This window comes from Cryptomeria japonica, chromosome 11, assembly GCF_030272615.1.
Source record: "Cryptomeria japonica chromosome 11, Sugi_1.0, whole genome shotgun sequence".
NCBI lineage: Eukaryota > Viridiplantae > Streptophyta > Pinopsida > Cupressales > Cupressaceae > Cryptomeria > Cryptomeria japonica.
This window is the reverse complement of record NC_081415.1, coordinates 561,616,693-561,688,781: the sequence shown is the minus strand read 5'-3', so window position 1 is coordinate 561,688,781 and position 72,089 is coordinate 561,616,693.

The following is a 72,089-nucleotide window of genomic DNA, read 5'->3' as shown; positions in this document are numbered from 1 at the left end:
CACTTCTTAGAGTGTCTCTACATCTAGGATAAACTCATCCTAAGAGACATTTCTACGCAGGTTAAAACTAGTCTCTGAGTGTATCCTCTCATTACTAGGTAGTTGAGTCTGTAATACATCTCAAATTTCTCTACACCTTATCACATCAAACTTTGTCAATCCAACACAACAAGTAATTCAAGAAAGAACTTTGGTAACATCTACCTTTAGTGCTAGGGATTCGTATGCATAGCACTTTACAAAACATCAATCTTTCATTTCATCACCATCTCATTGTCATTTTCATTAAAATTCAACAAAAACTTGTAAACAAAATGGCTCATACCAGATCCAGGTCTAGACAACAAGAAATTGAAGAGGAAGAGGAGGAAAATATTAATGAATTCCAAGAAGCCCTTGGAGGAAACACAAATGATGAAAATCCAAGTACTCCTACTCCTACAACAATAGAAAGGGCACAACACAACCCTCTCTTTAATAGAATTTTTGACAAAATACTCAAGAGCAATGTCTATGTTCACTTTTTAAGACTTGCTCAAGAGGGGGCTAAACTACCCTCTGACTTTGATGTTGCACAACTAAGACAAGCATCAGAATGCCAAAGTCGTAATGAGGATGAAAGAGGTCAAGATCACATCAGATATAACCTTCATCAAGGTAATCCTCCACCTCCTCCTCCAAATGAAATAGACATGTTGCGGCAACAAGTTGAAAATATTGCCCAACAACTTCATAGTGGTGTAAAAACTAATCAATTTTCACTCAATGACATTTGTCCCTATCCCTTTGATAGGAATCTTCATATGCCACCTTTTCCGCGAGGGTTTGAAACACCCAAGTTTGAAAAGTATAGATGAAAAGGAGATCCTCATGATCATGTTAGAGAATTCCATTCAGCTTGCCTCGAAGTGGCATATGAGGACACATACCTAATGCGAATTTTTCCCCAAAGCTTGGGAGCAACAACCACATCATGGTTTTCCTAATTACCGGGTGGCATTAGGACATTTGAAGAACTCATCCAAAAGTTCCTAGCACAATACTCACACAACATTGAGCGTGATATCACAATGGTTGATCTATGTAACACTAAGCAAAAACCAGGTGAGCTATTTTCAGTCTTTCTGCAACGATGGTGTCAAATATCTAGTAGATGTTCTCTTTAGTTACCTAAACAAGAACTAGTGGAAATATTTATTTCCAACTTAAATGATGAAATAGAATTTCACCTAGATGTAAAAGACACAGATTCTTTCAATGACATGATCACCAAAGGCTTAAAATGTGAACGAGCTCTCATAAAAAAAAGGCTTATCAAAATATATAATGAACCAAAGGATGGCCCTCGCCCACGCTTCAATAGTGACAAGCCTAATTTCTAGAACACAAACAAAAATATCATCAATGACGAGGTTGTGGATGCAAGAAATATCAAAAGTGCACAACCTATGGTTCGATTTGCAGGACAGAACCCCCCACCCAAGAATGACATAGTTGCTCCTTCAAATCAAGGACACAAACATCTCAAGAGGAACCCAGACAACGTCAACAAAATTCTAAACCAAAATGAACATACACTCCCTTAGGGGAACCCATCGAAACAGTGTTACATCAGTTGGTTTCTCAAAATTTGGTGACCTTTCCCAAAACATCAAATTATGAGCCTCAAGTCAAAACTTCATGGTGGAGGGATACTGAACATTGCGATTTCCATCAAGGGAAAGGGCATAAGACAAGCAATTTTAACAGATTGAAAGATCTTATTTGGATCTTATTGACCGAGGTGAAATCAAAATCGAAGGACATGACCCAAAGACAACAAACAATGGTCATCTCATGTTTAAAAATCAACTTCCATCACAACATCAAATGGGTTCTTCCACTTCAGGGAGAAACATAGACACTATTGATTATACACAAGTCGCGTATAATTACATTGTGAATCATCTATGCGATGCCGATGAACAAATTGTAACTATTACCATAAAATATTCCAACTCCACTTGCAATGTTGTTACACGTCGCGGCAAGATCACTATAAAAGCAACTCCATAAGGCACCCCATCTATCCCAAAGCAGTATAACCTTGTGGAATAGTTAGACAAAATGCCCACATTGATATCTATCTTAGAGCTATTGCGCCTATCTCCATCCCATAAAACAATCTTGGATCAAGCTCTCCAAGAGGCATCAATCCCTGCAAACCTAAATACAGATCAGTTCCAAGCTATGGTTGGAAATATAAGCTCATCACCTTGTCTCACTTTCTCTGAAAGTGACAACTCATCCTTCCAGCAACCTCATAACGCCTCACTCCACATTGAAGGGTTTATCAACCAATATAGGATCAAGCGAGTCTTGATCGACAATGGAGCAGGCCTGAATATCTGTACACTACAATTAGTCATAGCTTTGGGATATGCAGTTGAATTAGTGGAGCCCCGTAAGAAGATAACAATAAAAGCCTATGATGATGCAGAGCGTTCATCCAAAGGGGCAGTTGTGCTACCAATCCAAGTAGGCCTTGTGGTGAAGCACATCATCTATCAAGTTCTGGACCTTCCTTTGCCATACAATTTATTGTTAGGAAGACCTTGGATACATGCCATGCAAGCCTTTCCATCTACCTACCATCAGTGCATCAAGTTCCCGCATAATGGTGTAGAAATCACAATCCTGGGAGATGCAAATCCCTTTGCATATTGTCATAATATCAGTCATCAACCAGAGATTACCATTCCCAACAATAGAGAAGCCATCTCATCCACATCATACGTAAGTCCAGCATCTCTTTCCAGTTCAAACACCACTATACCCAAGCAAGAGAAGCTCAAGATGAAGATAGCAGAGGAAGGTCCTGGGGAATACAATCTCAGTCAACTCATTTGTGTTGGACAAATGCTTATTTCTCCTAGAACTCATGGTAAACCTCAACGGTTACTTCAACAACCACTGATCAAGCCAGCATGTACTTTGACATCATTCATCCTTGGAAAGAGTCAAGAGGAAGAGACCAGAGATGATGACTTAGCAGAATGGATCTATAAAGATCCTATCACCACCGACATTTCGCAAGCTAAGCTTCGCACAGATCAATATGGAAAAGGCCTTCTCATTATGCAAAGAATGGGTTATGATGGTCAGAGTGATTTGGGACCTTGCAAGAAATGATGACATGAACCGTTGTATTCGGAATTAAAGCCCAAAGATAACACAGGACTAGGCTTTCAAAAGGAGATCTTTCCTAAACTCAGATTCAAAGGGAAACCCAGCAAACCACTATATCAGCCTATTACAAAGAGGTCACCTTTGGTTATATCAGCAGCACCACGCACCACACTGATCGCCCCATTAAGGCTAAAATTCCTCGCAAAACCATCTACAACACCCATCATCCCACCAATCAAACTAACAATCCCATCAGCAGTAGCAATAACATCAATAGAACCATTAGCAGCAGCAACTGTATCAGAACCCACAACAGTATCTATGACACCAGCAGTTCCAACAGAAGTAGCAGAGTCAACACTACCAATAATCCCTGTATCGAATTCATTGATCCCCATAGTCCTTCCTGTAGCACCAATCATTTCATCTACAAAACTGATCACACCTGCAGTGTTTAACTCAAAGGACATCCTGGTATGGTATAGTAATTAGATACTGGAAAGTGACTTAGAGAATGACTCATATGAATGGGAATTTGATTCCATCTAGCTTAATACTTCATATGAGGAAGACACATCACTACCTCCACCTCACAAAGACATCCCTATTTACGGAGAAGCACAGATAAAGACCTCTTGGGTTCCTAAATTGGAAACTTCTTCCACAGACCCTACGTCACATCCTACGCTTGATTCTGATAGGGAGAGTATCATCAACGACCTTCACCACAACGTCTTAACCCTCACTGACACATCTAACAAACTTAACCTAATCAATGAGGTAATGCCCATTATCCATCCTGAACTCATCGAATGGAACCAACCTAATCCCCCATGTCTTGACCATTTCCAAAACGATGAGGTGATCATTGATTTTTTGGAACTATGGGATAACATACCAAGAGAGGATCACAAAGCTGGATTCACCATTGAACTTAATAGCGCAACATACTTTGGGGTGGATGCCAAACCTTTTAGCTGCAAAAATATAACAATAAAACATGGATCTTCCAGTGAAAACCACACTGTGGCACTGTTTGATCCCACAAAAGTAAAAAGAAAGAGCGTATCCAATGGTGAAAACCTCTCTGAGGCATCAGAGGATGAAAGGTTTGACATTCTCCCTTCTAATACACAGCAGGAATGATCAACAATTCTCATCAAGGAAACAAAAGAATACAACGTGGGGACTCCTGAAACTCCTCATCACATACATCTGGCATCTCTTTTAACTCCAGAGGAATAGCCTAAGTTTGTTGAATTCTTCTAGAAGCACCAGATTAACTTTGCATGGTCCTATGCAGACATGCCTGGGCTTGATCTTGATTTAGTCATGCATCACCTCACCGTCATAGAAGGAGCCAAACCTTTCAAGCAGAAGCTTCGCAAGGTGCATCCTTAGATTGCAGTACGAGTCAAAGAAGAACTTAAGAAACTCCTAGATGTTGGTTTTATTAGATCAATTGATTATGTAGATTGGATATCCAACATTGTGCCTGTCGGCAAACCAAATGGGGGCATCTGTATTTGTACTGACTTCAGAGATTTGAACAAGGCATGTCCTAAAGATGACTTCCCCCTACCAAACATCGACATCATAGTAGACCTAACAGCAGGACATGGCATGCTTTCACTCATGGATGGATTTTTAGGGTACAACTAGATAAAGATCACACTAGAAGATCAACATAAGATGACCTTCACATATCCATGGGGAGCATACTGCTGGAATGTAATTCCTTTTGGTCTAAAGAATGCCTGAGTGACCTATCAAAGAGAAATGACCACCATCTTCCATGATATGATGCATACTATAATGGAAGATTATGTTGATGACTTACTGGCAAAATCACTCACAGGAGAAGGTCATCTAGACATATTAGAGAAAATCTTTGACAGATCGGAACAATATCATGTTCGACTCAACCCAAAGAAATGTGTCTTTGGAGTAGCCTCAGGGAAGCTTCTAGGATACTTTGTCTCAAGCAAAGGTATTGAGGTTGATCCTGCAAAGGTCAAAGCAATCATGGACATGCCACCTCTAAAAAATATCAATCAGCTAAGGACATTACAAGGGAAGCTACAATCCATCCGAAGATTCATTGCACAACTGGCAGATAAGTATCATCCCTTTACACACCTTCTACACAAGAACATCCTCTTTCAATAGGATGCCAGATGCCAGCAAGCATTCCAAACGCTTAAAGACTATCTCATGAATACACCATTGTTGATCCCACCATATCCAAGTAGGCCTTTATTACTCTATATCTAAGCAACAAATACAACATTAGGTGTACTACTGGCACAACACAATGCAGAAGGGAAAGAGTGTGTTGTTTACTATATCTTTCGCATACTGGTTGGCTATGAACTCAATTACACACCTATTGAGCGAGCTTGCCTAGTAGTAATCTTGGCAGCTACTAAACTAAGGCACTATCTATTGACACATAAAGTACAACTAATTCCAAAAATTGATCCACTCAAATACTTACTTAGCAAAGCAGCATTGACAGGACGCTTGGCCAAATGGGTGATGATTCTACGTGAATTTGACATCGAGTATGTGGACCGTAAGGCTATTAAAGGACAAGTTATTGCAGATCAGTTGGCCGATGCACCCCTCATAGGCGATCATCCTCTCATTTCCAATTTTCCAGATGAAGAGATATTCATGATCACAACAACACAACCATGGAAACTATACTTTGATGATTCATACACTAGGCATGGCTCGGGGGTAGGCATTTTGTTTATCACACCTCAAGGTGACAACATCTTGAAGTCTTACAGGCTCACATTTCCATTCATAAACAACATAACTGAAGATGAGGCCTTGATCATAGGACTCGGGTTAGCCATACAATGGAAGTTACAAGAACTACAAGTATATGGTGACTTCCAACTGGTCATTCGACAAGCAACAGATGAATATCAGACCAAGGATGAAAAACTCATGCCATACAAACAAATGGTGGACAGTTTAAAGGAATTATTTACTACTATCACGTTTGAGCAGATACCTAGAAATCAGAATCGAGTTGTTGACGCTATGGCTACTATTGCATCTCTCCTTGATCTTCCACATAATTCAACATGCTACGAGTTCTTGGTAGAACATCTTTGGATTCCCGCTTATGATATCCTCGAATCCGAGATGATATGTCACCTAGTCAGTTCTGAATCCCCATGGTACGATGAGTTCTACACCTACCTCTACGATCACACACTTCCTCCTGACCAATCAAATAACCAACATAAAACCTTCATTCACCAAACCACTTGATATACCATTATTGTTGAAACCCTATACTGATGCAGTCTTGATGGTACTCTCCTTCGATGTCTAGAATAGGATGAGATAACAAAGGCCTCAGAAGAGGTACATAAAGGAATTTGTGGAACTCATGCAAGTGGTCCGTCACTAGCCAAGAAACTCATGCGCACTGGATACTATTGGCCATCCATGGAAAAAGACTCCTACTATTTTGTCAGAAAATGCAAAAAATGCCAAGTTCATGGAGACTTGATACATGCACCAACATAGGAATTGCAACCAATCACAACACCATGGCCTTTTTGTCAATGGGGACTTTACCTTATGGGTAAAATCCATCCATCTTCATCTGACAACCACAAATTCATTATTACCGCCACCAAATACTTCACAAAGTGGATTGAAGCTATTCCACTTACCCAAGTCATCGGCAAGAAGATCGCCTCATTCATCCTTAATTACATCATCTGTCGGTATGGTGTATCCATGTCCATCATCACATATAACGGTCTTCCTTTCAAAAATTAATATGTGTGTGAGCTCTGTGAGAAGTTTCATATCCAACACCACTTTTCCACTCCCTATTACCCACAAGGAAATGGTCAGGCCAAAGAATCAAACAAGAACATATTGAGAATTCTCAAGAAGACAGTCAATGATGTTGGTCGTGATTGGCACGTTCAATTGAATCTAGCACTATGGGCATATCGAACTAGCATTCAAACCCCTATAGGCGCAAATCCCTACTCATTTGTCTATGGAGCTGAGGCTATTTTACCTATTGAGGTAGAGATACCATCTCTATGGGTTTCCTTGCATAATCCTATAGATGATGAAGCATACAGAGTATCATGTCTTCAAGACTTAGAGCTACTTGATGAGAAATGACAAGCTGCATACAATCAGCTCAAGGCCTATCAGCAATGCATGAGCCGAAGCTATAATCATCGGGTTAGACCTCATACATTTGAGGTAGGTGATCTTGTTCTTTGAGAGAATCCTCGTAACCAACCAAACCAAGAACATCAAGGGAAGTTTGAATCAAACTAGCTCGGTCCATATGTTATCACTGTTGTATTTGGGATCGGGGCATGTCAGTTTGTTACTTTAGAAGGTGAACCGCTAGCAGATCCGATCAACAACATGCACCTCAAACGGTTTTATACATATGTTGTACAAAGCATTAGGCTCCCCTACATATCGGCAAAAAACTCAAAAAAAATTCAGATAAATGTCCTGAAGAAAATGCAAAAAAATCAAAATAGTAAAGAAAAATCATGCATCCAAATGGTGAGCAACCACTCTGGTGGCACCTTGGGTAAGTGCGATGGTGAAAACCTGGCAATTAGGCGCCACTCATAAAGGCTATGGCTCCATTGTCTTTCAGACTTGTTGCGATCACATTCATTTCATCCATTCATCCATCCATCCAAACCATGGCTTGTTATTGATCTGCAATCCAAGATAGTATTTCATGCGTTTCGCAACCCGCTTTTTCATGGTCATGTCTAAACTGGAGGCAATACCCTTAATCTAGTTGATGGAAGTGGATTCTACATTATTTTGTGATTCATTGAGTTCTTCATTCAAAACTATCTCACAAAAATCCAAAAAACATTCAAAACAATCATCGAAATACCAAAAACATTCAGAAAATTGTCTCACAAAACTCCAAAAAACATTCAAAACAATCATCAAAATACCAAAAACACTAGAAAACTATCTCACAAAATCCAAAAACATTAGAAAACATCAAATCAATCAAAAACATGGCAACACATTGTACATACATTTTTCAGAGCAGATACCAAACAAACATTGTGAAATACTCAAACGATGACCACTTATCACATCAACCCAACAATCAACATTGACACACCAACTGTCTTAACAAGGATGCATCCTTCCTTACCAAAACAAAGACAAGATCACATTTTCTTTGACAAGAATTTTTTTTTTAAGCTATCAAATACTTGGTTGATTTGTAGGTTATTCATTCATTTATTTATATCAGCTTCCTACGCTACTCCGGGATATCCGCAAGTGATTAGAGTAGCCGAGATTGTTCCTACAACATTGTTTGTATGTCTTCTGAGAATTATTCGGATGAAGTTCTAGGGCATGTACTAATGGTGTCTACGTGGGAAGTTCACTAAGTTACGTGATCATATGCAAAATATAGTCATAGATCACTATGGCTTGCTGACTACAACGTATACCTCGACCATATGAGCATGAACCATTATCGAGGGTCCATATCCTTTATTCTTTATATATGTTGTTTGCTTACAGGTGCAATGCTCCATCTTTGGTTCCTACTACCTCATCCAAGCTCGATAAAGGTTTATCTCTTACTATGGTATGAACTTGTCTTGGGATACGACCGACAAAAGATCAAGGAGGACGTTCCAAGTCATGCATGAAAGGAGATAATCCTTGTCTGTTCTGCAAGCACTACTCATGTCAACTTGAACCATTATATCAAGTTTCTTGTGTAGACATATAAAAATGACCATATTCCTAAATGAATATTTTATGTTCATTCCTCTATTTAATTAAATCCAATTTAATTATATCACCCACATTCCTCTATTTAATTAAGTAAACTATTCAATTTATTTAGTTAAATTCACTTAAGCCCTTTTTGCATCATTTAATTGAATAAATCATTTTATTTAAATAAACCCCTTCTCTCTACTTTTTAATTAAATTCACATTTAATTAAATAGTTTACCCCAATTAAATAAATCTAATTTATTTAAAATCCCCAACTTGCAACCAAATTGAAATAAAACAATTTATTTTAATTAATTCTATTTTCCCTCACCCACTTGCACTTTCCTACATCTCCCACTTGCATCCTAAACCCTATTCCTAAATTCTTCTAGAATCCATCTAATCCTAATCAATTAACCCAAACCCATCAATTATCCCCTTTCCCTAAATTTGAGGAGGTCACTTCTCAAATTTGGAGTAAAGTCTTCAAAATGCATTAAAGCCTTTATCCATTCAACAATATGCCCCAAATTTGGAAGGACTCTTACAAATTTGTCCCCAAAGTCTTCAAACCATTAATGGTTAACTAACCCTTAGTGGCATGGTTAGAGACTTTTTTCCTAACTTAACCTCCATCTAACCCAAGGGTCTCATCAAGCATTTATTGCTTTGACCATAGTTATTTCTTTAACCTTTGCACAAGAGTTCACCCCTTGGATAAAAGTTTTATCCAATGGATAACCCTAACCTAACCTTAACCCTTACCCCCTAGGGTAACCATGAGGTATTCTCAAGCAATTAATGCTTCTTACATCTCCTCTCAACCAGCCTTATGATTACAATTGTCGCTATTTCATTGGTGAAAATTGAAAACATGGATTGACAACTTTCAATCTTGACCCTTGATTAACTCTTTCAATCCTGGCCATCCATTGCCCTATTTTTGCTATAAATAGAGCTCTCCTTCCTCCATTTTTAGGGATCCATGAATCTAAGAAATCTATTATCTAAGATCCATGCAAGCTTTAGTATCTCATTTATGCTCAATTTTAGCACATCTAGTCTCTCTTTGCAAAAGGAATTAATCTAATAAACATTTTAGACTACTTCCTTTATCATTAGCTTAAATCATATAACTAGTATATCATGTTAGGATAGTATTACTACTAATCTTGTCATCTTATAATTTATTTTATTGCATTTGTAGGATCATGCATAGATAGGATGCATTCTCATGTTACAATCAATCAAAAGCATCCCTCGTTCTTGCATTTGTCATCCCAAAGCCACTTTGCTCAATGATCTAAGAGCAAAGGCATTGGCTTGAGGGACCTTGTGAGATAGAGAACCATGGAACCATCCTTGGGAAGTTGAGTCATTTTTCATGACTCCATAACTTGCACCAAGAAGTCTGTGGGTGTGTGGACAAGCCTCTTGGAGCTTCATTTTTCACATTTTAAGTTTCATCAACTCGCTTTTCCCACATACATTTCTGGCGCCACCGTGGGGCACTACCCCATTAATCAAATCGGTTTTAAAAAATAAACACTTTTGCAGGTATGTGGGAAACAAGAATTAGCGCGTAGGGAACATCCCTTAGCGTATTTGGTGGATCTTTTAGCGCATCCAACACATTGTTTAGCGTGTGGGGTCTATACTCTAGTGCGTGAAGTCCTTACCTTAGCGCATAGTCTCCGCTAATTTTTTCCTGTAGGTCTTGACGTGGGAGAAAAACAGAGTGGCACATCTGAAAAACAGTTTAGCATGTCAGGCCTTTTCGATAGCGCATCCAAATTACTTTGTAGTTCATATAGTTTGTTATGTAGTGCATCACAAACTGAGGCAAAAAAATAAAAGTTGTAACCGAGTGCGAAATTAGACTTGTTGAAGTCCACATTTGTCTAACGATTTTGCTTGTTATTTCGTAGGGTTCTAACAATTTTCTTGCAGATAGGAGCTCCATTTTTAGGATCATTAAGATAGTTTAGATTTTTTACTAACTTAGATAAGTTAGTTAAAATTTGAACCTCTTTTAATTGTTCTTAAAACTGAACTCACATTTTGGTTGGGTACCTAAAAAGAATCACAATCAAAATCTTTCTTGCTTTCATAGGAGAAAAACTTTCCTTTTTGGGTTATTAAAAAGAACAAGACAATCTTTCATTTTGCAAAAAGCTTTAAAAACAACCTCACCATCCTTTGGTGTTTAAAATGATCAACTTCAAATTTTTGCAAAGTAAAAGAAACTGCATTTGTCAAATTTTTGTTTTCAAGTTAAAGAGGGAAGTCCTTCCCCTTTTATTGATTTCTTTTGTTGACCAAGATTGAAGTTCTGTTTTGTTGACTAGTTTCTTTTCCTAGATTAGAAAATCATTGCTTTGAAGGAATAAAATAAACACCATGTTTTTGTGGAGCAACATCTCCATATATATTTTAACAAATCATTGCAATGAAGAGTTAAAAAGAACACTTGTTTTCTTTGCTACGAAAGTGGAAGGAATATGCTCTCCCCTTAACTGGGTGATAAAAAATCCAAACCACTCTTACACTTTCAGTGTTTATTGCATTTAAATCCTTTAGCAGACCTGCCTTCCCGAGGGGTTGAAAAACTCTTAAAGCCATTCTTTGTCTGATGTGAACAGAACAACCTAAGTGGGAAATGGTTTTGACGCCAAGTGTTCCAACCCACTATAATCAAAAGTGGAAAGTGACGAAAGTCCTTTTCAATGGTTGCACGCAGCGATTAGCCTTCCCCCAGTATCCTTGAGATAAGTAAAGCCTTTGTTCTAAAGGTTGGGAAGCCTCTTGAGGGAGTTTATCACTGACGGCCGAACAGGAAGCTTGATTATGAACCTTAGAATAGAAACTTTGAGCCGAGTCAGTAACTAGACATTTGTAATATCATAGTGCAAGGGTGGGGAAGAATCCACCCTCAAGATCGCTCACCATATATCTCCCAAGATAACTATTCAATTGTGAAGCAATTCACTTTTAGTTAATTTCTGGCAAAAGGCAAAAAAATGGGCGCCCTGTAGGGGGTGACATGATTGTTTGAGCTGACAGAGTACCGAGACTAGTGGGCTATGGTATTACTTATGACCCTTGAATAAAGAGTCTTTTTGAAGTGTATTCTTTGTATCTAAACCTATTGAAACATTGGGGACTTGAACACATCCTCGCAAAACATACACTTACTGTTTAGATTAAGGAAAAATGGTTACTTCTTTGGTGTTGTGTCTTCATTTGTTACTTCAGAAAATCATCTATCATCACTAAAAACTTAAGGTAAAAAAAAAACTCCAAAAATTGCAGAAAATAATCAAGTCAGGGCAGTTTAGCACGTAAGAGTAGCATCTTAGTGCGTAGCAACCATACCTTAGTGCATCAAACCCTATCTTTAGCACATAAAGTCTTAACAGTAGCACTTCACCAGAATCTAAAATCAGTAGTAGCAGTTAGCGCGTTTTGAAAATAGTTTAGCGCGTTGAAGCATCATCTTAGCACGTGGAAGTCAACCTTTAGCGCATAGAATATAAACAGTAGCGCGTCAGCGACTCATATTAGTGCATGATCTTTTAAACCAAAGGTGAAACAAATTTAACCAGTGAAACTAGTTAGCGCGTAGCAGGGGGCAGCATAGTGCGTGGGGTCTTTTCCTTAGCACTTTGAGAACATTTTGTAGCACATAGCATCTCTATTTCAGTGCTTGGTCAAAACCAGAAAAAAAGGGGGCAAAACAAAGGTCAAATTGGAAAATTTTGAAAGCATTTTCGGAAACCTCCTTTCATAGAGTATCAAAAGCTATTTCCAAAGCAAGTTTCTCATCAAACAAAAGTTGTCCAAAATCTGAAACTGCTCGCACAATAAACATATCTATCCTATCAAAATCAGGAAACATCATCACAAGTGGCAAATAGGTCCTTTTTATCACACGGATTTTTATCCCAAAACATACTTGTTTAAAACTCCAAGTTGTCAAATCGAGTTTCCATATTGGGAAAGCTTTATTCCATATCATTTGATGCACTTTGTCATGAGGGGGCATCTAAACCTTCACTTTGATAAAGTAAAACTTAAGTTTCCAAAATAAGATAAACTGAATCTAAAACAACTAGAAAGGAAACCATTGATCGCTTGTGCATGACTAATCCTCATATTCTGAGAAGAAAGAATATTTATCATAACACTAAGTTGAAGAAACAACAACCAAGTTCTTTGAAACTTGCCAAAAGAAATAAATTTTTATACATCAACCGACAACTCTTCAAATCTCATCGAACATTCCTTCGTCATGTACAATTATATATTTAGAACAAATCAAACGAATTTGACAAGGACCCTTTGAAGAGTAGAGCATTCTGTCAAAAATCCATGTCTAGTCAACAAATAAATCATGGAGAACAGATCAATCTAGCATTCTTTCCTGATGAGTGCATCACTTAGAACTTCCCAAGGTTACCACCACCAACCCCCGAATATTTCTAAAATGCCTATTGTCACTCACTTTCAACAAAACAAATAAAGCGAAGCACAAACTGAATCCAACATGAATCAAAGGTTATCTAATCCTTTCGAAGGTTCGCATCTAGAGGACATTGAAATTTCTGAAGAACTTCTTCAAGAATGTCAAGAAAGTGCTTCATTTCAAAAGCTTGTGGAAAGGCTCATGGAAAATGACAAAGAAAAATACCTACTCATGCTCACAAGCAAAGGAGTTAAACTTCCAGAGGACTTTGATACAGACATTTTTCGAACAAGATCTCAATATTACGAATATCAAGAATGACAAAGAGAAGAAGACGAACTTGACCTTGAGCAAGATATTCCTGAACAAAATCTACCAGAACAAAACATCCTTAAACAAAACATACCGTTCCATACCGCATTTCAGCCTAGAATTAATGCAAGAGAAGAATTCTTCCCTCAACAAAACAATGCACCTTTGATTGCTCTTAAACAACAAATGCAAATGTTACAAAGACAAATGCAAGACATACAACAAGGTACAACAGTACGGTACTCCTTAACTAAAATTTGTCCTTATCTGTTTGACAGAAGATTGAACATGATACCTTTTCCTCCAAACTCAGATGTTCCCAAATTTGACAAATATGATGGAAAAAGCGATCCCCATGATCATGTTCCAGAATTCTACACAATGAGTCTTGAATTCACTCATGTTGATACTTATTTGATGAGGTTGTTCCCAAGAAGCTTGGGAGGGCAAACAATGTAATGGTTATCCAAAATCACACCTCCCGTTAGATCATTTGATGAACTAGTCAACAAATTCATAACTCAATATTCCTATAACATTCAACATGCTATCACCATGTCAGACGTCTGTAACACCAAATAGAAAAACAATGAAACATTCATGGTTTTCCTTCAACGATGGCGACGTATGGTTTCAAGATATCCTTGAGATATCCCTGAAAAGGAGAAAATGGAAATTTTCATCGACAACTTGAATGGTGAGATGAGTTACAGGCTCAAACTCCAATGCATGCCATCTTTTGCTAAATTGATTGAAAATGGCATTCAAGTGGAAGAAGCATGTGTCAAGAAAGGAACACTAAAATTCTTCAAAGAAGGAACAAGTTCATCGCAATACAATAACCAAAACAACAACAATTTGGAAAAATCTAGAATCTAGACCAGAAACAAAAACAATGGAAATGAAGGAGGCAATGAATAACATGATCCAAAATCTAAGCAGCTCGTGCTCGCATTATCAGGAAATACTCAAGCTACAAAGAATCCCAAAGGTGCTAACCCAGACACTAACACTTACACACTGAATACCAATCAAGGTCAACCCAACACCAACAACGCCAACAATGCTCAAAACAATCACACAAATCGGGGGCCTAATAACAATTCACAAGGTAACACCAACAATTTTCAAAAACGTGTCTACACACCATTGGGACAATCACTTGAGTCAGCATTCAGAGAACTCCTGGAAAACAAAATTATCTCTTTACAAGCAATCAGCAACTATGAACCACAAATCAAACCACCTTGGTGGAATGACTCGCACTTTCGTGATTTTCATTGCAACAAAGGTCATCAAACAAATGATTGCATGAGACTGAAAAACATTGTCCAGGACATGATTGATAGAGCTGATTTAACGGTGGATGGTCTCAAGACAAATGGTGACCATGGAGCGTTTAAGAATCCTCTTCCAAACTACAACAAAGATGAAGCTTCAACCTCAAATGATACACACGCGTGGGGCTCGTATCAATCACATCTACAATAACACCATTGATCATATATCAGTTGTAGATAATCAAGTTAATGTTATCACAATCAAAGATATGTGTGAACATGAATCCGTCAACGTAACAACCAAAGCTCAAAAATATGTCTTGAAGGGACATATGCCAACAACAAACACCATAACTAAAGTTCAATATGACCTAGTCAGTCAACTGTGCAAAACTCCTGCTCAAATATCTATACTGGAGTTGCTAAAACTTTCGCCAAAACACAAAGACATATTGGAACAAGCATTACTCGAAACAAATGAACCTCAAGATCTTGATTCTGACAAATTCCAAGCCATGGTGGCTCATATCACAGGACCTCATAACTTCACTTTTTCTGAGCATGATAATATCTCATTGAGCCATCCACATAATACTCCTCTCCATATTGAAGTCATAGTCTATAAACAATGAGTTAAACGAGTATTAATAAATGGAGGAGCTGGACTTAATATTTGTACCTTAAAACTTATCTGTGCATTAGGCTTTTCTTAAGAGTCTATTCATCCACACAAGAAAATCACTATAAAGGCATATGATGATGAGGAAAGATCATCTAAAGGAACCGTGATGTTGCCTATTCAGGTAGGACTGATACAAAAGGATACTATGTGCCAGGTCTTAGACATAGATCTCACATATAATATCTCGTTAGGTCGACCCTGGATACATGAAATGCAAGCAGTGCCTTCTACATATCACCAGTGTGTCAAATTTCCCTATAATGGCCAGGAGGTTTCTATATCACCTGATCATAATCCATTTCAACATTGTAATGCAATGGGGGCAGCCCAAGACAGCCTGATTCCACATAATAGAGAAAAACAAAATTCATCAGCACAAGATCTTCAACAAGAAAAGTCTAAATCATTACCTAGAGATTTCAAGCAGAAAATGAAGATCAAAGAACAAGGCATGGGAGAATACTCTTTGGAACCCATGTGTTTGGCCAACTTACCAACATCACCTAGATCTCGTGGATTACCTACCGCATCAACACATCAAGTAACTCAGCCCATCACCAAGTTTGATGGCACATTCATTCAACTCGGCACTCTAGCACATGAATCCAAGGAAAAAGGATATCCTTAGTTGGCTATACAAAGATGAGGAAGAAGACCGAGCAGCTACTGTGGAAGTAGCTATACCCACACACCTATATGAAAAAGGCTACTTAATCATGTAGAAAATGGGATACAATGGCAAAGGACCTATTGGTAAGCGTCAGGAAGGCGTCACAAAACCATTGGATCCTCCTTCACAATTCAGTAAAGACAAAAAGGGATTGGGCTTTGAACTCACTCTACTACCAAAGAAGGTACCACGCAAATATCAAAAACCTCGGTGGAAAGCAAAGAAGAAGTACAAAGACTCCTGGTAGGAGGCACTATTTGAGTCAGCAAAGACAATACATAAAGAATGGGAACATCAAGAACGAGAACAATGCCAAAAGCAGCCTATCAACCAAAAGAAGGAAGCATCTACTGCAGAAACACATCATATTCAAGAACCAACATCCAACAAAGAAGACTCCCCTTCGGATTACATCATTCCTCCTTGAGGAGAGATAGTATCTGAACAAATGCAAAGAGTGGAAGCAGGATCTGACACAAAATCAGAGAAAACTATCAAACTTGTCTCAATTATCAAAGACTTGTTCTCACCCTACAACATACCAATTCACAGCACTGCTAGAATCTGGGATAATACCTCTGAGACTGATTCCAATGAATATGAATGGGGCATCTATTCTAATACTACTAAAGATATTTGTGCAAATGACAGTAATACACCCATCTCTCAAGAAGAATGCAACACAAAATCTAGACCACTTGAATTTGGTCCACAAAATATCTATGACGCCAAGGAAAACGAGCAGCAACATTATGCGCAAGTCTACACGAAAGATGATACCATCGAAGACCTTGATGAAATCCTTAACTTATTTAACACCCCAGCCAATCATGATGATACTTCCATCCTGACACTTATAGCAGCAGAACTTGATCTGCCAAATGATTCCTTACCACTTGTCTTTCCTGACCTCATAGACTGGGATGAACTCGACACTCATGATATACCAATTTTCCCAAATGACGAATCCATTATCCATTACTTATGTACTATTAACCCAAAAAAAAACTATACCAATGAACAAAGTAACGATGCCTGCAATCAGGGGAGTGCCAAGTCTCTCGGTCGCAAAAATGAAACAAATAAAAGATCTACTACTGAAAACTAGTCAATGGCAGCAATAGATCACACAAAAGTAAAAATAAAGGATGCATCTGAGGATGAAAACCTTTTTAAGACACCTAAGGATGGGAGACTTGACACTCTTCGTGAACATTATCATGAGCAATCACCCATATTAATTGAGCCCACTCAATCAATCAACATTGGTACTACAGAAGCAGCCAAAACTATACACCTTGCAGAATCTCTGACAGAAGTAGAAAGATCATAATTTATCAAATTTTTTAAAGAAAAACAAATCAACTTTGCTTGGTCATATGCAGATATGCCCGAGATTGATCCATAATTAATCATGCACCACTTGTCCATTGCTCCAGGAGCTAAGCCAGTCAAGCAAAAACTGCGAAAGATGAATCCACATGTAGCACTCATGGTTAAAGTTGAATTGAAGAAACTATTAGATGTCATATTTATTCAAACCATTGACTATGCTGAATGGATTTCCAACATTGTACCAGTATTAAAACCAGATGGCAGTATCAAAATCTCCACTGATTTCAGAGATGTCAACAAACCCTGTCCAAAGGATGACTTTCCTTTACCCAGTATCGACATAATTGTAGACCTCACAGCAGGCCATGCAATGCTATCACTAATGGATGGTTTTTCAGGCTATAATCAAATCAAGATAGCCCCAGAAGATCAAGATAGAACAATGTTTACCTATCCTTGGGGAACGTACTATTGGAATGTCATGCCTTTTGGCTTAAAGAATGCAGGAGCAACTTATCAATGAGAAATGACAACAATCTTTCATGACATGATGCATACCTTCATGGAAGACTATGTAGATGATTTACTAGCTAAATCCTTCACCAGAGAAGAACATCTAAGCATCTTAGAAAAGATTTTTGATAGATTGGAAAAATTCCAAGTCAAGCTCAACCCTAAGAAGTGTGTCTTCGGGGTTACATCAGGAAAGCTACTAGGCTACATAGTTTCAGCTAAGGGTATTGAAGTGGATCCAGCAAGGGTACAAGCCATTATGGAGATGCCACCACCAAAGAACATCAGCCAACTCAGAGCTCTACAAGGACAACTCCAATCAATTAGGTGATTCATCACTCAACTAGCAAATAAAAGTCTCCCATTTATTCATTTGGTACATTAAAATGTACCATTCAGATGGGAAGCTAAATGTGTAGAATCTTTCTATCAAATCAAACAGTATCCAATGAATCCACCAGTTCTAGTACCTCCCATAGCAGGAAAGCCACTCATTTTATACATTTCAACAACAGATATATCACTGGGGGCATTATTAGGACAAGAAGATCAACAAGGCAAGGAACAAGCTATATACTACATCAACAGGACATTGAACATATATGAATTAAACTATACATTCATTGAGAAGGCTTGTCTAACAGTAGTATTTGCCTCTCAAAAATTTTGACACTACATGCTAGCTCACACAATTAAGCTGGTTGCAAAAATTGATCCTCTCAAATATTTACTCAATAAAGCAACTCTTACAGGCAGATTGGCTAAGTGGGTCATGATCCTTAGTGAATTTGATATCCACTACACAGAATGATAAGCTATCAAAGGACAAGCAATTTCAAATCAACTGGAAGAAGCACCAGTACCTGGAAAACAAACTATGGAGATCAAATTTCCAGATAGAGACATTCTTACTATCTCCACCAAACAATGGACCTTATATTTTGATGGCATTCTGTTTATCACTCCTGAAGGACGCACTATACCAAGATCATATAGGCTTATGTTTCCATGCACCAACAACATTGTTGAATATGAGGCATTGGTTATAGGCATCAAAATGGCCGTAGAATGGCAGATCACTGAATTAAAAGTCTATGGAGATTCACAACTCGTCATCAATCAAATCAACAATGACTATCAAACAAAGGATGACAATCTATTACCCTACAAACGAATGGTGGATGATTTCAAGCAATATTTTGTACATGTCACCTTTGAAAAAATACCAAGGTTGGACAATAAAGTAGCTAATGCCATGGCTACTATTGCTTCACTACTACAAATTCCAAAGCAATAGAATCGTTACGAGTTCCTGGTAGAGCAACTGTTCTCCCCTGCCTATGACCATTTAGAATCTCATGTTATCTATGCCTTGACTAGTTCCGACTCTCCATTATATGGACCCATCTACGACTATCTTAAGAACAATATCTTACCCATTGACCTATCTTGAAACCAGAAGCACAACTTTATCTGGCAAGCCACTTGTTATACTCTTACTGCTGATACTTTCTACCGTCGAGGTCCAGATGGTACTCTTCTTCGTTGTCTTGATCGTAATGAATCTGACTTTGCTTTACACGAGCTTCACGAAGGTATCTGTGGTACACATTTAACTAGTACTACTCTTGCTAAAAAGCTTCTAAGAATGGGATATTACTAGCCAACAATGGAGAAAGACTCTTATCACTTTGCAAAAAAGTGTCCTAAATGCCAAATCCATGGCAATCTTATACATACACCAGCATAGGAACTGCAGCCATTCACAACATCTTGGCCCTTCTGTCAGTGGGGACTAGACTTGGTCGGCAAAATTCATCCTTCATCCTCAAATGGACACAAGTTCATTATAACTACAACGGAATACTTTACAAAATGGATAGAAGCAGTCCCCATGACCATAGTGACTGGGAAACAAATTGCCTCTTTTATCCTTAATTATCTGATCTGCAGATATGGTATTCCGATTTCCATCATCACAGATAATGGATAGCCTTTTAAGAACCAAGATATCCAAGAACTATGTGAAAAATTCAAAATACAACATCATTTTTCTACACCTTACTACCCACAAGGGAATGGTCAGGCGAAAGCATCCAACAAAACAATATTGAAAATCCTAAAGAAAACAATGAATGATGCAGGCAAAGATTAGCATATACAACTCAATCCAGCACTTTGGGCCTATAGAACCAGCATCTGCACGCCTATAGGAGCTACACCCTATTCATTGGTCTATGGATCAGAAGCAATTTTACCCTTGGAGGTAGAAATTCCATCTCTCAGAGTCTCTTTGAAAGGCTTAATCCCAAATGAAGAGTATCAAGTTAACAGACTGCAAGAGCTCGAGCTTCTAGATGAAAGACGTCAATGTGCCTACACTCATCTCAAATCATATCAGCAACGTATATGTAGGAGCTACAACCATAAGGTCATTCCCAAAATTTTTAAAATTGGTGACCTAGTACTCAAAGAAAATCCTAGAAATCAGCAAGATCAGGAAAAGAAAGGGAAGTTTGAACCTAACTGGTTGGGTCCCTATGTCATCATATCAGCCTATGGATCAGGCACCTATTAGCTGACAACTTCAGAAAGAGATGTGCTTGACGAACCAACTAACAACATTCATCTGAAGAAATACTACACTTGAGTAGTCTAAATGCACGGAAAAGTCAAAAAAAAAAAATCAAAAATATCAAAAATTCAAGATAAAGGTAAATAAAAAGGTACAATAAAAACAACTGGTGAAAACATGGCAACAAGCGCTATTATGAGAGGATAGCTCCTCTATCTATATTCATACCACTATCTCCACATTAAAGCTCTATCGGCCATCGCCCAACAGTTCTATCGCAATATCCATCCAGGCCATACTTAGCATAGTCACTATCCTGGTTTATCCGCATATCCTTTCACTGCATCTCACCATGGTTTGGTAATCACTATACATATCCATATTAAGAAGTACACTTGACTAGGGGTAGTAATCAAAACTTGCAACACGTTCGAAATGTCAAAACTTGTCGCAAACTTAGAACTTCATATCCAGCAAAACAACACTTGTACAATCGCAAAGCAAAACATTGATCGCTTAACGGGATTCACAAAATATGATGGATGATTTTCTAAAATATCAAATGTTGCATCTTGCATAAAGTTTTGACTATTTTTGCACTTTAACTTTTTGAATTGTTAGATCCTCTAAATTTTCTCAACAATGCTTCAAAGCTAGAGAACGTCATAGGGACTCCAATATTTTTTTTAGTTTTTTGTTTGTGAGGCGATCATATGTACTGTGTAAATACTTGTCTCGAGACATGATTCACAGCATATCACTAAAGACATGATTCCACTTTACACATATAGATGATTTAATCTTGTCTATTTATACGAATCCGCACTCAGGTCATCCTGGTCCAATTATACCTTGACGCTTGTGCTATCTTGCAAAATCAAAAATCATATAAATTTTTCTCAAGTCATTATGGTTCAATTATACCATTATGCTTGTATAAATTTTCAACATATCCCACAACAAATCAATGCTCAATGATGATACATAAAAAGAAAGCAAACAATATGTGGCTATACAAGGACGACAAATATAGAATGAGGATGCTCAAAAATAATTAGTTGCATATCATATGATACATCTCATTTTCAAGATACATCTCACAGCATATCATATCATACATCTCATTTTCAAGATACATCTCATAGCATATCATAACATACATCTCATTTTCAAGATACATCTCACAGCATATCATATCATACATCTCATTTTCAAGATACATCTCACAGAATCATGCATATTCATCAAATATCGCATCGCATACATCTATCTAAGCATTGCATCATCATAGAATAAACAAAAGCATATAGAATGCATCATCCATAACGCATCACATGAAGATCAAAGAAAATAATGTCATATATATATATATATATATATATATATATCTCGACAAATGCTCAATATACAAAATATGTCATGTATGTGCCAAGTACAATACAATGAACAAAATACGATGGAGACAACGTCTCTCATGTATGACTATCTCCTGAGGGAGACGGTCTCGCTGAAGATGTCCCAGCACCTGGATCTCTAGGTGGATCCTATCTAGGAGGCCCTGTCACGCCTTTTCTCTCCATCCTCGACCCAATCTCTCGAGATCTACAAAGTTTTACACAGTCGAGATTGACTAGATCTTGACTGTGTAAAACTCTGCACTTGGCGCTCCCTGGGCACCACATCCTCATAATGTCTCTTGTAATACTCTGCCTCAAGGCGTCTCTCATCGGGCCACCTACTGCTGCTCTCTCCAAAGCCTCGGCTTGACCCAACTGCTTCAAGGTAGTATCCCATTCTGTGGTCAGCTATGTCATCTGACGCTAATGCACCAGCATCTATGTATGCAAATGCTGCACGGACAACTACAATGATCTAATCTGTGCATCCTCCGCATTCGTCAGAATCTGCATCTTCAAGGGTACCTGTGAAGGGGTACCCCTTGTCCCTCTAACTGTCCTCAGTGCTGGTGGAGGTAAAACATCTGACCTCCTCCTCTGGGCTAGTCATCTGAAATCATCATACCCTCCCACCGCCACTAACACCTCGCCAACCCGCTTCTCCTCTCCACCTCTAATAGCCAAAGCTTCTCTCCCCCTATCCATCGCCACCCACCGCCCTACTCTCTCACCCTATATCCCTTTGGCACCACTGTATCCACCTCTCTCTCCTCTCCTCCCCTGATCAAGTCTCCCTTGATCCAATCTCCTTCTCTCCCCTCACCACCCTCAGCCACCTCCTCCACCATCTCCTCCATCCCCTCCTCCTCCATCACCACCCCCCTCATCTACCTCCTCATCGTCATCAAAAGATGGAATCATCTTAGCTGGATCAGATATCCTAGCCACTGCTCATGCTGCGAAGAGTGCTACAAACTCATCAGTCATCCTTGCATCCAAGATATCAGGGGCATAATCCCAAATCTGGTCAGCTGCATGAAATAACTCCTCCACTGCCACCCCTCTATCAATCGTCGATTCCCAATCTAGAATATCCTATCTCTGTCGAGCATAAAAACATGCTCCCTGTGGAATCCCCTGCTGTCGACCATACTGTTGTAGCACCCGGCTATGCAAAAACCTCTCAATCACAAAGGGCATCCGCCCTATCAAATATTTGATCATGTAGACATAGGGCATCTCCATCCCATCCTCAGCCCATACCTCGCAACCTATTTTTGGTCGCCAGACAACCGTATCAATGTCATCCACCACTCTCCTCCAATGCTCTAGTTTGTCCAGCTTATGTTGGACAACTATCCCTCTGTACCCATATGTGTACGCACATCCAACAGGCCTATCTCTATCTACCAGTGGCCTAGCTGTGGGGATATGCTCCCATGCCCATACCTGTAGCAGTGTCACTCCAGCTGATAGACTGTCATAACCCAAATACACTACCTCATACAAATCCCTATATAAGTGGGCCAGCATAGCTGACCCCCATGCAAATCGATGACCCTGCGTCACCATATCCTCTAGCACCAATCCCCATCCCACTGACAGTCCCTTCGATCTACGGTCGGGACATAAGAAACCACCTATAAAGCCTACCAGAACTGATGGTAGAGGCACGTAATCCAAATCCAAAAACTCCTGCCAAGGGATCTCATACCCACAAATAGTGTCATCCTGAAAAATCTAGCAAAGTGCCTCAATCCCACCCTCCTCCGTCTGCTCGTAGGGTAGCAATGCACCTACTACAGGAATCCGTAGAATCTGGTAGCAATCCTTAGGTGTCACTGTAATCTCGCCTATCACCAAGTGAAAGGTGTTTGTATCACTGTGCCACCTCTCAGCCAATGTTGTCAATAAACCTCGGTTTATGATAAACCGAGGCATATCTAACAAAGAGGTCAAACCACACCTCTCAATAATGTCTCTGTCAGCCTGTGTCAATCACGGTATTAAGGACCATGGTCTTAGAAATCACTCACACGACTGTACTACTCCAAGATGCTCCTATAAAAAACAACGCTAGTCCAATATTAGTTTCCTCATCAACACTTAGATATCAAAAAACTTGAAAACTTTGAACAAATCTAAATCAAGTTCAACATCATATACATCCATCACATTCATATCAACTTGTAATACAACTCAAGTTTCACATCTATATCAGCTTGTAACACAACTCAAGCTCCACAATTCATATCAAACACATTCATATCAAAAACTTGAAAACTTTGAACAATTTAAATCAAGTTCCACATCATATCAAAATCACATCAAATCTATATCAACTTGAAACATCGCAAATCAAATCAAGTTATCTCAGAACTCATATTGGACACACTTATCACACCAATGGCAGCAAACACGAAGACTAGCAAAACGCACTTATCCTGGCAGAACTGACATCACCCTACCCATTTTCTTCATTCCCAGATCCCACTATACCAAATTTTTTCCTATATGTGCTAAATCATCTTGTCTACGTGCTAAATTGTTTCCCATGTGCTAAACTGTTTTCTCAATGCGCTACCCAATCAACCCTATGAGCTAGCAAAAACCTACGCGCTACTGTTTTTCTTCCAAAGCACAACCTAACCTGCCCTATGCGCTAAACCTACCCTATGCGTTATTTTATCTTACTCTCATGCTACACACTTAACCTTATGCGTTAGGTCACACCTACACGCTATCTAGACCTACCCATGCGACCCCCTAGAAGCCCTATGCGCTGGATATTTTCTATGTGTTACCTGTTTTACCCAACGCGCTACCCTGTGCCCCTGGTGCGCTAACCTAATCCTATGCGCTACCCTAACCTAATGATGTGCTAGCCTAAAATTTTTAGACACTACCCTTTATTGTTAAAACCTACCCGCTACGAAATTTTTCGTATGCACTACCCTTTCGACCCGACGTGCTAAAATGTAAGAATCCACAAAAAAAATTCAAAAAATGACCAAAAACGACAAAATCAAAAATCAAACAGGGGTCAAAAAGGTTGACTTGCCGGTGGTCCATACGCGATAGGCCTCTAATACCTCTTAACGCGTTCGAATTGATGAGAAGAATACGGAATCGGCATGTTGACTTCTCTCCAAGTGTCACTTTCTCCAAAGTCAACAAGCACAAATGAGATAAAAGAAATCACTTTTTCCCTTTATATAGGGTAAATCAAAATTAGGGTTACATGGAGGAATGCGAAAATCGCTCATGGTGTCTCATGCCAACCTACCCAACATCATTATCGGGAGATGAATCAATTTTTGCATTCAACATAGACCAAAATTTACAATGCTATCAAAATTATCCAACTCAAATCAATTTTTCAAAATTTTTGATTCATCTCCCGAGGGGGCATTATCAACATCGTTTATCAAATCTAGGGCATGACGTGAAAATCTCAAAACGACATAAAAATTGATCACAAACAAATCATAAGGACACATCATTTTCTTTTAATCAACATGTGCACACACATCACTTCAAAGAGGGGCAAAATGTAGACATATAAAAATGACCATATTCCTAAATGAATATTTTATGTTCATTCCTCTATTTAATTAAATCCAATTCAATTAAATCACCCACATTCCTCTATTTAATTGAGTAAATTATTCAATTTATTTAGTTAAATTCACTTAAGCCCTTTTTGCATCATTTAATTGAATGAATCATTTTATTTAATTAAAACCCTTCTCTCTACTTTTTAATTAAATTCACATTTAATTAACTAGTTTACCCCAATTAAATAAATCTAATTTATTTAAAATCCCCAACTTGCAACCAAATTGAAATAAAGCAATTTATTTTAATTAATTCTATTTTCCCTCACCCACTTGCACTTTCCTACTTCTCCCACTTGCATCCTAAACCGTATTCCTAAATTCTTCTAGAATCCATCTAATCCTAATCAATTAACCCAAACCCATCAATTATCCCCTTTTCCTAAATTTGAGGAGGTCACTTCTCAAATTTGGAGTAAAGTCTTCAAAATGCATTAAAGCCTTTATCCATTCATCAATATACCCCAAATTTGGAAGGACTCTTACAAATTTGTCCCCAAAGTCTTCAAACCATTAATGGCTAACTAACCCTTAGTGGCATGGTTAGAAACTTTTTGCCTAACTTAACCTCCATCTAACCCAAGGGTCTCATCAAGCATTTATTGCTTTGACCATAGTTATTTCTTTAACCTTTGCACAAGAGTTCACCCCTTGTATAAAAGCTTTATCCAATGGATAACCCTAACCTAACCTTAACCCTTACCCCCTAGGGTAACCATGAGGTCTTATCAAGCATTTAATGCTTCTTACATCTCCTCTCAACCAGCCTTATGTTGATAATTGTCACCATTTCATTGGTGAAAATTGAAAACATGGATTGACAACTTTCAATCTTGACCCTTGATTAACTCTTTCAATCCTGGCCATCCATTGCCCTATTTTTGTTATAAATAGAGCTCTCCTTCCTCCATTTTTAAGAATCCATAAATATAAGGAATCTATTATCTAAGATCCATGCAAGCTTTAGTATCTCATTTATGCTCAATTTTAGCACATCTAGTCTCTCTTTGCAAAAGGAATTAATCTAATAAATATTTTAGACTACTTCCTTTATCATTAGCTTAAATCATATAACTAGTATATCATGTTAGGATAGTACTACTACTAATCTTGTCACCTTATAATCTATTTTATTGCATTTGTAGGATCATGCATAGATAGGATGCATTCTCATGTTAAAATCAATCAAAAGAATCCCTCGTTCTTGCATTTGTCATCCCTAAGCCACTTTGCTCAATAATCTGAGAGCAAAGGCATTGGCTTTAGGGACCTTGTGAGATAGAGAACCATGGAACCATCATTGGGAAGTTGAGTCATTCTTCATGACTCCATAACTTGCACCAAGAAGTCCTGTGGGTGTGTGGACAAGCCTCTTGGAGCTTCATTTTTCACATTTTAAGTTTCATCAACCCGCTTTTCCTGCATACAGCTTGTATTAACTTGCTATATCAAAATCCATGTAAGGAATACTTAGGTCATCTTGAATCATTATGTCAAAGTTGCTTGTATTTTCATACAACATTTTAAATCTCAATGATGAAAATAAAGCACTATGGATCATCATTTCATCTCATCTGTTTATATTGCATTCTGTTGCATATCGCCCATCCATTTACTCATTCATTATTCATATGCATGGTTTTGTATGCAAGTGTGAACAAAGTTAATATGAGCAGTTATGTGAAAATTGAGTTGGTCTTAGATACAATCACGATAGAGTACTCTGATACATCATCAGTGCATCATGCAAAGTCTGCACAACCTTGCATTCATCTATCATGATCATATCTTCATCATTACATTTAGTTGCATTTGCATCGAGTGCATTTCATATCATTTAGTTGCATTTAACTACATATAGTTCATTATCATTTATTGGCATTAGTCTCATTATATCATTTCATCATTGCATAATCATGACATTTTAGGTTCATTTATATATTGCCCTTGTTTGCATTAACTATCATTATTAGCCATTACTATGCATTCATTTAGTGTCAAATACCGATCATCATTTACCATCATTAAAACACTTGTGTACCCTGCATTTGTTTAGATTTCCATAGTTGCATACATTTATTTATCTATCCATTAGTTAAGTGCATTCATTTATCCATTTAGTATATTCTTATACTCATTCATTGCATTTCATTTAGGATTCATTACAATGCATTCATTCTCCTTTTAAAAATTGCATTAAGGTGCAGTTATTCATTACTCATAAGTTGCATTATCATTTCACTTCATCATATTTTTCACCATTTAGAATCATAATAAAAACCATTTACCTCAACATTGGTTCATACATTATCCATATGCATTCATTTAGAAATCATCATTTAAACATTTGTACTTTACATTTGTTTATTCGTATTCCACTCATCTAACAAACATCTAGATGCATTTACATATATAAATCATTCATTTAGCGCATTATATCATAACATCATTGCATATCATTATCTCATTGTCTCATCAAACATACAATCCAAAGTGCCATCATCATCATCATCATCATTTTATTATACATATATAATCATCATAGCATTTACATACATGAGACATTAACATCATACACACATATATCAACCTATATCCACATGTTAGCTTCCCATTCATAAATAAAAATGCATATAGACATCATGTAAGGATAAATCATCATAAAACATGCATATAGGACTCATCTCATAAATACATACATATAGCAAATACAGCTATCCATCTGAGCATAAATCATAAGATCATCATCCTGCATAAGCATCCATACATATCATCAGCATGCATATCAGCACAAAATATGGGATCTCCTCATATATCATATCATATCGCCAAAAATATACATATATTAGAGTACAATGAAGTCCAAAATATCGGCTACCAAGAGCCATCCAAGACACAGTCCAAAATGACAATGTAAAAACATGCATACAAAATACTCTCTCAGATGCCACTCTAACCAGATGTTGCACCACCATCACCGCCTACTCCCCCACTAGTCCCTGCACCACCTGATCTATCTCTCCGTGGAGGACCCATCACACCACCACTGCTCTACATCCTCTGAGATCACTTTGATCTCGCCCACCACATCTGTGAATAGCTAAGTACTCGCTGACTAGCTGGCACCACCTGCTCATATAACCCCCACCAATAATCTATCTCCTATTGTGCTCATTGCATCTCCCTCATCGCATCCCCATTAGGACCCTACGCTCCTACTCCTTCTCCCACCCGTACTCTCTCCTATAATGCCGCAAATCTCTCGACGGCTTGGTCTCTCTCCTGCAGCACTACAGTTAGCTCTAACTCTTGTGCAAACAACTGCACATCTCTGGCTGCTACCTCTACCTCCATATCCTTGAGTCGAGTTTGCAAAAATAGTATCATATGGTCCCGCAGATCTCCACCTGTAGCTCCCTCCCCCATATCCATAGGTGCCTCTCTAGTGGCTCCCTCTTGAGTCACTCCCTCCCCTATATCCATAGGTGCCCGCCCCTCACCTGCATCCCTGCCACCTAATCTCATACCTCCCTACATCAAAGGTCCCTAAGATAGCTGCAAAGGCTGCCCGCCTCTCCCTCTCTGCTGTAATCATCCACCCCCCCCTCCACCTCTGAATCCACCACCTCCTCCAAAACCTCCACCCCCTCCTCCTCCTCCATCACTACCTCTGCCATCCCCACCACCACCATCCCCTCTCCCTCGTCCACCTACTACTCCGCGACCTCCTCTCCTCCTCCATCTCTGTCCCCTATCCTCCTCAAAATCTGGAATCGGCTCTGTTGGATCTGATATCCAAGGAATCAGATGTGCTGCAATATACTACGTGTACTCCTCTGACACCCCAACATCTACCATCCCCAACCTCATATGCCATGGTCTCGCCTGTAGTGTGTGGAACTCTGCCAATGCCTGATCATAAGGTAGCACTGGCCCCCATAAGTACCTCTCTCGTACCACTCGTGCATACTCTCCAGAACCACTCGGCAATCCTTGTTGCCGCCCAAACTCTCTCAATACTCTGCCAGGAAGCTGTCTCTCCACATTGTAGGTTGTCCTACCAAGGAGGTATCATGTCATGAACACATACTGTAATGCCTCCGCATCATCCTCCCATGGCTCACACTCAATATACGGCCTCCAGATCACTGCATCCGAGTCATCCAGTGCTCGCCGCCACCACTCTAACTTCCCTAGGTGGGGCTGACTCATCATACCACCATACATGTATACATATGGCTGATCCATTGCTTAGAATCTCAGACTAATTGGTCGGTTAACTGGTAAGTGCTCCCATGCCCAAATATGTAGCAACGTGATACCCACTCCCAATGAGACCCTCCCTTGGTATGCTACCTCATGTAGATTTTGATATAAGTGCAATAGCACGCACGGTCCCCATGCAAACCGGGTCCCCTCAGTAATCATCTGCTCGATCACCTAACCCAAACCAACGACAAGTCCATGCAATCATCGATCTGGACAAAGAAGTCCCCCAACAATCCCTGATAGTACTGCTGGTAATGGCTCATACAAAGATTCTATATCCTCCCAGGCTATCGACCCATCATCAATGAAGACATCCTCCTCAAAAAATATTTGCACTGCTAATGTCCCCCACACTCAGTCATAGCTCACCAGCTCTCCTCGAATAGGAATGTGCATGATACGCCATACATCCTCCAGTGTCACTGTCATCTCCCCCTACGCCAAGTGAAATGTGCATGTCTCACTATGATATCGCTCTGCCAATGCTGTGATCAACCCGCGATTCATCTGAATCACAGGCATATACATAACATCATACAGGCCTGTCGTTGCAATGCAATCCACCTCGGCCTCTGTCAATCGATCATGTAGCACCTGTGTGGCAGGATGCCTCTCGCACATCTGTAAGATGTGAAGATCCTCCTACACATGTGCATCAACCATCATCATCAGTTGTTTTGTCTCAAACTTTCTTAAGTTTAAACCTAGACTATCAACAGATACTTTGATCAAGTATCTTTGGGTCTCAACAGGTAAGCAATCATGGCACACCTAGACTTCAACAGGCATTTATCCTAATGACCTAAGTCTCATCAGGGTTGCTATGGTTCAAAACAACTCTCACCTCACATCTCCATCCATCCATCATTGGCATCAGGAGATCCTTTTTCAAACACACTGGGGCATCTATCTTCCTACACATAAGCACTATTTTGAACACAACAGTGCTAATACTATCACAAATGCGCTAAATCAACTATGCAGTAGCGCTAAACCAACAATAATGCTACACAAACAACAATGCTAAAGCAATTATACCATAGTGTTTTATACCATAGTGTTAGACTTGACAAAAGTACTAAAACCACTATGCAATAGTGCTATAGCAACACAATAGCTCTAATTTAGTTGACAACAACACCAAAACATAGTTTTAGCGCTATTGTGTTGACTCAACTTGGACTAAGCAAAAAACATATAAAAAATGCATAAAATTCAAAAATTCAAATTCACATACCATTGGTCCGTAGTCATCTGGCCATTGGAATCATCGGACTCTCTCTAATCGGTGCTCTGCTATGGGAACTGGCATCCTAACTGCTCCTTGCTCTTCCAAAAGGTCACTCCCAAAGCTCAATTTTCACTACGGATGCAGATGCAAATAAACCTATTTTCACCCCTTCCTCCCCATATATACCCTTCATCGTAACCCTAATTTTCCCCCGCTCATCGTTGTGGTCCCCGTGAACTTCCCGAGCCTCCCATTTCTTCATTTTATCTCCGATTTCTTCTATTTTTCACCAGTATTGCTAAAATCTTCTCTTCTAGCACCCTACCAATTTTCATTCTTTTTCGAGAGATCGTCTGATTTTTCAAAAACATTCGGCCCATCTCTCGAGGGGGCATACCACCCATTAAATTAATATTTTATGGGGCATATTTCTTCACACCTATTTCTCTTTCTTTGAAATGACGCGATAAACTGCATCGTCTCAAAGAGGGGCAAATGTAGTCACATAAATCTGTCCATTTTAATTAAATGAATATTTGCTATTTATTTGATTAAAAACCCACTAGCCATCAGTTAATTAAATTAATATTTAATTAATTCATCTTCAAAACATTCTCCTATTAATTAAATAAATTATTCAATTTATTTTAATTCATTCATTAAACCAAATTCACAATCAATTAAATGAATAGATCCTATTTATTCAATTTAATCTTCTTTCTTCTTTTAAATAAATATTTAAAATCATTTATTCCCCCCACTTGCATTTCCCTACAAATGCAAGTTGCAACCACAAGTTGAAATAAATTAATTTTATTTTAATAAAAATCCTATTTTCCCTCACCCACCAAACCCACTTGCAATCCTACCCCCCTTCTAGATTCTTCTAAACCCTTCCTAATTAACCTAATCCATCCCCTAATTATTGTCACATTCCTAAGCAACTTGGAGTCACTTCTCAAAGACTTCAAAGTCTTTGAAAAGCATTAAATGCTTTGTGTGTTCAACAAATTAACCTCTAAAGTCTTCTGAACCACTTATGGCTCTTACATGACCATTTATGGTTAACCCCTAACTGAACCCTCATGTGACTCATGTGTCTCCTCAAGCATTCATTGCTTTGACCATGGTTATCCCTTTTACCTTTGCACAAGAGTTTATCCATTGGATAAAATCTTTATTCTTTGAATAAAGAATTTATTCACCCAACCCAACCTTGACCTTAACTCCCAAGTTAACTCTCAGGTCATGTCAAGCATTTAATGCTTATTCCCTCTCCTCTCAACCCCTCTCATGTTGACACTTGTCATCCTGGGATTGGTTTGAAAGCCCTCACATGGATTAAATATCATTCAATCTTGGCCCTTGTTGAGATTACTCAATCTCAACCATCCATTGCTCCATTTTTCCTATAAATAGAGCTCATTTTTTCATACTCCGGATCCTGAAAACTTGTATGCATTTAATCTATAGTCAATTTTAGAGAGAATTTTAGCACAAAATCACTAATATATTGTCATTTTGGACTAAAATAAAGCTTAGTTCATTTCATAGCATCTCATATTTAGATTATTTTTACACTTGCATAGCATAAGTTTATAAGCATTTTTAATCTAAACATCCATAGTGCAAAAAGCTGCTAAGAGCTACACTAATTTGGAACTTGGAGAGAAAAGGAACAAGGGAGAAGGAGCTAAGAGCATGGGAGAAGGCATTTGGAGATGCCTTGTTGTATTTACTTCCATAGTTAAATATTTTATCATGTTTTTAGTGTCTCTTTTGGTATGCTTGCTTAGACTTGTTTTTGGTTGATTAACACTAACGTTTGTTTTTGTTTCTTGTGTTTTTGTGTGTTATACGACCATAGGCTTTTGTCTAACATTGTCCATTTTGTAGAGCATCAGTTAGTGATGGAGTTAGGAATTGTCCAATGCCCTAGAAGGACTCCACACATGGGGAATAATATAATAACCCTCTCTTGCATGGTTACCAAGGTCAGAGATTTTGTTTTTGTAAGTTCAACAATCTGAAACTACCCATTTTCAGACTGTTTAACAACATTTGGCTTTATTTTGCTCATTTTGTAAATGAAAATGGATTGAATCCATTGATCCAGTGATGGATTAAGTTTCTCTAGTGTGTTTCAGAGCATTTAGTTTTATTTCAAGCTTTGTAATTAGTTTGCATTAGGGTTTTCTTATTTTGGTTTACAAACAACCAGTTTTGGCTTGTATATAATAGTTTTGAGTAAAATGGTTGCCCCATGAATTCCACATGTGCTACCATCACAGCCTATTGGTAAATGGAAGGAAACCACTTTTATAGTGTACATATGTAGGGAAGAGTGTTGGAGATGACATTTAATATGACTGTCACCTTGTTCTAGGCGAGTCTAGGAGCAACTCGACTAGAGGAGACATGGTGAAATTGAAGTGCAAAGTGCAGGGGTGAATGCCAAACCACCATCTAATATTTTTGATGGGTCCATGAAGTTATTAAAGATTTTATAATGCAAGGGGAAGCCTTGACAATGTAATTTGTTTCCCAAACACCAACTTGACCAACCACTGCCAGTTAGAAGGCCTAGAAGCCCTTCAAAACCCTCATTTTGGGGTTAGGACATTATACGGTGGAGTAAGGAACCAAAACCACAAAAATCACTTGAGGTTAGATGAGTCATTGAAGAAAATCCAAACTTTCTATGGGGTCTTTTGGACCATTTTCACTCAAGCCCTAAAAAACTGGATTTTGGAGCCCTAATAGGGCTAATTCCTTGTAGCCCTTTTCTAGGCAAAATATTGAAATCGGTAAGAAAGATAATGATTGCAAACCTCAAATATACCCAAAAGTAATTCAAAACATGTTAGTAGCACCTCCACACCTCTACATCAACTCAAAACAATAGGAGGTCAATTTGACAAGTTGAAGCCAAGACAACCATGATGAGCACATGGGAAGCATTGTGAATTGGTAGGGTTCCTAGCTAAAAAACTTGAAGAAAACACCTTGGAATGGTTAATAAGAAATCCCTAGAAGATATTGAGAAGTACTTGGAGGTATAGATTGCAATTAGGCCTGGAGAGTTGGTGGAATTGAGCAACACCAACTAGGTGAAGTGTTAGAAAACTAGGTGAACCTCATCACTCCATCACACAATCCCAACAACTCCAAACATGAAAAATGCTTGTTCCAAAGAATTTTATCATAGAATCCTCTCCATATCATGATGAATCTCCCTCCACTCCATCTAATTATATCATCCCCTCCACTTCCCCTCATGATCATATGATTCCTCTATCCAACATGCTCCCTCCATCGCATGATCCTCTCCCATCTGATGATCCAATCACCCCTCCCACTCCATCTCATGGTACCCTCCCTAATCAAGATCAAATCATCCCTTCATCTCCATGTCATGATCTCAATCCATCTAGAGATCCTAATCTTCCTTCCACATCTCATCCCCCTCAAAATAGACTCGCATCTTGTTTCCAAAATAATAAGGGTCCTAAAGCTAATGCTCAAGATGTTGGTACATGCCCTATTCCTCGTAAATTCAAAAATCCTTCATGCAAATCAAAATCTTGTCATCCCCCATAATCCACATCCATTTTGGGACCCTATATTCCAAAGCTAAATCCTCCATTCCTTCCATCCACTATCCCTAAGCAAGATAAATAAAGGCACATATCATTGAATGCCTCCCAACACTCTCCTTCCATCATCCCACCATCCATAAATCTTAAGTCGTTCATCCTCATGCACCCATGCCATTGCCATTGGAAGCAATTTGGATGCTCAATCTAAAAAGCATAAAGCTCAAAATCCACAAAATTCAAAGGATCAACATGTCCCCTCAAAACGACATGCTCAAAAGGAAAATATGATCCAAAATAAAGAAAAATCAAAAAGGCCACAAAGGTCCCAAAAGAAAAAATCAAAAACTATGTGGATTCCCAAATTGCTCAAAGAAGAAATGCATCCCAAAGTAAAATCAGAATTGGCATCCAAACTTGCTAATCCAAAAGCTCCATCCAGTCATAAATCAAACTCTCCTCCATCTTCAAAATCCATTTTGAGTCCTTATGTCCCAAAATCCACCATCCCAACTCCATCATCCCCTTCTTCTATTTTGGGTCCTCATTTTCCGAAATCCACACTTTATCCTCCATCTAGTCCAAAATCCTCTCCTCCACTACTACACCACCCTTCAAGGTGTGTGCCAATGTTGATCTTCCACAAATTATTTGAAAACTCTATCCATTTTTCACAATCCCATTCCATTAGTCCAATCCTTTGAAAATCCTTATCTTCCATCCCCTATCCATTTCATCTCCCCAATTGTTACCAAAATCTACAAGCATGCCTCTAGTTCAAAGCAATACAAATGGATACCATCCATGAAGATAGATGCTTGAGTCCTCCCTTCCTACTTCATGCATCCACTATCCACTCATCCTCATCCTCGTCCATCAAAACTATTCCAAAAAATAAAAAAAATTAAAAATTAAAAATTAAAAAAAAATCAATCATAAAAAGTAAAGAAAAATAATTTCATCCAATGGTGAAAACCACTTCTTGTGGCACCTTGGGTAAGTACCATGATGAAAACTTGGCAAACAAGCATCATGTGTAATCCCCTCATCCTCTTGCACTCTACACTTGGGGGCAAGCTTCATCCATGTCATCCTACCATCCACATTAAGTCTATCCTCCTTTCCTATCTTTTATATTGACTATCCTATCCATATCCTCCATCACATATCCCTCATCCTATCCAAATCCATCATCTATTCCTACGTTTGATCTTGATCAATATAGAGGCAAAATAATGTATATGCATGCATTCTTTGGAAAACACAAGCCTTAATACCTCTACCATCCATATCCATTACACATTATCTTCCCATCTCATCCATCATGATCCACCATCCTTACATCCTTAATTCCACTACCTCTACTGTGGGGCATTGCACTCCTTTGCAGCATAGTTCTTCGACCTCCATCACCCTGCTCTCCATCTCTTTATTCCTCCATATTCCATCCACTCAATCCATTGATCTCCTATCCAAACAATATCTCCCTCTCATCCATTCTCCCACCAATCCTTGGTTCTCCCTTGTCATTGGTTTCAGTCAATCAAATCCTATCTACCAATCCACCACATCCTATATAATTTCTAATCCAATCCTATCTCATCCAATTATATTCTCCATCTCTTCCAATTCAATTATTAATCCCATCCCCAATCCAATCCTACTCAATCATCTATCCCCCTTTTTCATCCTATCTAATCATTTATCCTTCTTCCAATCCTATCCAAGCTATCAAACTGAGCTTTCCCATCTACCTGAGCTCACACTAACTTGTGCCTAATCCAAGCACCATCCATACTTTGATAATAAAATCCAAGTGGCAATCCTCTCATCTGAAGACCTTGTGCATCCAACTTGTCTTTTATCATCCATCAATGTATCCACACCCTACCCATCGGGATGAATCCTTCCCATGTCCAGTAGTTCATCCAAATCCATCACCTGCCCATCGGGATGCATCCTTCCCTAGTCTGGTAGTTTATCCAAATCCATGTCCTACTCTTGGCAAGAGATGTTAGTTGGTCATGTGCATATTGTTGCATGCTTGAGCTTTTCACTTTTATTTTCATCTTGTGTCCCAGGCCTATACTTGTTCAAGACTGCCTTGATCATCCTATATCTTGGTATGTCTTGGCTGGTGTATAATGGGGCATAGTTTCATGGCATTGTGTGTTTGAAGGTTTTCCTTGTATGATCTGGCAACCCTTCATAAGTGTTTATCAACACTTGCATGATTGTGTGCAAGGCATTCCTGTTTGACTGAGCATCAATCCACCCCCCGGATCTTCATATCATCCTGGTTCTTATAATCAGTGGTGTAGACTATCCATGGCAATATCAAACCTAGGCTCTCTATACTTGCTCAACAAGAAATCCAATCCATTTATCATTTTTTTATCTTATTTCATTTACAAGACTCCAAACCATTAATTTATTCCCTCTTTCATCATCTTCATCCTTTCATTACCTCATCTTCTCATCCATTTCGAGAGCACACTCGTGTTCTTCTAACCCGCATGTCCTCTCGAGGGGGAATACAACTACTTCCTTGTCATCCTTCCTCCTTGTCATTCTTCCTCATCTTATGACTAGGGCATCATGCTAGTAGTCCTTATCCTTTTCATCCACTATGTTTTATTCTTCTTTGATATAACAACATTTCATGATGCTATATCAAAGAGGGCCAAAATGTAGACACCTAAAATTAATATTTAATTAAAGCTTGTCAACATAATTAATTGGTTTAATTGTGTTATCCTTATTGCTCTCAGTGTTAATTAAATCTAATTTAATTAATCTTGTCACTATTGTCTATTAATTAATTTATCAAATAAATTAATTATTCCCCTATTCTTCTAAAGTCCCCTCCAATAATTATTTCCTCTAAACCAACTCAGTTAATTAATTTTAATTAATTAACCTAGTCATATGATTCCTACAAATCACTTCTCCTAATCCCCACTCAACCTAATTAATCCTTCTAGAATCTCTCATAATCATGCTTATCATTATCCTTCAATTTTATATTCCCACTCATGTCACATCAATGTTGAGTCTCTCAAAGAAATTCAAATTTCTTTGAATCCCTCAATGCATCCTTATTTTGGAATTTTTAATTCCTCATTTTGAAATTCAAATTTCCTTTCCCCCTCTTCTCAAGGAATTTTATATTCCTGTTTATTTTCCCAAGTCACCCTTGATACATGTCTTCCATCTTAAATCAATCTTAACCCTCTATAAGAAAATCAATCTTGACCCTTCATTGGCCTCCTCCAATCTATAAGATGGATTATCATTTCCTCACAAAGGATCCACTTCCCCCATAGCATTCTCATGCTACCCATTTCTCCTCTCTCTTCTTCCTTCAATATTCCAATCCAAATCCATCCAAAATCCTATCAAATCCAATCCCTCTTGTTGAGCAAAGAAGAGCAATCCACTTCCCCAACAAGGACCAATCCACTCAAGTGAGGAAGGGGCATATTCTTCACTTCATCAAAGATCTAATCTGAAGGAGAAGGAAAGATAACAAGGTATAAATGGTTTATTATGTGTTTGAATTTTTTATTTGAATACTAACCATCTAATCATACATTTGCTCATTTTCCCCTCTTCACACTCAAACAGCAACAACTATCACGAAGAAAGATAACTTGTGGAGCACCAAATCATGAACCATCTGAAATGAAGATACACAAGACCATCCCAAACAATATCCCAAAATATTAGATCAAGATCGGATCACACTAGAATATACCGGAGGAAATATTGAACTCTTTAAAGCACTGATTGGATAAATAAACTGCAAAATCGGATCATATGATAAGATCAATTAAGATTCACGGGTCACCAACACCAGCACAAAAGATTATAATGATATTAAAGATACTCCATACACCAAACCATAATCACAATGAACAAATTCTGCAATCACCGGAGCATAAATATGTTGACATCAATGACAACAACATATCCTAGCAGCAACAATATCCGACAATCTCGTCAATGTCCAACAATCTCCCCCTTTGGCATTGATGGCAACATATGAATGTGAAAAATAATCAATACAAAGAAAGAAACATCTCCCTCATAGATCAAGAAGATAAAACAGTTTTTCACATGCAGCTCTCCCCCTTTGATAGCAATGCCAAAGATCTTAAAATAGAAAACCAAAATCTCCTTCATAGATAAATAGATCATGAATCTCTGCCTCTCAAACACATAACTAGACTACTCCACCAGAGGAGTAGCACCAACTCATCAATTTGGATAAAGAGATAAGACTATGAAGTCCATGAATTGATGCAACTCAATGCATCTAGTTCTCATCAGGAGGGGTGGATACCCCTAACTTGTCTCTCAAATAGACAAATGTATCTGTAGGGAAAGGCTTAGTGAAAATATCAGCAGTTTGTTCCTTTGTAGACACATACTCCAACTTCACTTCTTCTTCACTAACTCTCCCCCTCAAGTAATGATATTGATTGACACATGTTTAGTCTTTCAATGTTGCACCAGATTCTTTGAAATGTTGATAGCACTGGAACTATCATAGTATATAACAGTAGGCTCATCATAGATAACTCTGATATCTTTCAACATTTGCTTCATCCAAACCATCTGAGTGCAGCAACTAGCAACAATAATGTACTCAACTTCAACAGTAGATAAGGACACTAAATCTTGTTTCTTACTAGCCCATGAAACCAATTTCTTACCCAAAAAGAAAGCACCACCTGATGTACTCTTCTGATTATCAACATCGCCAGCCTAATCAACATCAGTGTAAGCACATAGCATAAAATCATCATTCCTCGGATACCACAAACCATAATCCATAGTTCCCTTCAAGTATCTTAATATTCTTTTAACAACAGTGTCATGACTCTCTTTTGGATCAACTTGATATCTACCAGTCTAGTCTGACTAAGATATAGCAGTCCACAAACCATAGACCTGTACAAGCTTTGATTAGCTTTCAGAGAATCATCATTCTTAGATAATTTCCAGCCAGTCACCATAAGAGTTCCAACCGATTCTTCCATATAGCATAGCTACTACCATCAAATCTCGGATTCTCTTTCTTAAAGATAACACCTCCAGTTCCAGTTGCCATCCCGGATCTCCTCAAGCGATTTATCTTCTACTAAAGAATCTAGCTCTGACACCAATTGTTAGTAGCAACAATGGAGGAAAACTAAGAGGGGGGTGAATCAGTTTTAACTGGATCTATAATATTAACCACAAAACAAATCTCATAAACTGCAACAATGACAAAGATAAGAAAATTGATAACACAACACACGACACCAATATTTTAATGTGGAAAGCCCGATTAAGGCAAAAACCATGGTGGGAACCTACCCACAATAAGATGATACTCTACAATAGTATGTGAAAATATTACAATGGGGAATGCACATGCATTTAGGTACACTTCCTAGAGCTAACTGGTCAAAAGATAATGACATGGAAGGCTACAAACCTCAGGGAAGTCTCACTGACTTACAACAAGATTCAGACTACAATCCAGCAGGAATGAACTGGAATAATAAAATCTCCAAATGCCTGATGAACACGTTAGAAGATTTTGACACAGAATAATAAAATCTCTCAATGTCTGAACCTCAAGAACACTCAAACAACAACATCTGTCACAAAGAAAGATAACTTGTGGAGCACTAAATCATGAACCATCTAAAATGAAGATACACAAGAACAACCCAAACAATATTCCAACATCTTAGATCAAGATCAGATCACACCAGAATATACCTGAGGAAATACTGAACTCTACAAAGGACTGATCAGATAAACAAACTGCAAAACCGGATCATATGATATGATCAATTAAGCTTCCTGGATCACCCACACTAGCACAAAAGATTATAATAATACTAAAGATACTCCATACACCAAACCATAATCACAATTATCCAATTCTACAATCACAAGAGTAGGAATATGTTGACATCAATGACAACAACATATCCTAGTAGCAACAATGTCCAACAGAAATAACCTCATCATGTAAGTGTCATTGTGGGCAAACTCCAAGCTCATTGTGTAAAATTCTCTTATATGGTACACTCTTACCATTTTATTTGTCATACTTTGGCATTTCAGAGTTTGGTGGGAATGGTACCATGTTTAAACTTCTATCAAAGGGATAAGGATATATATCCTCTAAGGAATATCGTGTCATGGCCCCTTGTTGCATGTCTTGCATTTTTTTTTCAAGTGCTTGTAGTTGTTGTGTAAGTGTAGTAAGAGGATTGTTTTCATTATTGGTATCTTGATTGTTGGTGTTATCTTGATCATTAGTGTTGTCTCGATCATTGGTTTTATCATGATCGGTGTTGTAGGTATATGTTCTTGATTTTGTCCTTTTCATGCGTTCAATTTGCTTTGGTTGATCTGTGTCAAAATCTTCAGGGATCTTAACACCTTCGTTGGATAGTAGGAGGAAGTATTTTTGTTTGTCTATTTCGATGAGTTTCTCCAGACGTTTGTGTAGGCCAGGGTCTTTTTGTGCCTCCTCGATAACATCATCTGTTATAACTTCCTCATCCATATTTAGGTACTTTTTCCAGGTGTTATTTTATCTCTGTGTCATGCTTGATTCAGGCTCTTCGTCCCACTCGTTGTTTTAATGGGATCTTGTAAAAACTGGCATGATTTTATTTAATTTAATAAGTGATTAGATCCTTGGGTAGATAAGTTGCATTGATCTTTCCTCATTTGTTGAGGCGTTGAGAGAATGCCAACTTTTGTTCAAAGACATGTGCTTGCAAAGTTTCCTCGTCAAACTCGGTTCCTTTATTGCGTAGATAGATATGAAAGCGATGTAAGAAAGTGCAATGTTTTAGGAAGAGTTTGCAGTTTATGTAGAAAAAACTTCCTTCTTTTTAAGATTTTCTCTTGGCTAGGTTGCTTTCTCTTCAAATTAGTTTTCTTACAAAGATTCTTCCTCTTTAAGTGTTGAGGAGTGGTCATACAAGTGATCAAAGTTGATTTTTGTTGATAGGTTGATATAATAACAAATACTTTGTTTGGATACTCAAGCTCACTAAGTTGAATAGAGGGTTTGATATGCCCCCTATTGATGTGGCTAAGTGTGTCAAATGATATGATAAAGCTCCCCGATTTTGGAAACTTGATTGATTTGGCTAACTTCGATACCTAGACTAAGTATCTAATGTTGATATTTGTTGAAATTGGTGTAACCTAGATCACTAGTTGATATTCCTTTTATTTTGTTGGAAGAAAACTGATTTCTTCAATTTGTAAATTGATTCTTTGATTTTGTTGATATTTTTGCAAGATGTATATCTGACAAGAACAAAACAAACACACATGAAAGCAATAGTATTTTTGGTCTTAATCTAACATGAAGTGTATGTTCTGTTGAGGATGTGTTCAAATCCCTGATGTTTTCACTAGTTGGATACAAGAAAAACACACAAAGTAGACTTTTTAATCAAGGGTCATCAATAATACCATAGCCCATAACTGGATAATCCTTTAGCTCAAACACTTGTGTCACCCCCTAGAGGGCGCCCATTTTTTTTCCCTTGTCCAAAAATTAACTTAAAAAGGATTGCTCCTCAATTGAATCGCTATCCTGCGAGATGTATGGTGAGTGTCTTGGGGGCAGATTCTTCCCTACCCGTGCACTATGGTATTACCAATGTTTGGATACTGACTTAGTGAAAAGCTTCTACTCTTAAGGCTCTTTAGTAAAGGTTTCATTCGGTGCGATGAAAGATAAACTCGCTTAAGAGGCTTCCCAACCTTTAAAACAAAGGCTTTTCGTATCTTGAGGATACTGGGAGAAGTCTATCAATACGCACTACCATTGGAGGGGACTTTCATCAACCTCCACATTTGATTATAGTGGGTTGGTGAACTTGGCTAAAAGTCTTTCCCCACTTAGGTCGTTCCCCTCTCACCGGCCTTATGGGCTTCTCAAGAGGGTGGGACTGCTAAAGGGTTTATCTTATTTGCTAAAATTGAAAGAAAGCAAGTAATGGTGAGTTTGTCTTTTTTATCACCTAATTAAGGGGACAATATATACCTAACACCTTTGAGACAAAGCAATCAATTGTTCTTTGCAATCCTTCATAGCAATGATTTTCTAACCTCTATTTGTCGCTCAAACAAGCATGGTGTTTGATTTTAATCCCACAAAGCAATTTTTTTGAACTTGAAATAAAATATTGGTCAACAAAGTAAATTGCGTGGTCAACAAAAGTAAATGCCTTGTAAAGATCAAAAGGTGGCTTGTTCTTTTTACTTGCAAGAATAATGATTGATTTGTTCTTTTTACTTTGCAAGAAATAAAATGTTGTTTGGTTCTTTTTAAAGTCCAAATGACAATGATCTCCTAACTTGCAAGAAAAAAATGTGAAAATTTGTTGTTCTTTCTTAAACTTTGCAAGAAAATGAGGTTCCTTTTAAAATCCCAAACAAAATGTGAGGTTCCTTTTAGTCACCTGTAGCGTCCTAAAATTGTGACACTTGCAATTTCGACTGCATTTGGGTCTTCACAATGGCGACGCAACACTAAACCTGAATGGAGACCCCGAAACTTGCTCATGACATCAAAAACTGCATTTCTCAGCACCCTGGCCTGATCCTCCTTGCACCCTGCTGTCCCGGGAGGTGGGACCATGGCGCCCAGCGCCCTGGTCCCTGGCCCTATTTTTGAGCCCGGTCTCCTATGGGACTTCGGGCCTTTTTGTTTGCAAATCGGAAAATAACATTTCCTGGTCGGCCTAAGGTTGGGAAAATCAGTCTTTTAACCCTAATTGGCAAGTATATAAACTACACTTCCTCTCCCATTTGAGGAGGAAGGAGATAAGGGTACAAGATGTGGAAACGATATTCAAACATTCAAGCATTCAAGCATTCAAGCATTCCTTCAAGCAATTGATCATTCTAAGTCTCCATTCAAGGCTAGGTTTTGCATTCAAGACAAGGATTCAACCATTGAAGAGGAGATCACATACTACAACATACAACATACAACAAACAACAACATCTATACCTTCGCATATAAGGATACAAACATCCTTACAACAAGGTACTAGTACTTGTTTTACATTACAGTCATTTACATTTACAGCACTTCTCATTTCTTGGTTAATTCCAAAACCGGGGTTTGACCTAAAGGCAAACCCCTAATCCCTAACCCCCCAATCATCTTCGCTTTTCTGTGTGTAGGTTGCAGGTACGCTGCTGAAATTGGAGATCTGGAATCCTTGTGCAAAGACGAATAGATCCCCCTTCGTTTCGCGGATTTTTCGGAGGACCGTGTGCACGCCGGGCGCCATCGTCCCGTCAACTTTTGCTCAAATTTGCAGGATAGCGCTGTCTTGACATTTTACTACTAATTCCAGGTCCACAGCTTCATATCATATTCCTATCTCTGTTTATAAGTGAATCTTTCTTGCTTCTACATGCATTCCTAGTTCAATCTTTTATCTACATTCTTTACAAAAGAGGGTATCCTTGCTATCAAAACCCTTGAAACTCATATAGAATCCAATCTTGCATTGCGTGGGATTGGATCTTGTGGGTTTCAACCCCTCTTTTGAATGTAAAGTCCCTCCTAAGTGAAAACCATCAACCCTAGTGACTCTCCCTTCTCTCTTCTCGGAGTTGGGGAGGGGAGAACGACTAGGGTTCGATTTTTCCGCTTTACATTTTGGTGAACCCGACGTGAACATCCTCATTCTGATTATTCATGGTTAGATCTGAAAAATTTGCTTCCTTAATCACATTTCCATGTTTGATCTTTTGCAAATTTTAGAGGCTAATCGCATAAAAACCCTAAAATTTTCTTTTTAAGTAATTAAACTTGTGAAATGTTTAATTGTTAATGCTTGTTTCAGATCTACCCTTCTATTGCAAATTATCAATTCATATTTGTGCTTTAATTCTGAAAATTAAGTGGTTAAATGTCAAAACCCTAATTTTTAAAACCTTCTTGATTCAACCTTTGACTGATAATTTCACTGATCAAAACACCTCCAAATCGGCTGTAACTTTGGATTCCGCAATAAAATCACAATATCTCTCATCCCTGAAAATTTGGATAAAAGTTGCGAGGACCGTGTGCACCCCGAGCGCCATCGTCCCCGACATTTTTTTCGAAATTTCGGGAGCTGGATCTTACTGTATTTTTCTGCTAAAATCCAAAATTTTGGCTGATTTTATCAATTTTAACACTTTCAAAATTAAAGTCAAAGTTGGTCTAGCGATTGTTTGGATTGAGGCTTCTAATCATTCAAAAATTGTTGAAATTAAAATTCCTATCAAAATTGTGTTTCTTACAGTCCTAAATCTGAAAAGTGTGTTGGCATTCATTCGAAATTTCAGTGTTTTATTCAAATTTTTGCAATTTGTGACTTTTGAAATTAAGTGTTTAATTGCAACAACCTTGATTTCCACTTTCAAATTCGAATTTTGCATGAAATCGGGTGAACTTTTAAAATTTCAAAACTTGCATTGCTTTCAGCATTCCCTCTAAATTCATAAAATTCAAAATTTCAGTTTCCCTCTCTTTTTCAAAATTCAAATTTTGCATTTTTCAACAATCTTGGTAGGGTTCAATTTTGAGATTGCAACTTTAATTTGGCCTATCTACAGATCGCAAAATCACTCAATTTTTTCAGATTAGCTTTAAAATCATCATTACTTTCATCCCTGAAAATTTTGAAAAAAGTTGCGAGGACCGTGTGCACTCCGTTCGCCACGGTCCCAGACATTTTTTCCGAAATTTCGGGAGATTGTCCTGATTGTATTTAACAGCTTAAATCTAGGAAATTGGCTGATTTTATTGAAATTTGCTACCTCTAAAATTCAAAATCTTATCTCTTTCTTTAGTCCATGAGTTTTACAACAATAAGCCCTACTTACACTATTCCCGTTAGACGAAGCCTTAGAATTAAGTCTTTCCAAGGTGTAATTACCGAGGAGATGGAACCTAATTTGAATGGCCTTTTTAACGAGGACATGGGTAATTCCTCTAATCCTCTTAATGATGATGAAGCTCTCCATGAGGTTTCTGTAGAACAACTTTCGAAATTGGATAACCAATTTGATGATTTTCGACAATGGATGTCTCAAGAATACCCCGATAGTGAAGCTCTTTCCTTAATTGAGGGTCTAAAATGTATGATTCAAAGTGATAAGAATGGAATTGATATTTTGCGTGGTATTGCACACATTGTGGATTCGAATGTGATGCCTATGAAGAGTTGTGCCGAAACTTTAGGTTATACACAACCTCCTACTCAAGTTAATCATTCTATTCCTTTGACGACTCCTATTGCTAGTATACCTACTTTTACATCAAACATAATGACTACTTCAATACAAGACATTCCTCCTATGATCACCAGTCATGGGGGCAATCCCTCTTCTTCAATCAACCCTCTTCCTTCATTCAATCCGACTTCTTCATTCATTCCTTCAATAAGTGTTCCTCTTATATCACCACAAATAAACATGACGCAAGTGGGCAATTCATTTAACCCTTCCATTCCTCCTTGTAGTGTTCCTCCTGTCCAATCATCTCCTATGACTAACTATCATAGTGTCCCACCACCTTACTCTCTACCTTCATTCAATAACATAACACCTCCATCACAATCTAACACGTCTAATATGAACTCTTCAACTGAAGCGACCATTAACAATCTTGCACAAACTGTCTCTTCTTTATAGCAACAAATTGCCTCTATGAATCAATCTAAGTTTAGTGTGCCCACATTTGATGTTGCGAGCCCACTTTCTCTTGACATTGTTCGAGCTATTCCCCCTAAACATGTTGAAATTCCACATTTGGAGCTTTATAATGGTAAGGGTGATCCTCTAACACATGTTAAGACCTTTCAAACAATATGTACTGATTTTGCTTATGACCAAAGGTTGCTTGCAAAACTGTTTACTAGAACATTAAGAGACAAAGCCCTACAATGGTATTGCTCGTTGCCTTCCTATTCTATTACTTCTTTCGAACAACTTGCAAATGCTTTCATTCAACAATTTCAAAACAATATAAGTCCTAAAGTTACTTTGATTGATTTAATGCATTGCAAACAAGGTGTTAAAGAAAAAGTGACTGATTTCATTGGTAGATATAAGCATTTGTATGCTCAAATTTCTTTTCCAGTGCCTGACAATGATATTCAAAGAATCTTTATTTCTAATTTACAAAAAGATATTCGAGACAAACTCTTGTTTTCTGAGTTTACTTCTTTCCAACAGTTGTGCGCAACTCTTCACAATTATCAACTGACTGTGAGTCAAATGGAACAATCACATCCTATGGCTCCGAGTGATAAGGGTGATAGTAGTCAACAACTATTTGGGAAGTTTAAACCGAATAGAGAGTCCATTAAATTCAATGAACACATCATCAACAACAATGTGAATGCAGCATCCGGTGTGTCTCCTATTTCTAAGTTTTTCAAGAAAGAAAGAAAGTTTACTCCTTTGAATGAATCATTGCATAGTATTATGAATAAGTTATTGGAACAAAATGTGCTTACTCTTCCTCCTATAAGGCAAATTGATCCTGCAAAGATTAACTCACCTTATTTTGATAACAAATCTTTTTGTCAATTTCATCGTCATCCTGGGCATGATACTAAAAAATGTTTTGCTTTAAAGGGGAAAATTCAAGATTTGATTGATAATAATACTATCTCTATTACTGGAGTGAATGATAAAGGCAATACATCTGTAGCTCCTCCTAACCAAAATCTTCAAATTTTCACTGATCCATTGCCTTCTCATACCTCTAATGCGATTGATACTACTGATTCCTCTGTCTCACCTGATGATCTTGTGTCTATGACTCCGAATGTGATTAACTTTGTAGAGCAGCAGAAAATCCCTAAAGAACTTTCCATCACCTTTGATTCTAGTGAAACTATCAGGGCACCTGATGGTCCTTTATATATAGTTGCAAAAGTCAAAAATACACCTTACCGTGGAGTGCTTATTGATCCTTCTTGTATGGTTAATATCATTACTGAAGAATTTCTTTTTACTTTGCAATTAAATCAAGTAATCTATGATGAAACAGATGTGGTTGTGAAATTATTTGATGCATTTTCTTCTCCTGCAATTGGTTCTATTACATTACCTATTGAAGTTCATAACAAATCCCTTGATGTGAACTTTTCTATTATTCCATCTTCCGAACAATTTCGTGTGAAGCTTGGCTATCCTTGGCTACCTTCCATGAAAGCTATTGCTTCTCCTATTCACAAGTGTTTGAAATTTCCCCATAATGGTGAAGTTGTTACTGTCAATCATAGTCTCTTTAAACCAGTTGAAAGAACTTCTAGCGTTCCTATTGATTACTTTTGGCCTAAACAATTCCAATCCCTTCCTCCGCGAAGTGATCATCTTTTCAAATCTTTTCAAAAGTGGAAAAAAGATATGATCCTTTCTCTAAGTGAACCTAGTACACCCAAACTTGACATTCCTATCATTCTTGAGAAGGAAGTTCTTCCTTTGAAAGATAAAACCAATGTCTTTCCTCAAGACGATTCCCAACCCATTCCTATGGATGTGACTATGCCTATATCTAATAAACCTCCTAAGAGTAGACCTATACCTCCTCATCATGATGGACTTGGTCTCCTTCCTAAACCAAATATTCTTCCCTTATATGGAGCAGTTCCTCCTCCTTCCTCTTATGGAGAGAAGAGACCTTCCTCTTCTCCTATTGTTCAGTCTAAGAGACCACAACCTAAACACCCAAGTGATAAGGATGAGAGCATTCCTCCTCCTCAATCTTCTCAACTTCCTACTAAGACTAGACGAAATCATTCTGCACGTGAACGCCTACGAAAGCGTCGTCTTAGAGCTCAGGCAGCTGCTTCTCAAACTTTGCAATCCCCAAAAACAACCTCAACTAATATTATTCCATTTTCTCCTCAGCCAATGATTGAGCCGAAATCTTCTGAACATAAGATGCATGATGGTCTTGATCCTGTGCGAGTTAAAGATCCTATTTTTATAAATCTTGATGATGATATAGATGAAAATGTTATTCATGATGAAAATGCTACTTCTCCTGTTCATTCTGATAGTGAATATGAACTTGTTGATATTGATAACCATTTATCTAATGAATTTTCTAAAGCACTTATCCTAGCTCCTAGACAAGAACACCGCGGCTTGGGATATGAACATAGCCCTTGTTTGGATCTTGTGATAGCTCCATCTGATGTGTTGGATGTTCCTCCTCTAGCATGTTCCCTACCTTCCCGAAACATTGATCAGCAAGATCGGGGGGTAGATGACGTGCTAGACTAGTTTCATTAGCATAGCAGATTCTCCCCTCCTCTCTTTTGTTACTTCTTCTATGTGTTATTCTCATTCTTCTATTTGTTGTCCTTAGTGTTTTCTACTTGAGGACGATGCAAAACATTGAGATCTCTTTTGGTCTCTCTCATGTTGACTCAAAAGACACATGTGTTCCCTTCTTCTAGGTGACCTTCCTTGATTGGGGAATGAAGAACAATTATGCATACATACATATGATATACATGAATTATCATACAACATACTGACCCCGAGGAAAGCGAAGTCACCTTGTGCTTTGTGTTTTGTGTCTATTATCCTTGGGCTTATCTCACACTTGGGGGCTAAATCCTTGTGATAACGTGCTCCTTTCTCATTTCTTATATGTATCACTACCTTAAAGCAATCACCCCGCGGTGAGGCATGTGCAATCGCTTTAACGTAGGGGGGCATACATCCCGTCCATATCTTTTCAAGATACTTGAAAATTTCTTGACAAATTTAGCTTTGCCTTGAAAATTTTTGATATCTTTCTTGCATGACTCATAGTGAGGGAACCTTACTACTGACAGTCATGGTTCTCCCTCATGATCTTCCCTTTTACTTTGTCAATCGAAGTCATAAGATCCTTAGTCCACTGGGGGCTTGGTGTATCTTGCCTCCTCGACATGGTGAAAGTTTTTCAATGTTGTTTCCTTGTACTTTACCGGAAGTATGAGCATACGCTTATACTCCCGCTAAAGTGGGGGCTAAATGTAGCGTCCTAAAATTGTGACACTTGCAATTTCGACTGCATTTGGGTCTTCACGATGGCGACACAACACTAAACCTGAATGGAGACCCCGAAACTTGCTCATGACATCAAAAACTGCATTTCTCAGCACCCTGGCCTGATCCTCCTTGTACCCTGCTGTCCCGGGAGGTGGGACCATGGCGCCTAGCGCCCTGGTCCCCCAGGACCATGGTGCCGAGCGCCCTGGTCCCTGGCCCTATTTTTGGGCCCGGTCTCCTATGGGACTTCGGGCCTTTTTGTTTGCAAATTGGAAAATAACATTTCCTGGTCGGCCTAAGGTCGGGAAAATCAGTCTTTTAACCCTAATTGGCAAGTATATAAACTACATTTCCTCTCCCATTTGAGGAGGAAGGAGATAAGGGTACAAGATGTGGAAACGATATTCAAACATTCAAGCATTCAAGCATTCAAGCATTCCTTCAAGCAATTGATCATTCTAAGTCTCCATTCAAGGCTAGGTGTTGCATTCAAGACAAGGATTCAACCATTGAAGAGGAGATCACATACTACAACATACAACATACAAAAAACAACAACATCTATACCTTCGCATATAAGGATACAAACATCCTTACAACAAGGTACTAGTACTTGTTTTACATTACAGTCATTTACATTTACAGCACTTCTCATTTCTTGGTTAATTCCAAAACCGGGGTTTGACCTAAAGGCAAACCCCTAATCCCTAACCCCCCAATTGTCTTCGCTTTTTTGTGTGTAGGTTGTAGGTACGCGGCTGAAATTGGAGATCTGGAATGCTTGTGCAGAGACGAACAGATCCCCCTTCGTTTCGCGGATTTTTCGGAGGACCGTGTGCACGCCGGGCGCCATCGTCCCGTCAACTTTTGCTCAAATTTGCAGGACAGCGCCGTCTCGACATTTTACTACTAATTCCAGGTCCACAGCTTCATATCATATTCCTATCTCTGTTTATAAGTGAATCTTTCTTGCTTCTACATGAATTCCTAGTTCAATCTTTCTATCTACATTCTTTACAAAAGAGGGTATCCTTGCTATCACAACCCTTGAAACTCATATAGAATCCAATCTTGCATTGCGTGGGATTGGATCTTGTGGGTTTCAACCCCTCTTTTGAATGTAAAGTCCCTCCTAAGTGAAAACCATCAACCCTAGTGACTCTCCCTTCTCTCTCCTCGGAGTTGGGGAGGGGAGAACGACTAGGGTTCGATTTTTCTTCCTCTAAAACCTACAAAACCACTGTTAACTAATCTTCCTCTAAAAACTACAAAACCACTGTTAAACTTGCAAAACCCAGTTAGCAAAATCACAAATCAAGGCAGGCTAGACAAACCTAAAAAATTTCCAAACCCTGTTACAAACTTTCTGCTATGTTTCATATGTGCCAAAACAACAAGAAAATGGGCTACATGTTACATATACACCAAAATATAGGACATATGCGCCATAGAATCCAGTAAATGCACTAAAATAAGTCACAAAAGCACCAAAAGATAAGTCATATGTGCCACAACAGGGGATAAATGCACCAAGACAGAGGCTAGATGTGCCAAAACAAAGGTTAGATGGGCCAAAGCGTGTTTTGGAATCCTATGCGTGATCCTACGAAAAAATTGTTAGAAATTTGTGGGTTGCCCCATGGTGGGCGCCAAAAATGTATGCTCGAAAGAGTGACACCTACAAGAGAGACACAAAAAACTCAAACTCACCAATGGAACATTATATTAGAAGACTCAAATGAACAAAACATGTTAATCAACAAAATCTCTAAAAGCGTCTCATTGTCCTCTATCTCCAAGGATCCTTCAGATTCAAGGTGGCTCTTAGCTTGGAAGAGTACTTGATCTCTAGGATGACAACCTAAAGAACGAGAGATATGTGAATCTAAAAATCTAAATGTATGCAACTATGATCTTAGTGATATGCTATGGATATGAAACTAGATATGTTACCAAAATGAGAAGATTAGTGTGAGATTAAGCTAGCATGAGGATGATATGGAACTAGCATAAAATTAAAACTAGCATGATATACTAAACATGATGAAATATATGCTATAATGCAACTAAAATGATCTAAAATGCTTGAAGATGGCAATGGAGTTCCTTGATAACCTGCACAAGATAATTTAGTTATAGCTTAGATGCAAATAACTAAGATGGGACACTTGATATGAGGAAATGAGCTCTATTTATAGAAGAATGGGTGAAATGGATAGCCAAGATTGAATTGGCTTAAGAAGGGCTAGGATTGAAAGTTATCAATCCATGTTTACAATTTTCACCAATTAAATGGTGACAATTGTCAACAAGAGGTGGCTTCAGAGAGGATGTAAGAGACATTAAATTCATGAGAAGACATGAGGGTCACCTTAGGAGGTAAGGTCATGGTTGAGTTATTGGATAATCATGTTACCCAAAGGATAAACTCTTGTGCAAGAGTTAGTGGATAACCATGGCTAAAAAAATGAGTGCATCATGAGACCTATGGGTTAGATGAGAGTTAGAGAGAAAGTCTCTAACCATGGGTTGAGGTTGGATTAACCATTAATGGTTAGGAAGACTTTGAAGGTTAACTTGTTGAAGACATAAAGCCTTTAATGCATTTAAAAGACTTTGAGGGATTTTTGAGAAGTGACTTCTCTTAATGAATGTGCAAATGTTTAAGAAATGGGTTAGGCTAATTAGGGTGATTAGAAGAATCTAGAAGGCTCTAGAAGAGGTTTAGTCATGAATTTAGGAGAATGCAAGTGGGAGATATTAGGATTTTAATTAAAATAAAATGTTTTATTTCAACTAAAATGGATGCAACTTGCATTTGTAGGAAAATGCAAGTGGGGGGTGGTTATAAATAAATTTGATTTATTTATATGCAAGAAGATTAATTTAATTAAATGGGGGAGAGGGAATTTATTCAATTAATGGAAGAAAGGACAATTAATCAAATATTGAATTTGATTAATGGCTAGATAGAAGAAAAGGGATATTAATCAAACCTTAGTTTAATTAATAGGTGGATAAATGATAATTAAACAAATAAAATTCATTTAATTAAGTGTGCATATTTAGGTGTCTACATTCACTAGATTAATTAATTAAACCTTCGTTTAATTAAACCTTATCTCGTAGGATTCACTGATAGAAGATTTGTCATCTTGAAATCCCACTATTCCACCATCATACCTTTCCATAGTCACAAATTTGCTTTTATCACTTGTCATATGATGTTAACAACCATTGTAAATCACCCATTCATCTTTCTCTTCAATCTTAGCAACTAAAGCTTTCTCCTCAACATTGTAGCTTGTAGGATTCACTAATACCAGATCATCTTCCTTGATAGCAATAAATACAAATTCATCTTTTAAATTCCCATTCTCTGATTCATCATCTATTACACCTTCATTAGCATAATATATTCTCTTCTAATTTTTGTACTTCTGGTAGGGCTTATAGGGCTTATCATACTTATCATGCTTCTCATATCTATCATTCTTATCAGATCTATCATGCCTTTCAAAGTTATCATGTTTATCATATCTAGACATCCTCTCAGGGAACCTAGAAGAAAAATGTCATATCTTATTACAAGAGAAACATTTCAAAGGTAACTTTCGATCATACTTATTGGCTCCTTTAGGCAATCTCTGAGAAATAAGGGCTTCAAGCTCATCCAATTCTCTTTCTTGCTCTTCCATCTCTCTCTTCTCTCTTTCAAATCTCCATGCCCAATAAGAGCTTTCTCTCGAATCATACTTCTGCTTCCTGGATACAGAGGCTTTGAATGTAGTCTCGGATTTACCATGTGATTCTTCAAATTCACTCAGCTCAAATGCTATATTTTTTCCAACCAACATGTCTCTAGCCACTGTAGTCACACTCTGGATCTCATCAATAGAAGCTACCTTATGTTTGTAAGTAGGAGGCAAGGATCTTAGGACCTTAGCAACAATCTCATCTTCTTTAAGGGTTTCACCGACACATCTAATATTCATGACAAGATCATTCACCTTAGCCATAAAGGTTGATATATTTTCATCTTCTCCCATCTTCAATGCTTCATACTTTCCTTCCAAGCTTTGCAACTTAGCAACTTTTACTTCCACATCTCCTTCATACAAGGTCTCTAGCTTCTTCCAAATCTCATGTGCAGTATGCAACCCCATCACATTAGTCATCTCCGAATCAGTCAAGGCACTTAGCAATGCTTCCTTATCTCTTATGTTATGTTCAACATCCTTGATCTCAACAACAGTAGGAGGTCCATTCTGAGGAACATTATAAACATTCTTTGTAATCTTCCAATGCTCCTCTCCAAGACATTTCAGGTGAACTTCCATTTGGTCCTTCCACACAGTATAATTGCTTCCATCAAATATAGGACTCTCCTTCTTGAACACATAAGCTTCCATCTTGGATCTCCTTAATTTGTCAAGCTTATTTCGGAGGATCTTTCTCTGATACCAATTGTAAGAAGCAACTACGAAGGAAAACTAAGAGGGGGGTGAATCAGTTTTCACCAGATTAACACAATTTAAGCACAATCTCAGATCTTAACAATAACAGTAAGAATAAAGATAAGAATAATGAAACCACAACACATAACACCAAGATTTTGATGTGGAAAACCCAATTAAGGAAAATACCATGGTGGGAACCTACCCATAATAAGATGATACTCTGCAGTAGTATGTGTAAATATTACAATGGGGAATGCACATGCATTTAGGCACACTGCCTAGAGCTCACTGCTCAAAATAAGATGACCCAGAAGGCTCGAATCCTCACGGAAGGTTCACTACCTTACAATAATGATTGGAATACAATCTGGATTACATGAATTGCAAATATAGCATCTCCTTATGCCTGATGACAGTTTCGGTTAAGCACATTTATTTGCCCTACAACAATCTATACTCAATACACCATACCAAAAAAATAAATTTTCTTAAGCACCACATATACCACTCTTTGATAATGCAGACATAAAATGGATATCCAAATTACATGACTATACCACCTATAAATACAAATCATCAACCTTGACTACAAGGTCGGCTAAACCCTTAACTCACAACTATAAAATTACATCACATAATACATATGTGAACCACCAGACCAATATAATGATATACATGACATAACATGGACCTAAATCAAATCTCCAAACATGCATCATCACTAGAAATATCATCAAGATCAACCACAACATGCTACACCACCAAGATTACTACATAACATGGAGAATATCACCGGATTAGAAAAATCACCAAGAATACGCACAAGAATCAATTCGGACCATGAAAACAAATAGGACACGATCAAGAAACACCAAAAATAACATTCTAACCATCCACAATAGCTACACCAGCACCAATTATGTAAATCTTCATCAATCAACACGCTAACTCATAGGAGCACTCAACAACAGTAATTTAGACTAGAAAGATAGCTTGCAGAGTACCAAATCACGAACCATCTAAACTGAAGATACACATGAACATCCAAAACATTCTCCCAAAACCGCAGCCAAAGCTATGATCATACCATAGCTCACCGGAGCAAATACCAAACTCTACCAACCACTGCACATAAAGGCTGAACTATAAACTAGATCAAATAATATGATCAAGCAATCTCCTGGATCACTGAAACCAATAAGGAATAAACTATCTCAACATCCCAAATAGATAAACTATCCATATCAGCTCAATGTAATCACCAGAACACCAAAAAACTCTCTGTAACATGAATATGTTGACATCAATGACAACAACATATCCTAGCAACAACAATATCCAACAAATAGTGGGCATGACATATACAATTATCGAATGAAAACTGTTATAGTGTTGAATGAATAACCTCCTATCAAACCAAGATGATGATCATGATCAAGAAGACAATAATCTGCATGAGTGCCCCCAACGACACTACTCAAACAATCAAATGGCAAACAAAGGCAAAAAAATCTATCAATCGAAGATACAGATGGCCCATGAATCTACACGAGTGACCCAAATGAAACTACTCAACCATGCAAGAGAAAACTGCTAGTCAAAAATATATGTGCTAATAGTCTAAAGAACATTGATCAACAGGAGATGGAAGGTTGCCTCCACAAAACTGGAATGCAAGAGTGTCTAACTCCAAAGTGAAACAAAAGAATCATTAGCACGAATAGATAGAAACCCCCCATAATGCTGACAATGGAGAGGCATGACAGGTCCACTAAAATTGTGTGTCACCATGAAGTGTATGAAGGGGAATTTAAATATGCTCAAGAAAGTACCTACAATTGAAAAGGGGGATGCAACTAATGCACACACACATAGGACAAGAATATTTAGGATTTAATGTTGTTGTGGAGGGACACTCACTAGACAAAGGTGTGATGGCGAAACAAAAGGCACTACACAGCCCACCATGGCACTTTATAATATAATGTATGTATGAAATAAGACACAACAAAATGTTCAAAATCTCCAAAAACCATACAAAAGAGTGCCACTTTATCTCAATGTGTCTACAAGAAAATAGGTGCATGAAAAATATGTTCAAAATGCTCAAATAGGTCAAAGTGCTACAAATACAGGTAGGACAGCCCAAGAGAAGCCATCCAATGCAAACAAAAAGATTCTAAGAGCCAAAATGACCAAGTAATCAACCATGAAGTGAAAACAAAATACTAAATAAAATTCACTATGATAAAAATATAGAAAATATAATAGCTTATCTAAATAGCTGACTCTGAGATCTTTCCGACGATGTGTGGAAGTCAAAAAACGGATTCCATTTGTCCAAGTTATGGCCCCAAAAGTTCAAAAAAATAAATTTGACTTTGGAGGCTTGTAGAAGACACCTGGAAAACGATCTAATAAAACTATTATGATGCATGGATTGGCACTAGAACCAAATTTTTGATGTTATGCGGAAGTCAAAAAATGGAGCTTGTATGACTAAGTTATGAGTAGAAAACTAAATGTTGCTTTTTATGGCTAGAAAGGTCAAACTAGTCAACTTGGTCAAATTGGTCAACTATGCTAATGTGGAGAGAATATTCCCTGCATAAAAAGTTTACCTCCTTGCTAAAATAAAATATTATCTAAGATTCTTGTTAGTGAACCCACTAAAAGTCTCAAAAAAAATAAAAAAATAAAAAAGGTTGCTGATGTAAGCAAGAGGATAACTTGTACTACTTTTCCTACAAATAAAAAACTTCTCCCCAGAAATATACAAACCCTTTTGAAATATTTGACTTTTTTTCGAAAAAAATTTAAACCTCCTTTTCAAAAAATGCACCTCCACATGATTTACATTTTTTGTTTTTTAAAATGGAAAAGGGCATTAGATTTTTTTATCAAACCCACAATAGAAGAGTTTATTCCACTATTGGTACAAACTTGCATGTACAGTATGATTTCGTACATATTTCCATATAAGAGTTAATCCTCAAAAAAACACTCAAAAAATTTGCTGACCTCCAATTTTTGCATTTGAATAGATGATATGGGATTTTGGGCCTTATGAGCATGATGGCAATGTCTGTTTTGCCCCAAACTAGCTATACTTTTCAACTACTCTCAGAACTCACCTAAAAAATCTGCCCTTAGCCAATTTGACCCCAATTTTTAATTTCTCAAATTTTAACGAAACAACAGTCAATCTTAGAGTTTTTGAAATTGCGAACATGATGGTGATGCTCATTTTGCTCCAAAATTGATAAAAAAATTTCCCACCACTAGATCCACAAAAAAAAACAAGAAACTTTGTGGCCCTACAATGCTTTTGAGAAATGAAAACCCCCATCTATATCTTTGACTAATAGATGTTTTTTCCTTTGTTTGCCATTTGATTGTTCGAGTAGTGTCATTGGGGGCACTCATGTAGATTGTTGTCTTCTTTATCTTGATCATCATCTTGGTTTCAAAGGACATTCTACATTCAGCACTATAGTAGTTATCATTCGACAGTTGTCTATAGCTTCTTTGTGCTTCGAGGATGTTCTTCATGTTCCTATTATTTGGGGAAATTTTCTTAGAGGCTTCTTAGTCCTTTATTCTTTTTGCAATTCATTTTTTTCATGCATTGCATCTCTCACTTTTGGAGGGGGTTTTTTTCCCACATGATTTTTATCATTTCCTCTTCTTAGAGATACTTCATTAGTTTGTACATGGGTACCTAATCAGGCATTTTATTGCTGAGACCCACTTTTGCTTCATGCATTTAGAATTTTTCTACTTACCCTAAGTTTCACTTAAGAGGGGTGTTAGAGCATATTTAGCTTACAACTAGTTATGCTTTTTTGATTAAGTTTACTTATGAATGCTTATTTTTAGTTGTGCACCTAGTTTAGCATTTATGTATTTAGTTTAGCTAGAGTTGAGCCTTATTTAGCTCCTCATGCTTGCACTTTAGTTCTCCTAAAAATATCTCTGTACTTTCTTTATAAGTACGGAATTGTACAATTGTAATTCATCCTGTAATTTTGTATTCTTTCTTTTTGAGTAATAGAGCATTCTTTTGTGCAACTCTCGTTTGTGGAAGGTGTTCCTGTTTGGTGTTTGATCTTGTAGGCTTTTATTGCAAAATTCAACATGGTACAAAGCTTTTAAAATTCAACATATGTGTTAGAATTGGAGACCATGTTAAGATGTATTTGGGTCTTACCTTGGGTTTTGGGGATCCACATTAAGTTAGTTCATTTAGAAGATATGTTTTTGGGTTGACTAGTTGTGTGCTACATGGTTCATCTACATATTACCTTGTTGTTGAGTTTGGAGGATGTGTTCCAGTGTGTGTGATGTTTGGGACCACTTATAAAGTTTTAATATGATGTATTATGTCCATTTTATCTCCTGGATTGGACTGCTTTCATCGCAATTGTGTTTTGGTGGCTGACTCGATAAGACTTATGCTTGTCCCCTGTTTTGGCCAATGTAACTAATGTTTTGTAATAAAAAGGATGATATATGTGGAGGATCAAATCAATATGGATTTTATGTGAGTGTGTGAGTCAAAGTGGATGGTGAGAGATGCAAATTTAAGGTTGCAAAAGTGTGTGGTAAAATTATTGGTGTTGAATTGCATGATGTTGCTTGTGTGAGAGACTACATTTAAAGCAAATTGTTGGAAGTAATATTGTTGAAGGCTTATTCATCTTGATTTGTATAGTCATTTACCTTTCTCTAAGATAGTGAGTCTCCCTAGCAAGTTCTTTGCATCTTGCCCTAAGGTACTGAATCTCAACCTACAAGTCTCTTGTATCTTGCCTTGGGGTAGTGCACCTCAGCCTGCAAGTCCTTTTCGGAGAAATGAGCTTAGTGCGCCTAAAACAAATATTATAATCTTGTTCATATATTGCAAGTTAACTCTCACCGTGGTTTTTCCCTTTTTGAGTTCATCGTTTTACCTTTTATTACTACTAATGAGAATAAGTATTAATTGGATATGAAAATGTGATTAAATGTATAAGTGATTGTCCAAGACTGATTCAGCTCACCTCTCAGTCTTGGGGTGTGTTCAATAGGTTTATGGTAACATTTGAGTTTATTTGATATTTGTACATCATTTTAAAACTTCATTGTGAGCTCTATCTAGAGATTTTTCTTGACTTGAATAGGAAATTTACACTTTTATTTGTTTACATTTGCATTTAAATTTGATTATTTACACAGTTACCAAATTTCAGGAGATTTGTTTAAACCATATAATGACTTACCAAAAGTTCTTTACCTTTTTCAAGGAAATGCTCTAGTTTTTACATATAAATCTCTTCGTCTAGGTCACAATGAAGGAATGTGGTCTTCACATCCATCTATTTCACTTCTAAATCATATGATGTTGCAAGTGATAATAAGAACTAAATAGATGTTATCTTCACAACATGAGAGAAAATATCACCATTTGCAATTCCCTCCACTTGAGAAATAATCCTTAGCAACAAACCATGCCTTATTATTCTCAATATTGTCACTTGGACAAGATTTTCTCCTAAACAACCATTTACATCCAACGAGTTCTTGCCCTTCAAGAAAGGGCACCAAATACCAAGTATCATTTTTCTTCAATGTAGCCTTCTCTTTATCTATGGATTTCATCCAAGAATATTTATCACTCATACATATACCCTCTCTAACAATTCTAGGCTCATTAGTGTTAAAAATCAAAGTAAAAATACAACTAGAATCCAATAATGAATAACCAAATCTTTTTGGTTTCTTCCTAACATGAGTATACCTCCTCAGTTTCTAAGGTTGAGGTTCTTGTTCTTTAAAATACTTAAAGCTGCTAGAGATCTCCCTATCATCAAATCCAACAGAAGCATGTACAATTCTAAATGGAGTAGAAGGTACTTGAACTACCTCCTTATTTGGTTTCCCCTCTTTCTCTAGTTGTACCTCGGTTGTGGAAGATTTCACCTTTCAAAAAATCACACTTCTATTGTAGAAAACCTTATGTGTCACCAGATCCCAAAGATTATACCCCCTTACACTGATACCATAGTCAACAAAGATACGCATCACTACATTTATATTCAATTTAGATCTCTTCTTAATAGGAACATGAGTGTAAGATCCACAACCAAATACTCTAAGATGTCTCAAAAAATAATTTTTACCAGACCATACCTCCATAGGTGTATTTTCAACGAGTGTTGATGTAGGAGATTTGTTAATAAAATAACAATAAATGGCTATGGCTTCAACCTAGAACTTCTATTCAAGGCCAAAACCACTCAACATACTCCTATCCATCTCTATCAACATCTTGTTCATTCTCCCCGCAACTCCATTTTTATATAGGGTGTATGGAATTGTTTTATGTCTCTCAATCCTATGATCCTTACATAACCTATCAAATTATGTTGAATAAAACTCACCACCATAGTTTATGTTAAGTCGTCTAATGGGGTCTTCACTTGGACTAATCGACGGTGTGGTGGGGATTTTATTTTAGAGAGATTAGATAGATTTCTAGTCTCATGCTACTCGGTAGGGTATGGGGTGCTTTCTAGTTTGGAGATCTTGATTGGTGTGGTTTTGATCATTGAACCATCAATTTTTCAGCTAGGTTTTTTAGTGTTCCTAAGAATCCTCCCTTTAAGTTTCAACTCATGTGGCTTCGAGATGATTCTCTTCATGATCTCATGGCTCAGTGGTGGCACATGTTATCTTTTGGTAACCTTTCTCGTCAGAAAATAAGAGCTCAAGAGTGCCTAGATGTTATTACTCGCCAAATTTGGGACTTTGGCTTCACTAAAATATTGGGTTATGTTGAGTTTCAGGCCTTGAAGGATTTGGAGGAGTGGGAGATTCGTGAGGAGATCTTCTAGAAGGAGAAAGCCCAGATTGATTGGCTTCAGCCAAGGGACTATAATATAACCTTTTTCCATAAGTTTGTTCAAGCTCATCAATAAAGGAGTTTTATTTCTTCTTTGGTTGATTTTGAAGGCATTCAACTAACCTCTTTCTAGGTGATGTCATGTGAAGCAACTTAGTTTTATACTACCTTTTTTAATGATATGCCCCCTGCTTCTAAGGAGGAAAATCAAATTCTAGCTTGCATCCCTTTTTTAGTTTCTAATATGATGAATGGGTCCCTCACTCATTCGATGACCTTGTTTGAACTTGAAGAAATTGTTTTTAGGATAGATAAAGGCAAAGCACCTAGCCCAGATGGTTTTCCCATTGAATTTTTTCAAGAGGTTTTGGATATTATCAAGTTGGACTTTTTAGCAATTGTTCAAGAATCTCATAGAAGCAAAAATTGCCTCGGGCCCTGAATTCTACCTTCCTGGTTTTTATCCCCAAAAAAGAGGGGGCTACTTAGTTGGATTTCTTTAGACCCATTGCTCTTTGCAATATTGTGTATAAAATTATCACTAAGCTGATTGTAGAAAGACTCAAAATATGGCTTCCTTCATTGATCTCTAATGAGCAAGGGGGTTTTGTGACTAGTAGATAAATTTTGGATGGGGTTGTTTTTGCTTCTGAAGCTATTCATTTCATGGTTGTGTCTAGGGAGAGATCTATGTTTATCAAATTTGATATGGCCAAAGCTTATGATAGGGTTAAGTGGAGTTTTTTGCATAAGTTTCTCCTGGCCTTTGGCTTCAACTTGGAGTGGGTTAGTTGGGTTATAATTTGTGTTAGCTTTGCTTCTTTCTCAATTCTTGTCAATGGTTAGCCTTCACAATTATTTGGAGCTTCTAGGGATTTGCGGAAAGGTGATCCTCTTTCTCCTTATTTATTTATCATTATGGCTAAGGGTTTGAGACACTTCATTAGGTCTCATGTTTCTTAGGGTTTGATCTAGGGGTGGGATTGGGGCATTGGATTACTAAGCTTTTACATCTTCAATTTGTGGATGATACTACTCTTATTGGGATAGCTCACCTCAAAGAGGTTGATTTTTTCAAGAAGTCTTTGGATGCCTATTTAGTTGTGGCAGGTCAGCAAGTGAATGATCATAAGTCTTCCATCTATTTTTCCAATACCCCTGATTCTATTTAGAGGAGAATTGTCAATATTTTGAGGTTCCAAATTGGTTCCCTTCCTTTTATCTATCTAGGTATTCCTCTTATTGTTGGTCAGTAGCTTAGGCCATTTTGGCAAGACCTATTGGATAAGCTATGTCATAAGATTAACCATTTGACTCATCAGTGGATTTCTATTGTTTCTCAAGTTACTCTCCTTCAATCTGTGATTCAAGTACTTCCTATTTACAGGGGTTTTTTTAGATTGCTCTAATGTATTTCCTTAAGGAATTTGATGCCTTGTCTCATCAATTTCTTTGGAGTGGTCACTTGCTTTCTTCTAAGTGGAGTTTGGTTAAGTGGAATTTCGTCTGTCAACTTAAAACTGAGGGTGGCCTTGGCCTTCATTCTGTGATCTTGCATAGCCAAGTTCTTGCAACAAATTTATACTAGAGGTAGTGTACCAATCAGCATCAGGTGTGGGCTCATATCCTTACTCATAAGTATTTAGATCCCATTATTAGTTATATTATTCCTCGGTACTAGCTGGAGGGCATGGGCTCTATGATTTATCTTACTCTTAAGTCTGGGGATCAACTTATAAAAAATGGATCTTTTTGGATTTTTAATAAGGGTTATAAGGCTCTTTTCTGGTTGGATTCTTGGGATGGTCATCCCCCCATTCTTTCTATGTATCCTCACTTGCGCACTCTTTATGACACTCTCGTGGTTGCTAGTTGGACTTTGGTAGGACATTATAAGACTATCCAAAATTTTGGGTCAGATGTTGGTTATAGATGGAAGGATCCTAATGAATTTCCACATGGGGATTCGATGAACTCTCGACAAGATTTGGCTCATATTCTTGCTTCCCGGGAATAGAATTCCATAGAGGGCCCGGATATCTTAGCATGGGGTAGTGATTCTTCGAAAACATATTCAGTTGTTGCAGGCTATATAAAGTCGGTTCATCAAATTTATGGTGGTACAAATGTGCCTTTGTGGAAACATGTGTGGAATATAGTTTCTTGGCCAAAATGTAATTTTTTATGTGGCTGGTGGTTCAAAACTGGTGTCTTGCTTGGGATAACTTGTGTAAGCAGGGCTTTCATGGGCCTTCTATGTGTGTTCTCTATCATAATAGTGGGGATACTATCTCCCACCTTTTCTTCCAGTGCTCATTCTCTAGGAGGCTTTGGTATTCTTGGTGGGATTATTGGAACCATACATATTGGCATGTTTCTTTTCTTGTTGAGTTATGGGATCATTCGGGCCAAGCTCCTATTTGCACTCCTTTTCTTCAAGTTACCTAGTCCTTAGGACCCACTTTTATTATTTGGCACATCTGGTTGGAGAGGAATCGTCGAATTTTCTGGGATGTCAGGCTGGTTGTTCAACATGTCTAGTGGAAGATTTTGCACTCTCTTTAGGAGACTATTTTGGCAAAGTGTGAACTTGCTAAGGGGGTGGCTCCTAGGGAGATTGATATATGTAACCGGTTTAATATTTTTTATTTTTCTCTTCAAGGGGCTTCTCTTATTCCTGGAATGTAGAGGGCTTGACAGCTTATGAGGAATAGGTGTCATCATCCTTTACAAAGGATTTCTAGGGTTGGTAATTGGAACCCTTCTCCTCTTGGTGTTTTTAAAATTAATAGTAATGGCTCTTCTAGGGGTAAACATGGGCATGTTGGTGTTGGTAGAGTGGGGCATGATAGTTCTGGGCAAGTCCAGTTTCTGTTTTCTATCTACAAAGGTTTTTACAAGAATAACTATATGGAGGCTCTTGCTATTTTGGTTGCAGTGAAAAGTTGTTGTTCTCTTCACTGGAAACGGATTGTACTTGAATCTGACTCCTAGGTAGTGGTGATTGTTGAATCAGAAGCACTTTGATGGGGTTATTTGGTAGTTACAGTTGGTTATTCAACAAATTCTCTTGTTTTGTAACTCTTTTGAGTCAATCACTTTCAATCATATTCCTAGACAATGGAATGGGGTGGTTGATTGTCTTGCCAAATGGGCTTCTATCTTTATGGAGGGCTAGTCTATTGTTGATAGGGGACAACTTTCTCCGAAAATGTCTCACATGTTGGATCATCTGGTGGATCGGAATAAGTCTTTGTAGTCTTCTCTTTGTTGGGCGGTTTGCCCTCTTTTGATGTATTTCTTTTCATGCTTTGATTAAACTTTTAACCCTCTTTATTTTCAAATACATTTGCATGAATATAATCCAACAACCCAAAAGACTTATAAGAATTAGAATAAAAAGAAACACGAGGTTGTTTTCCATACACAATTTTTTGTGTAAAAGTCAAACTCAAGGTTACACTCATCAATGTCTTCAACAAGGCTTTTATTTTTTAGGGCTCTAAGACACCTTGAAATCACCAATATAAAAAAAAATTTGGTGCCACAACATTGTTTTCTCTTCTTTAATCTTCATATCTAAGGAATGAGCACCCTTAGGTACCCAAAAAGCATTACCATAATATGCAGCTATAACAGAACTCTTATTTGCTTGAACTGACAAGGAGGATAAAGAATCCAAATATTTATTCTTCAAAAATTAAGAACTATTACACTAAATTGTGCATGGATCTAGAACTTTTGTATAAGGTGTTCATCAAAACACCCTTAGGTATCACCATAGATCCTCTAGTCATCTTGCATCCTCCATTCAAGAAAGAAAAATGCACACTTAAATCATTCAATTTAGTCACTTGAAGTAGGTTGTGTGCCAAATGTAGGATATGTAATACACCATCAATCGCCTTTACTTTATCATCAAGGAATCTAGTCTTGACTTTTCCACAAACAACAGTCTTCTTATGAGAATCATCTTACAAATACACCTTCCCACCATCATATTCTTCATACTTTGAGAATCATCCTCTATGAGAGCTCATATGGAAAGAAGTAAATGAGTCTATCAACAACACATCTCCTAATGCATGTGTTTCCAAGGATATGAAAAAATAATCTAAATCATTATGAGAGGATTTTTTAGAGTCAAAATCAAAGAAATTCTTTTCACCTTTCTTTTTCTTCTCCTCCTTGCACTCTTTGTGGCTATGACATTTTTTCCCGTAGTTTCAAAATTTTACCTTGGTCTTGCTAGGAGACTTAGAGATCTCCTTGGAGACTTGGACTTTTCTTTATATATATATATATAACTTACGACTCCAACATTGCATAAGGCTATTCAATATTTTTCATTCACCTTTCAAAAGGATAATCATATATAAATTTAATAACTAATTTGAGTTGTGAAAACATAACCAAGATGGTGTATTAATTTTAAAGGTCTGCATAAATATGGGGGACCAAAAACCACTTTTTGGTCCATCAAAGGGAAAATGTGAGCACGTTATAGTGTGCACTCGCATTATGGCTCAATAATGACCAAGCCTAGGTTGATCACGATCAATATAAAATATGCTCTTAGTTTGTTCAATTGTTCTAAAAAAAATCTCGGCCAAGATTATTTGAGCCCAACCCCATTTCTTCCCAAATTGTAAAATGAGTGATGAAAAGAATGAGTATGTTTGCAAACTATTTGAGTGAGTTGAAACTAGCACGATGTCACCATAATGTGAGTGAGTTTGAGGAAGTAAATTTTTTATTTTTAGTGGTTTAAATAAATACTAAATTGTTTGCATTTGTTTTGATTCATTTTTTTATAATTTTAAGTGAAAATCATTTGACACCCCCAACACTAATTCACCAATGCACATGGAGGGAATTATTTCTAAAAAGAAAGTAGAACCTAAACCTCTTTAAACTCTATCTATTCCTAGACTTCCTCATGGTTCACAAGTAAATCTATTACATCAAATAAAATGAACAAAAATGAACTCCAAACATTACTTGATTTATTAAAAAATTAAAATATAACTACTTGATATCAAAGAGCCATCATGACATTGTTGGGATCTATTATTTCTCACATATATCATATTAGTGGTCGAATAAATATATGGTCCAATCATAAAGAGAATGCACAAAAATTATATATTTTATAAAATTATCCTATTAAAAAATTAAAATGAAAAAAAAATTGAATCCAATTTGTCTGCATTCCTTGTTGATTCAAGAATCAATGCACCCTTGCATGAAATTGCAAGAGATTCCTCATTCTATGGTGCAAACACCAAGGAATAAGGATTTTTGAAAAAAGCTTTCACCATTCCACATGCAACAATAATAAGGTCCCATATCATTTCTTGAGGAAACTCTATTGTGTGTTTATCATCAATGAGAATTCTAATTTTGTTGACATTTGATATTTCGAGGATAGAGGTCGAATCTCTACATAGGGCTGGGAGAGGGCATGTCATGACTAGGAAAATGTATCAAGACCCCTAAATGGGTGAAACATTCAACATGTGATGATCCCTTCCACTATGAAGGATACCATTGAGGAAGATATTTTATAGTTAATCAATTCCCTCGCACAAACATTAATATAACATGGAATATAGGGCATTGATTGTGAAGATTTTAAGCTTTGACACTCACCTCACCTTTGCATGGATTGTTTGTCTATGAATATGGTTCTAAGGTGTTAAGGACACATTATAGATGATGCTCCAAAATTTTAGGAGTATGGTACATAGGGTCATGAGGATGATACATGTATATTCGAAGATATCATGTTGATAGATGAGTTACTCAATATCACCTTCAACATTAATTTACATGTAATTTTCAATAAGGTTCTACAATTTATCATATTTTATTTTAAAATTTATGATTAATTATATTTATCTATTATGAATAAAAATTAATGCATAGAACTGTGTAACAAAATTTCATCCTTAGGAAATGATCAGTTGACACTCATTAATCCTCCACAAACTGTGCATCCATAGTTGAGGACACTTCATCTCCTCCAATGCTTCTTTGACAACTTTCAGTGGTTCAAAGTAGTAAACTATGCATCATCTTCTCATGATAGTTGGGACAAATTTTACTAGACATTGCGTCATTATTTGTAGAGTTCAACATTGCAGATTTGAAGTCCACACCATTGATAACAATCACATCCTCTTTCATGATAGTTTCTATGGAGTCGATTCTTCTTCAGATGATGATTCAAGGGCACATTCATACCCTCCTAATATTTATTGTCCTACATTTTCTTATATCGTGGTAGTACCATATTCTCATTTATCTAGCTATCACCATACACCCATGGTCATTGTATCTAAATATTCTATGGTACTTGATTCATCATCACAGTTTGACATTGTCTTAGATACCTTTGAGAAAAATTTTGAGGGGTCATCATTGTCTTTGGGCTATTATTTGCATTAGTCTATCATTTTGGCCTTTAACACTTGATTTGACTATGGTACCTTTTGGCATCGACATGGAGACACTTAAGAAAAGTTAAGAAACTTCCTTCATCTTGATTTTTCTTTTCTCATATTCTTTTTAAGAGTGGGGGAGATAACTTACATACTTTTGTGGCTCTATTTCTTACTAGGGAGAGGAATGCTTTTTGTCGAGCTTGGATCATCTTCAACATTTAGTGTTGACCATATACCATCATGTAGGAGATTCTACATTGAGGGAGCATTTCACGGTCTCTCTCCTCTCATTTGAGAAGGATTTTTTTCTCACATGGGATTTTGTACTTCTCATCTTTTACCCTTATTTAGCGATATTTTTTTCCCATAGGGGTTCTTCCTCTTCTTTATGAGGTGCATCATACTTGGGTACCTTATTAGGCTTTGATGTTGAGGCCCACTCTTCTTTCTCACCCAATATATTCTTAAATGGGGGTGTTGGTGTATAATCATGTTTAGGTGCCTAGGTGGCTATCTAGGTGTCATCTTGCTTATGTGGCAAGGTAGATAGGGTGGTAGGTAAGACATCTCTCCTATATATGTACCTCATCCCTATGTATTTCTTATCTCATCTAATTCAATTTTCTATTCTACCTAGATCTTACTCTCATTTTTTGTTTCTATTTTACCTTTTAATCGTAGCTAAATCTCACAACATTAACCACCCACCTTGACATGTTATCATTGTACATTTGGCCTCAAACATGTAGAATAAAAAATAAGGCTCTTCAAACCTTTACATTGCTCTCAAATGATGTATTTTGCAAGAATGCATTTATTATTTCCATAGTCAAATGTTGTCAAGTTGAACATTACCAAGAAATGTCATTGTGTAGGGACCCTACATATATATTTATAGGTATAGATAGATATCCATAGACCCCATGAACATTGATAACTACTCCATCATACGTTAATGATTTTTCCATCTTAGGGTTCTTAAGAGACCTTACTGAAACCTTGTAGCCTAGAGGGATTATCACATCTAGAAAATGAAAAGGGGTCTCCCCCTATCATTCACCCACCTACCCTAATGTGTTGGTATAGTCAATTCAAACCCATGATACACACACAAAAAAAAATGACCCTTGGAATCTTTACAGTACTCTCAAATGAGACATCTTGGAAGAATGTGTAGACGTATAATCATTTTTATGCTCATCATTTAGCCTCTCCTTAGAATAGAAACTAGTCTAAATATGCATGTTTAGAATACTTTCTTTATCATTTAGCTCAATCATAGACTAAATATATCATGTTAGGATAGTACTCATACTAACCTTGTCATCTTATCATCTAGTTTATTGCATTTTAAAATCATGCATAGCTTAGAATGCATCTCATACTAAAATCTATCAAAGCATCCCTTGTTCTTGCATTTGCCATCCCTAAACCATTTTGCTCAGTGATTTGAGAGCAAAACCATTGGTTTGAGGGACATTGTAAGATAGAGAACCATGGGACCAACCTTGGGAAGCTGAGTAATACTTCATTACTCCATAGCTTGCACCAAGAAGTCCTCTGTGTGTGTGTGGACAAGTATTTTGGAACATTTTTCACATATTAAGTTCTATCGACCCACTTTTCCCGCATACAGAATGCATTTAATCTTTCCATGATAAAACATTATTAATTGATAAAAATTGAGAGAGGTTATTATGGAGGCACCCCTCATCCACTTTTGATCTAAATAAAACATTCTTGGACCCCATGAATTATAAGAACTACTCCATCATAGATTGACAATTTTGTGTTCTTAAGGCTTTTAAGAGATCCTTCTCAAACCTTGTAGCCCAAAGGGATCAAACCACATAGGGAATGAAACATGTATTCCCATAGCATTCAACTACCCACCTCAACATGTTGGAAAATTTAGTTTGGTCTTGAAACTCGTAGAACAAAATATATGTCTATTGCCACCTTTACATTGCTCTCAAATGATGCATTTTGCAAGAATGCATCTGTTCATGCCATAGTTAAATAATGTTGAGATAGAGAAAAATGAAATATTATTGTGGAGAGATCCCACATCCACATATAGGTCTAAACAAAAAATTCATGGTTCTTATAAAGACTAAGAACTACTCCATCATAGATTGGCAATTTTTTGCTCTTAGGGATCTTAAGAGGCCTTGCTAAAACCTTATAGCCTTGAGGAATAGACACTTTATATATTAAATAAAGCCTCTGATGCGGAGGCCTTCTTACACCTAAGGAAAAGTCCAAAAGGTTAGGGTCTGACCCTTCAAATGACAAAAATGACCCTACAAGGAAGGACTCCACATCTTAAGGTTTTGAACTACTCTCCACTACTAAAGCCTAACCCCTACTCAAGATGAGTAAATGGCTTCAACTTCTCTAACATGCCTCACCGATGACTCTTGCTCTTAGGGGATTTGGAATTGGTCCATTCATGACTATTAAGGACTATTCCAAGCATTGGTTTAGGGCTTTTTCTTCGAATCCTTATACCTCCTTTGAAAACCTACCCCCTAGGCTAGTAGCCCTATTTAGCGGGAGAATTGATCTTAACTCCAAAATATTCCACACACTCTGAAAAAATACTTACCATTCCAAATACCCTTTTGGGATTTATGCTCATCCCCGAAATGGGTTGGCAATATTTTCAAGCTAAGGGTTTGAAACCCTTAGAAGCCTAGAGACCTAATTAGGGCGATTAAGCCTAATTTGCAAAGAAACCCCATTACCGGTATCCCAAATACAAAACAAACTTTATGAGAATGTGAATAATGATGGATAACCTCTAATTCCAGGGTTTTATGCCTGGATTCCACTGCTATAAGGTTTTAGGATGATTGTCCTAATATTGCTCAAGGTAGTCACATGGAGATGCCTACCTAGTTCACTTCAAGTGCCTCACAACCAAGCCTTACCTACAAAAAACCATGAAAAAATTAATTTAAACTGACCAATATTGTACTCCACCAAAGGAATTAACTTCTAGAGGAAGGAGATGCAAGATATGACCATTTTCAAGTAAAACCCTAGCCAAACCCTTAATTTTCGAGTTACAGTCAGAAAAATGGAGGATTCTCACTACACGGAAAGAATCAAACCTCAGACCATCACCAAATCAAATATAATTCATTCCTCCATCTACTCCATGAATGGTGTGACTCAATTCACTCCGTACAAACATGTACAATCACTGCAAACTCAGAATTTCTGGGAAAACTTCAGTATTTCAGTGTTTTATTGCTTCACAACTTCAAACCACAACATCCGCAACCTTGGGAATAATGTCCTCAAGGTTTATACAACTCTCCAATGGTTTCCAACCAAATTTTGAGGAGGTTGGAGCCATTGAAAGGCTTTCCCCAACTACATTTTGAAAAGTTGCACTTTTGTACTCAAAAGTTGCAATTTTGCACAAAATGTTGTCAAACTTCCTAAGGTGGGGATCCACACACTTGGATCAACCAAACACCCCTAAAACATGTCAAAAACCTATCACACACAAAACTAAACCTTCTTCTACCACTATCAACCACATTGTCCCAATTGGCTTATCAAATTGTCTAATTGGTGTCATGGGCTCACATGGTGAGGTTTATTGAATATATGAAACAAACTTGCATAAACACAAGACACACTAAGACAACTATTAGGGTCATAATATTCATCCCCAGAGCCATGATTTTCTTGTTGATGAGGTGCACCTGCACCATACTCCCTAGAAGAAGAGATCTCAAGCCCACTTGAGATCAGAGTTTGTAAGTCTGCACCATGGTTGGAAATTTGTTTATCTGTCATCCAAACTACCTTTGAGTCTGGTTTGTCTTGCCAAGCCACCAAGTACTCAATGTACTCCTTGGTCCTTGTCTTCTTTGTGACTCTAGTTTCTAACACTTTGCTCAACTTAGGTGATTCATGCCTTGGAATATCATCATCTATTGCAACTAGTATTGGTTCTTCTTCTTCATTACCATTACCTTTGAAAAGTGTAAGATCACACACATTAAAAATGGGAGACAATCCAAGATCAAGAGGAAGTTGGATTTCATAGGCATTCTGTCCACATTTCTTCAAAATATGACATGATCCAATCTTCCTCTGCATGAGCTTGGTGTGCTTACCTTTTGGGAGTCTCTCCTTCAAATTTACCCATACCAAGTCCCCAAAACTAAACTGCACATCCCTATTTTTCTTATCAGCATAAGCCTTGTACTTCACTGTATATTGTTGGAGATGAGACTTCACTTGGTCACGTACCTCCTTAATGGCTAATGCAAAAGCTTCACCATCTGCACTAATGG